The sequence below is a fragment of the Triticum urartu genome, chromosome 7 (assembly GCF_003073215.2).
Source record: "Triticum urartu cultivar G1812 chromosome 7, Tu2.1, whole genome shotgun sequence".
Classification (NCBI taxonomy): domain Eukaryota; kingdom Viridiplantae; phylum Streptophyta; class Magnoliopsida; order Poales; family Poaceae; genus Triticum; species Triticum urartu.
In genome coordinates, this window is record NC_053028.1 from 30,896,201 (window position 1) to 30,965,691 (window position 69,491).

Consider the following 69,491-nt stretch of genomic DNA (forward strand, 5'->3'; position numbering starts at 1 on the left):
AAGGTTGCCGGCAGTGCCTGCAGGAAAGTCCACTGGAATGCCGCAAATCGTTCCAGGATTGCACGTCCAGATGCGAACAGCCAGACCAGTATTGCCATAGCAACTGCCACATCAACAACAAATCCGAATGTGACGTTGGCTGCGACAAGAAAACGACGAATGCGTGTCCCAGTGCCTCAAGGCCCTCTAATCCATGTCTTGTTTGGTTCTGCGGAGCTCAACGCATTTGTTCTCCTGTCATGTCTTGTCATTTCTTTCCTTCCCTCGTGAAGTCATGTATGTGTTGTCATCATGCCTTCTTGCGTTTTTTTTGCGGGGACCTTCCTGTGTGTTTGCTTGATCGTTGTCTTAGTTTGTGTTTCACAATAAACGGACAATACTTGCAGTTACTGTTTGGATCGATTGTGATTGCATACATTGTAGTAGTACCATTTTTTTTAAATCATAGTGTAGACACGCACACGCCCACATACACGTACACACACTCATTCCTATGACAGATGCACGCACACTGTACCTGCGAGCACCTTCGAGAGACTTAGCCGGCGGGTCTTGAAATTGACCAAGTCACCATAGGCATGTCGCTACTCGCTAGCGATAGGAACTTCGCGTTCCACTCAAAAAACAAGCAGCCTTTGTGAGACAGGTTTGATCCCAGATATGCTGCGGGTAGAACATTCGTACTAACCATTCAAGCACAGATTGGTTCTCATGCTAGTACCATATTGAGTATGTCATGAATCATCTAAACAAGCCTAACATTATATTGCCGTGATTGGCATGAGTGGGAAGTTAGTTACTTCGCGTGAGTATTTACAAAAATCCTATATTCACCGACATTTTCATGTGGACTGGTTACTTGACAATCGGGTCGACGCAGCGGAAGCAACTGTAGTCAAAGTAGTGATGTCATCCAAGGTAGTGTGTTTGATCCAAGAACGATGGCGACGGTCGTGCCTGCACGATGGCAAGAACGAGAATGGGGCAGCACAGGGCGATGCTAGCAGCCCTGTGCAACAGAAAGGAAACAGAGGGCGTGGAGATGTGGAGGCAGAGGTGGTGGCCAGACTAGATCTTGTTGTGCCCCTTTTGCCCCTCTTTTATATAGCGCCCCCCCCCCCCCCCCACGCCTTCACAAGGTAGGAGTGGTGTGCTCCCCTTTCCATAAAAGAGAGCGCCCCTCCCCCGAAAGGAAGGGAACCTTTCCCTTCATTTCACACAGGTTTAATTCCTTGTTCCCTTTATTTTCCACCAATATATTTCCTTATTGTATTTATAGCTGAATAAGGAAAGTTTCGTATTGGGTTAAGCGTGCAACCTGATAGGTCCAGTAATCAGTAGGGGAATATAGATAGTCATACCAACTCCGAGACAAATACGAAGGTCCTATCGAACAAATCTTGTACATGTCATATGTGACCCATTTCCCTCACGGTATATGTCGAGCTCAAGGCGAGGTTATCATCCTTGTTGTTGGCCAAAATCACCTTATTAATAGTTATTATGCCGATCGGGCTAATATGACAACTATGCAAGGGTTGCTCTTATAAAGGGTAGGCTTAGTTAACATGTGATTTACAAATCTCTTATCATCAGCAAAACAATTGGGTAGCTACACAAGATTCTACGAAAGGGCCGCTCGCCTCTGTGGCTTTCTAATCTGACCGAGCAACGTGGGAGGAGCACTAGCTCACCAGCGTTCGTCTTGTTCTGCTGATTTTTTTATTTTATTACTTTTATTTATACTTTTGAAATGGTAAAGTATATTACTTAAATTGAAGAAACAATGATCACGCAGTGTAAAAAACTGTCCATGCAACTTTAAAAAATATTGATAGCATATAAAAAAGATGTTTGGAACATTTTAAAAAATGTTCGCACATTTTGAAATATGATCATGATTTTTTTTAAATGTTAGGGTAATTTATAAAAAAATGTTTATTACCATTCAGGGAAAACTTTGAGAGATTAAAAAAAATGTTTAAGCATTTTAAAAATATGTTCTGACTTTTCTAAAAATGTTTATACATTGTAAAAAAATGTTTACATAAATTTTCAAAAGCGTTTGATACCATTCAAAGAATGATCGTGCCATTTAAAGAAAGTTCGCACATTACAAACATATGTTCATCATTTTCTAAGAAACGTTAATACAATGTAAAATAATAATGTACTCTTTTAGAAAAAATGCATAGGTAAAGAAAATGTTCAACATGTGTTTGAAAAAAGTTTAACATGTATTGAAAAGGTTGTTGTATTTGAAAAATGTTAAAATGCATAGAATTTTTTTAATGTGTAGTTGAAAAATGTTTAAAACATATCAAAAATTAAGGTTGTGCAAACTTGTATTTGAAAAACAATACAAAAATGGTTGAACATGTATCAAAAACTATATTTCACATGTATACTAAGCATGTATAACCGATGAAGATATATTTCACGTGTATACTAAAAAAAGAAAAAAAAAAGACATTAAGAACACACAGAAAACAAAAAAAAACAGCATAAAAGGTTATAAAACTGGTCTATATAACCTTCTCAAAACCGTTTTAATCGGCTGGGCACTAATACAAGTGTGCCCCAGTGCCACCAGATGGGAGGCAGCACTAAGTCTCACAATAAGCTAGACATAGCCCCCTCAACGAGGACGTACTCGCCCAACCCACCCCGGTTTGGAGACCGTGCATCCCCTTCCCGGTGCTTGTTGAGGTTTTTTTTTCACATGAAGCATGAACAGACCAAAAACAACAAAGAATATTATGATCTGGGGCACCTAATAATGCGCTAAACCAAATTGAGTCACCCTAGTTATGTTATTCTTTTCTGGAACAAAAATTTTGTCAAATTTGTAAAGTGAAGGTAATTGAGTCTTCCGAGAAGCTAATTTTTTTCCATCACCTACCATCCATCTAGAACAACATTTAACTGCTTTACATATGCACGCCATTGAGCAGACAAACTTCAGATAATACAGGCATTTTTAACGGAGACTTAGGTGATACCCGAGCCGAGACCATCCATCACTTCTCAGCTCAACGCATGAGGGGTATATAACGAAAAATGCATAAAACTATTTACATATGCACGCCGGCCAGGCTTTCTCCCATATACATGCACGTGTTTTTCTAACCAGGCCAACCCCTTTCCATCACTTGTGTAACAGAAATACAAGTCGTATTTTTTTTAGAACGAAGACGCAGGAAGCGTCCGGCTTTAAATTAATAAAGCCCACCGACAGGCAGCATCCAACAAGTTCAACGCAGAACTACAGCAGAAGATAAATGGCCGTAGCCAAAGTACGGTACATGCAACCGGCCTGAGCCTGATAGATAAAGAAGAAACAATAGCACGCAAGCAACCAGTCCAAAATAGCACAGCGAGCAGCATCCTAGTGACGGGCTTCATACTGAATCGTGCGGATCCACTCCATGGCCTCCGTCATCCGATCTGCATCACGCCATCTCCCTAACTGTGTCCATGTCTGAAGAAACAAGTGACATTTGAAGATAATATCAGCAGGATGGTTAGGGAACTTGTGTTCAATAGTCATCTTATTACGAGTGGTCCATAATGCCCAGCACAGCGCCCCTACGCATCTCCACAAAACTCGCCCAAAGCCACCCCTATGAGCGAGAAGGATCTCACGGAGGTCCGAAGCCGTATTAGGATTACAATTCTGCGCAAACGCCTCGTGAACGGCGCTCCAAGCAAATCGGGCTAGGTGGCATTTGAAGAAGATGTGGTTATCATCTTCATGCGCTCGACACAACACACAAGTCCCATCCGAAGGGCCGTGCCTAATAGCGATGTTGTTAGAGGAGGGAAGACGGTCACGGAACAATTGCCAAAGAAAAACTTTTATCTTCAGAGGATAGACGCTTTCCATAGCCCCCTAGCTATGTCTAGAGTCGGTCCCTCGGTCAGCTTGTTGTATAGAGACTGGACTGTGAACTTTCCGGAACTCGACAGGGACCACGAGACCGTGTCGGCCTCAGGGCAGAGAGTCACCCCATCCAAAGCAGTTAGGAGCCCGTCCCAACATGCCCGTTCATGGGTGAGGAGTGGTCTTTTGAAAGAAATGGCAGGAGGATTTGTTCTGAGCGCATCGGCCACAAGAATATCAACGTTAGTGGCTAATTGGTAAATGACAGAATGGCTGCGCCAAAGAGGTTCCGCCCCAAGCCAATGGTCGAGCCAAAACCTCGTGGAGATGCCATTCTTAACGCAAAACTTGGCTCCTAACGTGAAGGCAGGCTTAACAGCCTGGATCCCGTTCCAAAAAGGCGATCCCTTAGCCTTAGAGGTGAGGAAATTCCCATCAGGGAAATATTTAGCGCGTAGGATATCCGCCCAAAGCCCTTGTTCGTTCTGGGAAAGTTTCCAGATCCACTTGACAAGGAGCGCAACATTCATGAGTTTGGAGTTAAGGATCCCTAGGCCACCAAATTTCTTGGGGCGGCAGAGCGCCGCCCACTTGATCAGGTGGTATTTCTTTTTTGTCCCAGTTCCTTCCCAAAAGAACTTAGACCGAGGGGTGTCGAGCTTGGCGTGAACTCCATCGGCCAGCAAGAACATGCCCATAGTAAACATGGGTAAAGAGGACAGACTAGAGTTTGTCAAAATCAGGCTGGCCGCGAAAGATAAAAACCTGCCGCGCCAGGGGCTAACCCGGTTCGCCACCTTGCCGTACAAGGGTTCCCACTCAAGAATCGAGATGTGTTTCTCCGAGATGGGGATACCTAAGTACTTAATTGGGAAGCTCCCTAGCTTGCAGTTAAGCAGGTTGGCTATAAGTTTGGCAAGGGGATAGTCCATCCCAATGGCTATCACCTCACTCTTAAGGAAGTTGATCTTCAGGCCTAAGATGATCTCGAAAGCGAGGAGGATGAGCTTAATCGAGGCTATACTATGGTCATCAGGCTCGAAGAGCAGCAAAGTGTCATCCGCATATTGGAGGTGAGTGATCCCTCCGGGGATGAGGTGAGGCACCACACCACGAATGTGGCCGGCGTTCTTGGCCTTGTTCACCATGGCCGAAAGGGCATCAGCAACAAAGTTAAAGATCAAAGGCAAGGATCTCCCTGTCTGAGACCTCGTTTGTTGCGGAAGAAGTTCCCCACTTCTCCGTTAATCGACACCGCAGTCTGTCCCCCCGAGACAGTTTGCATGATGCGGTGTACAAAACCCGACTCGAATCCCTTCCGAGTCAGAACCTCGCGAATGAACTCCCAGTTCACTCGGTCGTAGGCTTTCTCGAAGTCAAGCTTAAAGAGCACGGCCGGCTGACGCGTGCGTTTAAGCTCGTGAACGATCTCTTGCAATACTACCGGTCCTTCTAGGATGTTACGGCCTTTGAGGAAGCCCGACTGGCTACGATCAATCACACGCTGTGCGACCGGGGCAAGTCTCGTAGTGTAGGCTTTGGAGCAAATTTTGAACGGCACGTTAATAAGGGTAATGGGGCGGTATTGCTTAATAGTGTCGGCCCCTGTAACTTTTGGGATGAGGCTGATAACACCGAAGTTAAGGCGTGAGATGTCTACCGTGCCTAGTGCAAAACCGTTGATAATATCGTAGAAAATGTCCTTGAGTGCCGGCCAAAACCGGCGGAAGAAAGACATCGGCCAACCACCCGGCCCTGGTGCAGTATCAATCTTCATCGAGCCAAGCGCATCGTCGATCTCCCCCGTGGAGAAGGACAAGGCCAGGGCATCATTCTCGTCATACGACACTCGTGACTCTTCCCCCCAAAAGTCAGCACGAAGGCGCAGAGGCTTCTCCTCCGCTGTACCCAACAGGTTAAGGAAGAATTCATAGATATGACCCGAGATTTCGGCTTGACTGACCAGCAGCCCGTGATCAGATTGCAATCTCAAGATCGAGCATTTCCGTTTGCGGTCATTGGCGAAGGCATGAAAATAGCCCGTATTCGCATCACCCTTGGTAATCCACTTGACGCCGCCCCTACGGCGCCAATATTCCTCCTCTTCCCTGAGGATGGCCAGCACTTGATTTCCGAGGGCGTAGCGGTTAGCCCACTCCGCTTCTGAAAAGGTTCTAGAGTCAGCTTGCACATCAAGGGCTTTAATTTCCTCGATAATAGCTTCCCTTGCTCGTTTAGCTTCACTCCCGTGGTTTGCACCCCACCCTCGGAAGAAACCACGCAGGGCCCCGGCCGCCGAAACCCAAGTGTCAATAGGACCCCTGGAACGACCAGCCGCAGCCCTTGCTTGCTCCCAGCGCGCAAGGAGCATGGGGACGAAACCCTCTACCTCGAACCACCCTATTTCGAAGTAGAAACGAGGACTACGTTTGATCCTATCCTCCCCAAAGGCCAAGATCAACGGCACATGGTCAGAACCAATGCGCGTTTCAGCGACCAACGTACACATGGGGAAGATCACTTCCCAGTCTGCCGTAACAAACACTCGGTCAAGAACGCTCTGCACCGGAGTGAGTTGCTTGTTTGTCCACGTATATCTAGCCCCTGTCCTAGCGACTTCCCGCAACGCACAAGCCGCAATGGCATTGTTAAAGAGGGAGACTCTAGGCCAGTCAATGTTGCGGTTATTTTTGTCCGCGCCCAAACGAATAAGGTTAAAATTGCCCCCAAGAACAATGGGGATATTAGCGGCTTGCTTGGCCCCGACCAAGTCTTGGATTTCCCCCAGGAAGTCTGCCGCGCACGAGTGGTCAGCTGGACCGTAAACACACACAATCGCCCAGGAAGCCAGAGAAACCTTATGCTTAATCGTAACAGAAATGAAAAACGAGCCCACGTCCCAGGTTACAACATCACATACATCAGAATTACATCCCAGGAGAAGACTGCCCGAATGTCCACTGGAAGGAACCCAGCCCCACACGAAGCGGTAAAGGGGGTCATAAGCCGCAAGATCACGATAAGAAAAATCAGCTTTGATCGTTTCTTGAAGCGCCACTACGTCAATCCTCTCGTGAGCAATATACTCTTTAAGTTGCGTGCGACGACCCGAGTGCCCGCAACCCCGAATGTTCCAGAAGATGTATCGCATCAAATAATACGGTTGCGTAGGCGAACCCCTTTGGAGGTCATCGGTTTTGCCACACGTTTCTTAGCCTGGGCTCGGCTCGTCGTTGGCGCTGCGTCAACCTCCCTGGTTGCAGCAGCCCCCTCCGACAGGACTAACGAGATGGAATTGGCCACAGCCCCAGAAGAAACAGGGGCCGACAGCGCCGTGGCGGCGGCCTCCCTGGCCTTGGCCGCTGCAGCTGCCTCTGCCAAAGCCGCTTGGGCCTCCTCGCGAGCACGGATAAGGGACACTAGCTCACCACGCTCCGCGCCTAACTCGAAACCGCCGTCGTCTAAGATAGAAACAAGTTGCGGATCTGTAAACGCGTTCAGAATCTTAAAGGAGGGAGGGGGGTTACGTGAAGTCTCAAGATTCTTGTCCGCAAGGCGTAACTGCGCACTCTCCAGGGAAGACAGGTCCCCCAGCGCCGCCTTGGCCCGAGCACTTGGAGCATGCTGAGGGCCCGGGGAGGCCCGAGAAAGCCGCGCCTTGGTCGCCGTGCCCGCAGAACCCAGCGCAGCCTGCAGATCCACACACGCCGGCGCCACAGGCGAAGGGAGCGACAACACTGCTTGATTGGCCGTAGGCTTCCGCCCGGCCGTCTTCTTAGGAGCCCGCCCGGAGCCCCCCGAGCTGCAGCGACTTGACAGCGGGGTGCGAATGAAAGGCTCATTGAGCACCACGCCCATGTTAGAGCCGAGCAGACTGGGGGAGGCTGGGGCGACCGCAGCAACAGTGCGACCAGCAGCAGGCAGCGTCAACGAGCCCACCTGATTGAAAGCCCCCACCAGCGCGCGGGACGGAGGCGGACTGCTCCCAGCCGTGTCCGAGATCGCGCGACCCAGGCTCCGCGCTCTCCTTCCCCGCGTAGAGCGCAAGCTCTTTGATGCCCAGTTGATTCCAAGTCTCCGTGTCGATTGACGTGTCTGGCATGTTGTCCTCAGGTTCGTCCTCACGGCCGGCCATGTCCACATCCATAGAGCGGCCATCGTTGCCATTGTGCTGCCCTCCCTGGGCCCCTGGGTCATTCTGCTGCTACCCAGCTGACCCCTCGGTCCCCGAACCAGGCGGACCAACGTTCTTGTCACCCGGGTGAGAAGGTGTGTTGCCAGGGCCAGGCGCCGCTGGCCCGTCTCCAGGGCGTTTTGGGAGCCGCTCCACCTCAACCCGGATATCGAATCCCTCATGGTTAAACCAGACTTGCACAAAACCGTTCAACTTGTCAGGGGCTTTGCATCCAAACTTCATCCTTACCAGTCCCACCCGGATGAGGGAGAGCTCATCCACCACGATTGGTCTTCCCAGCATCTTGAGCCCCTCCATCAGACGATCGACACGCCGGTGCTTCTTGGGGATGCCATGAAGGCAGAGCCACACCTCCGGCATGGAGAGGGGCACAATCGTCTCATGGATCGAGTCACGAACCAGCACCGTAATGTCATTGATGGAGAGGAAGAGCTTACCACTTGTCTTGGCCATATGCAGCAGATCTGCAGAAGGGAACACCACCGCAAAGTCGTTGTCACCAACCTGCGCAATCTGCCAGTCCCAGTCACCAGCCACCATGTGATTCAGCTCCTGCTTGAGCGTACGCAGCGAGAGCCTCCCTGGCTCCGCTGACAGAATGGCACCATTAGCAACCTTAAGATCGTCACCCTCCGCCACCTCTTCTTCTTCGAACTCCATGCAAAAGAAATCTTCGCCCGGAATAGCACTGCCCATGATCTGGAGGTGCATTGCTTGCCCCGCGAAGGGCAATAAGCCGAGGCGTGGCCCTCCTGCTTGCAGATCACACAGGGGGGGGAAGGTGCACTTGGCCTGGAAATGCCCGGTCCGACCGCACTTGAAGCACTCCCCGCCCTCTTCCTCGACCGGAATGGGCTCGTCCGCCGAGCCCCGCGGCGCATCAAGCAAGACTACCGCTAATGGGACAGCCGATGCCCGTGGCTTTTTGGCCAGCGGATCCCCATGGCCCCTGCCGCAAAGGGGGTGCTCCTGCGGCTTACGCTCCAGCTCGTGCCGCCGCGTCCCATGCTTGCGCTTCTTCTTCTTCTCTTGCTGGCCCCACCAGGGTGGAGGAGGACCCCAATCCCCCTCGCGCCCGTGGAAACCAGATCCAGATCCTTGACCCTGGTAGCCACCGTAGCCACGACCAGAACTGCCGTCTTGTCCATGCTCGAAACCGCCGCCGCCGTCCACACGCCCCGCCGCCTTGGCCCTCTGACCATGCTTCGCCTGCAGGACCATGCTTCGCCTGCTCCTGCAGGGCCTTCTCACGCCGTCGTTCCTCCTCGGAGATCGGAGGCTCCATCGGTCGCTTGTCCGTGCGCCTGTCACCCATGGCCGTAGCCTGAGTTTGGTGGAGACTGAGTTTGGTTGATGATCCTGAACAGCCTGGGAGAGTGAATGCTTCAATGTTCATCACGTGTATGAAGAGTCTGGACTGCTTCATAATCTGTTTTCAACATTAGAGATAAGTACTCCCTGTCCCAAAATATAAGAACGTTTTTAACACTACACTAATGTCAAAAACGTTCTTATATTATGGGACAGAGGGAGTAGTAAGTAATTCTGAACATCTTCATAACTTGCAAAAACCAGTTTGCAAGTAATCCTGAACATCTTTGTAGCTTGCAAGAACCAGACTGTTGCTGAATCTTTATCACTGTAACCCTATGCTCTTACAAAAACAACATTTCAATGAACGAATTCTCCTGATTCTGCTATATCTAAATCTCTACAATATTAGTTCTTTTGTAGAACAACTAGTTCTTTTATTGTACATTGTTTAATTGATTTATGCTGAAATGCTAAATGAGGGTTAGCATGCTATAGCTGCGCCATAGCGTTTCATAGCTTTTGGCCGAGCCGCCGCTAAGAGGCTTAGCGCACTATTTAAAACTTTGGTTGGATCTTTCGTCTTTTTTTTTCTTTTCTTGAACATCATCTTCTGCATCAGGGAGTTCACACAGAGACACCATGTCCGCCCACAGCTCACCGGACAGTGTTCCGCCAGCTTAATGACTTTTACAGGATCTTCGACGAGCATGTGACGTACGCGCTCCTACACGCCACCGTCGGGCTGGTCTACCCAAGGCAAACCGATGTTCTAACCGCTGACCTCGCCGTCATTGAGCAGACAAACTTCAGTCAATACAGTAGGGTGATCTTCCTTGCTGAACATCCTTGTTCCACCTCTCTTTCTTAACAAATAGCATGGTGAATTGCTGATAGATACATCAGTCTGTATGTCAGACGTTTAATTAGATCCTGCAAGATTTATAGAGGATGGAGTCAAAACTGAGTAGTATGAACAACATATTGCCATGTACTCCTGAATTGATTAACCATCATCAGGTAGACGATTAACCTTGACTTTAAATTCAAGGTAGTCAGACCAATCTAATTAATGATACTAAACTGAATGACTGTGGCAATGTACGGGGAGAAGTGGCGACATCAGAGAAAGCTAGCAAGCCACGAGTTCTCAACCAAAGTGCTACATGAGTTCAGCAGTGATGTTTTCAGAATCAATGCTGCAAAACTATCAGAGAAGATCTCATAATTGGCAGCTAACAGAATTACCATAAATATGCAGATACTTCCATGATCATCAGCAATATAAATAGGATAATATTTTAAGTGCTAAGATCATATTTCTAGCTTTAACAGTTCAGTCTGCCTGTCCAATTTAGCACTTCATAACCTACAAAAGAGAGAATCAAATCAAATCCTAGACCTGAATGGCAAAACCAAAATTCAGTGAGCTATTCTTGGGAAATAACTGCAGTAAACATAGTTTCTTCAGAACTTTTGAACTGGGCTATACTCAGATTTCAGAGTGAGCAAAGTAAATATATGAATTAATTGACTTTGAGTTCGAAGCTGAGGTAGCATGCTTGTACCAAAAGCTGAATGATTTGATGCGCATTTGCTGGCTGGCAGTTCTCTTAATTTCTACCATTTCGATGGCAAATCGAGTCTGAATGCACATTTCCTCGGGACCTTTCGATGAGAACAACTATGGATTCCATCTTCGAAGTGGATTCAATTTCGAGCTTAACACGCTATCTGGATGAGATTAATCCAGCATTAAATTCAGCAAGGCCTTTGATGAGGCAAATTCTCTTGTTTACTACCAGTATGTTGATATGTTCTGCAACCTGAAAAGGTATCTTAATATTGGGCCAGAAGCCAAACTGAAAAAGAGCATAACATAATGAATGACTTTGTGATACAGTTGATCCATCAAAAGAAAGAGAAAATGAAGAACAGAAGTGATTATGTAAGGGCTACGATGCTCCATCTATATGATAGTTTTCTTACAGTATGAGTACGTTTTAATACAAAAAGAGAAACTAATGACTGATACTTTTGGAGTAAAATATTTTTAGCATAAAGTTGAACTTAGTATTGGAATAGGATATCTTGGTCTTCAAGCATTTCAAATTTCATATATGTTCAATTCTATCTTTTATGGTGCATACAAAAGCCAGGAAGGACCTACTATCAAGATTCATACTTTAGAGAGAGAAGCATCGTATGTTGTTATGTCTATTTGTACTAGCAAGACTTATTCTTTGTTGACAAATAAAATAGTAACATGAACAGGATTAGAAAGGTAACATGTGACATTTGAGGAGCATAGACATAACAAAAAAGGCAACCACATTGAATAGGGAACGTCATTGATATGGAGAACAAAAAAGCATTCTAATTTCAAATGGACATCTTCACTGATCCGTAACATTACCAACAAGGTACTCCAATCAATAGATGAGTTGTCAAACAAGATTTGGGTTAACCACCCAAATCACACTTTTATCTCAATTTGAATCGCGTTACCCACCCAATTTCCAACAGGAAGTGCCTCCAATTTCCAACAGGAAGTGCCTCGATAGCTGGTTAGTCAATGGTTGGCCAACCATGACTAGCACATATCACCCAATGTTGAAGGTGTTGGCTCAAAGCTCTGGAAGCTTCGGAGATGAAAAAAAAAATGTTTGACCTTTGGTTGAACTCATAAGCATCGGCACACGTGCAATGCTCTCTTCAAGGATTTGCCTAGCAGTAGTACATTTTTATTGGTTATATGTCATAGTGTTTGTGGTAGAATTATGAAGATTCTGCCACAAGTTTTGTAAACTGATTTGTTCGCCGGCAATGCTTAACTTTTAACTCGAAAAGAAAATAGTGAACATGGGTGCACACATACTCAGACTGATTATTTTTTTACTTTTTATTGGAAAGTCAAATATTTCTGAAACTTTTTCTGCAACAAGCATGGTCTAGCATTTTATATTTCTTGTTACCTTTCAGGCAGGCATGAACGGAGACTACGGTGCACTTGATCACCAATGTTCTCAAACATCTCGTTACAGAAGAACACACAGTATGCCCCGTTCGGTGTTTATAGGTTCGACGACGAGCCACTAGACGGCGGCGATGGTGGCAGGATGCCTTCCTTCTTGGCCATCTCGTACAGAGCTATGGCCGAGAGCGCCTTCGCGTCTGACGTTGAGCGCCAAAGCTGGTCGTAGGGGACCACACGCAGCTTGATGAGCTCGCCATGATCTCGCAGGCCCGTTTCCTTCCCTTGGAGAGCACTGATGGTCTCCTCATCCACATGCCCCCTGTAAAGGAACAGGCCAATCTCTTCGTCACAGCCACCCTGGTAAAAAGGGAAGCTAGTTAGTCATTGGTAGTATTGTAAAACATGTGTCAAAATTGTATCGGCATGGATCGGGAGAACTTTTCCATTCCAGGTATATGGTGCCAAAAGAACATCCCGCTTATAGAAGTTTTGCTGAATCACATGCCAACTAGTACATCCCACTTATAGAAGTTTTGCTGAATCACATCCCGCTACACAGTACTCTTTGCTATGTTTCCAAGCAGCATATATAGCAGGATTATTAAGATGTGCAAAGTTATTGCCAACTGAATGCATCCGGCTGTTTTCTGCTTTTTGTGCTGCGTGCGATTCTCAACAAAAACATATGGGTATACTGAAGCAAGGAACCCAAACTACGTATGTCAATGTTATCATCAGGTCGGCCCAGTGCACATAAGCCAATCTGAGTCAAGTTATGTTATTCTTTTCCGAAGCAGAAGTTACGCCTTAACTGTGAACTGAAGGGAATGCAGGCCACTTACCGGTGATGGTAGCATTCTGCACCCAGTAGTAGCAGGGTCCAGCAAAGCAGTAAGATCAACCATGTCCCCTAGATTTAACTTTATACCAGTTTCTTCTTCAACCTGCCAACAATCCAGGTATAATTACCGAACAGTGATGTATACATTAACTGAATACCTAGTACTTCAGAAATTAAGTCGGATTCCTGGCAGTGGCAGCAAGACTGGTATATGCCTTGTGAACCTAATAGAGTTAAAACAGGGCTAGTGTTTCTCACAAGCTGCAATAGCATGCAAACTTCAGTGGATAAACTGTATATTTGGGGAAAGAAGATACTAACCTCTCGGACTGCAGTGCCAACAAAGTCACCGTTTTCATCATCTAGCATTCCAGCTGGTAGTTCCAATATAAATTTTCCAATAGGAACTCTAGCCTGAAAAATTCCAAAAGGGTCAATAAGAAATAGAATGCTTTGGTCTAGGAATATTCAACCATCCGCTGCAAATCACAGTAATATACCTGTTCAGTAAGAACGGCATAAATTTGCCCTTTAGACTCCAAAAGAATCAACACAGCAACAGCAGGCCCTCTTGCGAAGACAATCCCTGGAATCTAAACATATTGTCGATCAATAAGATGAACAAAAATCCACAATAAGTACTTTGGTTATGAAGGAACTGTCTAGAATAGAGATTTCACAAGCATGCAAATTAGCTCTATAGCCATCATGCTCGCAGTGCCACCAAACGGTGCTTCAGCCTATGCATATCGACTTGGCAAACCCTGGTGAAGCACATATGTTGCCCACCTTGGTCCAGCCCGGCTCCTTCCCCTGTTCTTGTATCCTATTTGCACCTACCTTATGATCCCTTCTTGCTCATGTTGCTCCAAACCCTGTTTGTGTCTAGGCAATACTAATAGAGAACAAGCTAGCCATGACAAAATCACATACATTTCAGTTGGAGAAACACCATAAAATTGCATAAATCACAAACTGTTACTAGTGCCAAAAGGTTGGAGTTTCTTAAAGTACCCCCTCCGTCCCATAATGTAAGACGTTTTTTGACACTACAAAAAACGTCTTACATTATGGGACGGAGGGAGTATAATTTTGATAGGTACATCTTGATCACCTTGGATTGGGTCTCCTCGTCGACGATGTCGGCTTTGAACTTGAGGAACCCCACACGCTGCCCGAACATGTCCACCCCCTGCCCACACCGCGCGCCGTGAATTTCAGGTGCGCCGTCGGTCGATTGATTCGGGAACGACATCGTAACAGCTCAAACATTTCGATGTGAGAGTGTGAGAGGGGGAGGAGCAGACCTGGATGAGGATCTGGCGGAGGCTGAGCTTCCCGTGGGCGAGCAGGCCCCTCTCCGCCTGCAGGTTCTCCAGCCACCGCCTGAACAGCGCCGAGTCCAGCGCCTTCCTGAAGTCCACCTCGGGGAGGCCCGCCGCCGCCACGACCCGCACGGGCCCCGCCGCGCCGGGCACCTCCACGGTGGCGCCGAGCTGAGCGTCCGAAGAAGCCATGCGCACAGCCAGCGCGCCGCTCCGGCGGGGAAGGGGGAGGGAAGAGAGGAGAGGCAGCGGCGGCGCGCGGCGACGGACCAATCCGAGCAGACACTGCGCTGCTGCTGCACGTGCCGCCGCCGCCATTTTCTCTCTCTCGGGAAGCTTCGCGTCACGCGAGCCATGTGCCCCTTCACATGGGCCGGGCCGGGCAGAAGAAGCCCATTCACTGTGCCAATTTTGGCCCATCGGCCCGCTTGGCGCCTGTAACCTCGCCTCCTCTGCTCTAGGCCCAGTTCTTTTGGCGATTCTCCCACAATCTTTAGGATCAAACCTTTATCCAACTTCTCCCAGAATCTTGAACACATATTTTTTTGACAATCCTAGCTGTAAACATCCTAAACAAGCTAGGATTGTAAAAAAAAGATTTCAAGATTTTGGGAGAAGTGAGGGGAGGCTCGATTCTCAAGATTCTGGGAAAAGTGCCAAAAGAACTGGACCCTAACCCCGCGTACCAGTGGCGGCGGCGGTGGCGGAAAGAAACCAACCATCGAGCGAGGGAGCCGCGGCGGCGGGGGAGATGACAGGGAAGGGGGCGTGGCGGAGGGAGAAGAACTACCGGGTGTAGCACGGGGGCGACGCGCGGCTGCCCCCAACATTCCCCCAAGACGTCCACAAATTTAAAATCACATCCAATGCTCACACTTTGGATGTTGCCCATTTCCCCAGGGAGTTTACAAAAGCTTCCTCCAACTCCAAGCTCAAATTACCAAACCTAATTTTGAGATTTCTCAATCTTTTCATCTTGTCCAGCTCATTCACAAATCACAAATGCTTAGAGTGTCACCGTTGATGTCAAGCAACACTTCCATGGAGGACATGTTTCCCGATCTATACAACTAGAACTGGATACTAGAGACACTAAATGGATGTGGTGGCTCCAGAATCGCTTTCTCGCAGGGAGTCAAGGAAGGATCTTTGGGCGAGGCTAATATATAGTTATTACTATATGTTATGTTATTCTACTCACTTCTGTTGCTGCAAGAAGGTAAAAAAAGTTTGACATGTAGGAGTATATAAAGTGTTCTATCACTATGTCATTCAGTTCTCTATATGATATATAATTGGACCCTCCTCCTTTTTCCTGGTTTGGGACCGGCTATGAATAATATTGAGTCTAAGCTTCACATTAATGGCATAGGCGGAGTTCCCCACTTCCCGAACTCCTAAAAAATCTACCCATCGACCAAACCCAAATACAGAAAACCTAGCACATAATTAAGTACAAGACTAGTACATGTCATAGAACCTAAAACCTATCTTTTAATGAGTTTTTAGGCAACATACCACTAGGAGATCCAAAGCAAACAATTATTTTACTTCATTTTTTTGTCGAAACTAGTAAGATGCCAGTACTATGCTACGGAACCAAGTGAAATGATGTGGAATAGTAATGTATGGAGCCAAATATATATAGTACTTTCTCCGATCCATAATAATTGACACTGCTTTAATATGGATCTGAGGGAGTACGGAAAATATTTTTGTGAGAGAAGGTTGGGCTTTAATCAGATCAGGCAAGAGTATTTGTTGTATAATGACGTCCACCCCCCCCCTCCCCCAAATCATAGTTATATGGAGGCACACCTGCTGCATTACCCTACATCAAACCTTAGCTAACACGCATGAACAACTATTTGGAGCTCACCCAGACAACGCGGCAAGCTGCAAAACTATTGCATTTCTCCTTGACCTCCAGTGTTAATGATGCACACATTGATATAGCAAAATTATTAGTAATGCTACACTTACGGAATATTACAGGCGTTTTACGGAGCAGTTTGGAATTGAGATGTTGTGATTGGTTTAGTGAGGAGGAAAGGGCCCCACCCACTTGAAAATCAGGGGGTGGAGAGGATTAAGGGAAGGCTCCATAATCACCCCGTAAAAGGCCCGTGGATGTAGGATTATTGCAAAATTATATTATAAAAAAAATGGTCGTTATTATCTCATAATCGATGGAGTGCATCTCCAACAGCAAACGTAGTACTCCTCGTTCATGTCCTATCGCTGACTTCCTGGGGAGGGTATCTGTTGAAATATTAGGGTGGGCCTAAGGCCCATCTAACAATTTTTGAAAATCTCTAAGGGACCATGTGGGTTTAATTGGCATTAGGTGTAGTGGGAAGTTTAGTCCCACCCGGAAGTTGAAGAGGAGTTGGACCTTCTTATAAGGGTTTCTCTTCCACATGCTATTGAAGTTTGAGAAGAGAAGAGGCCCTCGCGCATTCCTCCTCCGCCCCTCTTTCACATGGTATTGCTGCGGCTTCAGCCTGGCCTACTGGAGGGTATAACTCGTTTATCCCGCTCCTAGTGTTTTTCTGTTATAACCATGCTAGCATTATGCGTAGATGTGTCTGCCATTAGCGTAGTATATGTGCTTGTGTGATCCAGTATCAGCATTTTGTTAGTTCTGCCAATGTCATGCTAGTCTTTCATTCATGGGTTAAATTAATCGAAAAAATGCCTACTTATTCAACAATATCTTGATCCTCTAAATTTCAGTTTTGCAAGTAATAATATAACACATCATTAGACTGAGAAAACAGACCAGTGAATATTATACCACCAATTTCAATGGTGGATGCCGGCAATGGCATGCTTGATGATGGATTGGACACTAAAGAAGCACTTAGCTCAGGTATGGATTTTAGTAGAGTCGGTACTTACAAGCATGGGAAAATATTGTACAGTAGTAAGATATAGCAGCATGATAAAAAGTGCTTGAAGCGCACACACGCCTGCAAGGAATACGCCCTCCACGCGGTTTGGTGACGGCGACCGAGCGTGGCGACGGGTGGTGCAGCCTCCACGCGGTCTAGGCGAGCAATCGAGCAGAGCACACAGACACAGGTAGGGCCGTAGGGGTCGCAGCTTCCACGCTTGAGCTATGGTGATCCGTGAGCGAGCAGTGCCGACATCGACTGACCCTCAGCAGTGCGCTGGCTGCACGCTCGAGGCCCGAGGGACGACCGCTCAAGGCGCGGCATGAAGCCCGACCTCGGCGCTCGGCCTCTGCTGCTCGGTCTGTGGCCATCAACTCTGGCGAGGAGCAGAGGGGCAGCCAGGGACACCTTGAGGCGCGGCAGCTCACCTAGGAGGAATCCCGAGACGTCCTGCTCGGCCGCCGGCCCTTGCTGTTGTCCGCTGCCGCCGCAACTTGCTGCTGGCTTCCTGCTGCTGCACGTTGCTGCCGAGCACCCACAGACCACACACACGCACATCAAGCATGCACAGCACACATGAGCACATCAAGCACGCTGCTCCAGTTGGCGTTGATGGCCGCGGAGCTCATCCGTTTCCCTGCTGCCGGAGAAGTAGTCGACGGTGGTGAGCTGTCCAACCATGGCAGCCTAACGTGCGAAAGATGAGAGCTTCCTGCCCGGCTCCACCTGGGCGCCGTCGGGTTCAGCCTTGCCGTGGACTTGGCGCCGCCACCGCTGCACGTTGCTCTGCTACCCATCGGCTAGCTGGCGCCATGCCTCGCCGGAGCTGATGGCACAGAACCGAGCAGCAGAGGCCGAGCACTCGTGACAAGCGTAGGAATCGGCAAAGATCGGAGGCACGGTAGAAGTGAGAACTGAGCCAGTTGACAAGGCGTGGGAGTTTGCAGCCAGCTCACCAGAGTTTGAGTCTCGACTCAAGCGCTTGGTGCTCATGAAATTTTCTTCTATAAAAAAATGTCAACGGGCTAGTCTAGCCTGGGTTGGTCTTGTTTTTTTTTTACTTTAGAAGTAGGAAAAATTAGCATATGTTATTTTAAGAACTATTCAGTACTGAATAATTAATCTACATAAAAGTGCATAGTAATATGTATCACTAGTTTTCAAGTAAGTTGACCTACTAATGATCACAAACAGAACTATAAAAATACATTATTTTTCGTAAATTTCCTTTTTCTTTCTTTGTTGTTTAAGCCAGCAAATAAGCTCAATGATGAAGGAGTGTTGAAGTGTTGATCGGTGTTGCAGTCCGCAAATGTGCATGTTTTACATACAAGAGTCTCGAACACGCCGGCCAACCTACAAAATAATGTGTTACAAAATATAAGCATGGCTTCAAAATGGTTTTATTAATGGATTACTCTCTTCGTTCCATAATTCTTGCCGTGAACCATGACAAGAATCATGAAACGGAGGGACTAGAAAAGCAGTTTCAAATCGTTAACTGGTTTTCTTAACAGAAATATTAATATAACCTGCAGATTCTTCACTCCTCCTCAATGTGGACGTCACCGTCAGGAGCGTCTTCGGAAGAAGGAAAGATTAAGTGTCAATCAATAAGTATATAAAGACACGGATTCATAAAAGCGGTAGGAAAGAAAATTGGTATCATGGTTTCAAAATACGCACCTTCTGGTATGCTCGGCCTGATGGAAATTTCAAAGGTGGGACGGTTAGGATGGGTGCGGAGTGTGTTCCCTAGAGCAACCTCCGCTTGCTTGGCCTCACCGACCGTCACTCCGGAACGGTCAAATCTGACAGTGACGTCCCGAAGGGATGGCAAGTTCCCCATGCTCAGATCAAAACAATATCCAACACTGCCAACTACTTCCTCTCTTGTGACCCGCAGGCCGATATCGATGACAATTACTTCAATCTTCAGCAAAGCTCCTGGCTGGAACACGACTTGGCCTGGTGAACCAGAAAAGGACGTGAATGATGTCAGACAATGGAACTCATCGGCACCGATGACTAGCAGCTTGCTTCGGCGGAGGCTCCACAAGGCGAGATTACAAAGAGCCGGTAACTTTCCAAGGGATCTCAGATCAGCCTGTTGCACTTCCTCGACGAAGATGCTTAAGTTAGAGAGTTGTGGAAGATGCAAGGGATTATTTCTTATCCATGCAGGCAGTATGGAGAACTTGACATCTCTGAATGTGGTAAATTCCCGGAGACTTCGAGGGGGCACCCAATGTTCCCCCAAGATGTCCACAAATTTAAAATCACATCCAATGCTTACACTTTGGATGTTGGCCATTTCCCCCAGGGACTTCACAAAAGCTTCCTCCAACTCCAAGCTCAAATTACCAAACCTAATTGCGAGCTTTCTCAATCTTTTCATCTTGCCCAGCTCTTTCACAATGCTTAGAGTGTCACCATTGATGTCACGCAGCACTTCCATTGAGGACATGTTTCCCAATCCATCTGGAAATCTCTTGCAGTAATGGCTAATAAGCAGGCACATCAATCTTCCCAACTTACTAATAGTAGATGGCAGTTCTTGTATATCATAATTATTACTCAAATCCAGCACCTGCAGAAATTGCAACTTTCCAACTTCTTCTGGGAGCTTAGAAATACCTGTACTGGCTAGACCTAGGTACCTTAGGTGGAATAAACTCCCCAATTCCCGAAGGTTAAGATGACAACTAGGGCCAAGATGGCATTTAGTCATATCCAATACACGTAAAACATCAAAGCTCGAGAAAGATGGCATTACACGAATAGCAGGTTCAAATGTAGCAATGGACCTCACTTGTAATATACGCCCAGATTCCAGAGGTGTGGCTTCATGTTCTTCTTTGCTAACATTTTGGAGGGAAAGCCTGTGGACGTTGCTCTGAGAAGACATAGCACCAACACCATTCACTATAGTAACGAAGTTCTCTTCCCTTGATAACAAACAAATGAGATCAAGCACCATATCATGTACACGACAAGCACATATTGTGCCTATGACGCTTTCTTTATCATATACCGGCTGGATCATGCTTTTGTTCACAAGCTCATTGAAGTATGTTTCTCCAATCTCAAAGAGACTAATTCTTCCATTTCCAGACTCGACAAAGCTTTCTGCAATCCACATCCATATTAACCCATCCTTTTTAATTTCTTGATCTTCCGGGAACATGCTTAAATATAATAAACATGTCTTCAGATGAGAAGGAAGATCATAATAGCTAAATGATATTATCCTCATCATCTCCTCTACACTGGGGTTCTCTGTAAGTCCATGACCAATAGACTTAAGCAAAACATGCCATTCATCCTCTGGTTTTATGCATTGATCACTAGCCAAAAGACTAGCTATAGTAATGATGGCTAGTGGCACTCCACCACATTTCTTCAATATATTTGTGGACACTTCATCAAATTCAGGAGGACATCCACTCTCGCCAGAAAATATCCTTTTATAGAAGAGCCTTTTGGAATCATCATCACTAAGAGGTTCCATTTGATAAACTGAATCAGTACTAGAGGAGCAACACAATTTAGATACACTCACTATACGAGTTGTTGTGATCAACCGACTGCCAAACGTGTTACTCTTAGAGAATGCCAAGTTAATAGTGGCCCATAGTTTTTCATCCCATATATCATCAATTACAATGAGGTACCTATATCAGTTATGAAATCATTAGTGGAATGCATGTACCTATGGTAGGCCCAAGGGGGGAGAGTTTTAATATAGCATGATGAAATGGAGATATGGGTAGTTAATATGCAAGGGATAAGAAACAAGGACGGACCAATTCCTAGATGACTGATTGTGTTTTTTTGTGTGTGCATATAAGTACTCATGTATGCATCTATCTACATGAATTGACAGAGCACATGTATTTCATGAGAAAGAAAGTACATGTTTTCTAATATTACAACAGTGATAAGATCGATCTTCGTGATCAAGAGTTAAAACATGAAGCCCCTAGTAGGACAGTACAACATCCGTTTGTAAATAAGTGACGCTGTTTTAGTTCAGATTTGAACTGAAACAACATCACTTTTTTCGGAAGGGAGGGAATACGTACTATATTATAGTGATAGGTTGAATATACGTACAGCATAATATTTGCTCTTGGCATGCTTAAATTTATATATCTCTGTCCTATTGGATTCTCATTTTCTCATAGATTGGAAATATTTTTCAAGATAATATACAATATTAATATTAAATTTAAGTTATAAGAACTATATACACTCATTTTGTAAATACATGACATTTTATACATTGGCACATTCTCCAATATGAATCCTGAACATAAAAGTTTATATTATGCAAATAGTTTTCATTAGAAATCCAATGGTCTTTATATATTGTTTGTGCATCTGGGTTTGGAACCTATTCAAATATGAAGCCAAGCTCATTGAGTGCATGTGAGCTAAAAATTCGTTCTTATGCAATACTAAACTGATATTTAGAATAAAGTATGGATCGGAAAATGGCTAACATTGTACATGCTATTGTATCTATATACCGAATTAATCAAATTCTTTACAGATACAATTATAGAAATGAGTGAACAAACATACTAAACATGTCTATATACATCCGATTGACACAAAAATTGGAACATCTTATATTTATGAACCAAGGGAGTATTAGACAAGTCCATGAAACTAAATTTTAGTACTCCCTCAGTAAATTAATACAATACTTTTTAGATCACTAATTTAATGGTGTAAAAAGTCTTATACTTTGTAGTTTACAGAGGGAGTAGTTGTTGAAGTCCAAATCACCGTCTAGGTGGTTGTTGGCATTGAGATTGGGGCTAAACTAAATTAAAACCATAAGTATGTGTAGATCAGTAAGCATAACTGAAGTTTGCATCACCGAGTAGGCCATTGAGCACATGTGAAAGCGTTTATGGTATCGTGATATTATATTGGCGTAGAAAGTTAAAGTTGCATCGTGAATGACCATTCTCTCCTACTGAAACCTCATTGAAATATTGCAAAATATTCTCGTTACAACATGCGGGGGGCATATCTATCTAGTTTATCAAATGAGGCAGTACAATCTATTGGATTCTTTCCGATATTTGGCCCAAAAATTTATACTAGTTCTCAATTGTGCATACTACTACTTGTTAAAATTATTTTTATCATGAAAGGAATAGACATATTTCCCATGGACAATGTTTGAAACAACAACAGGTAATTAAGATATTTCGCACGCAATTACGAAGGCTAGTCTGCTAGTTGGGTAACAGGTGATATGTACGTACCTCTTGTTCTGTAGACTTTCCCTGAGTTTGTTGATAAGCTGTCTTTCATTCCACAGGGTGAGATTGCTTCCGCACATGCCAAGATCAACAAGGATGTCCATGAGAACTTTCTTCCCATCAGCATTTCTACCCACTGGAACAAAAGCCCGGCAATCAAAATCTTCTTTGATATTATCATAAACTGTTTTGACAAGAGTAGTCTTGCCCAATCCTCCAAATCCTACAACGGAGACAATTTTTAACTTCTCCTTGGACAGGATGTCTCCCTCTGAGAGCAACTTCATTAGTTCTTGATCCCTTTTTCCAACAATGCCAACCAGCTCTGTCACTTCAGTGTACAGAACCCGAAGGCGAGGATCGACGGGTGTCACTGTTGTAGGCCCGCAAACAATATTGTCGACGGCGTTTCTTCCACGCCTGTTAGCAACCTCCTGGACTTGCTTATTGATGTTCTTGATCGCAGTGGCGATCTCACGGCGAGCCTTCCCCTTGGTGAACAACCTGACCATATTCTTGATGAGCCGTGCGAGCTTATTTGAGTTGGCTGCAAGCTCAGAGCCATCATGGACACGCACCAGGAACTTGTCGACGACATCCTCCATGTCAAAGGATAGCTCTCTCACCTCCCCTGCCCAGAGCTTGACCTGTATGTCGAGCTGGTCTCGCGGCACGTCACGCACCTTGCATAGGGCAGCCTGCATGCTCTTCATCTCCTTCTCGAGAGAGTCGACTTTTTTCTTGATGCTCGTCTGCAGCATGTACTCCTCCTTGAGGAGCTCGGCCAACTTGGGGAGCAGGGAGCCCATGGCGCCCGTTGCCAGATCCATGGCTATCGCTTCTTGATTGCCTTGGTTGCTTTGTTATTTGGATGACAAACGCACAATGGTTCACTGTACTTTGAATGGCGCTGCAGGGCTGCTCTTTATAGAATCCGGGCATCCGTCCGGGGCGGGCAAGTTCACGCCATCATGTAGATATTTCTCTTGAGTGCTTATGTGCATCTCAAAGTCGTCGGCCAGGGCGGGGGGTAACGTGTGCATCCCTAATATTCTGCTGTGTATATAATCGCACAGAGCAGAGCTGGCCTAGCTGACGTGCACTATAAATTTGTAATCACATAGTAGGTAGTAGACAGAGCTGGCTTAACGTGCGCGCGGATGGCTCTTGTGCCATTTTTTGCAATCAATAGGAGATTGCGATCTTTGTTAGGTCCAAAGCCTTTATAATAGCAGTTTTGCTAAGTCTTAGTCGACTGAGACTTTGTTATGTCTCAGTCGATACTATATTCCTTTTGATTTTGCATATGGACTTCATACGGATGTATATAGACAGATTTTAGAGTACTCGTTTTGCTGCGTATGCAGTCCGTAGTTGAATCTCGAAAAACACTTATATTTAGGAATGGAGGAAGTATAAATCTTGTTTTTCCAACAAGCCAAAATATACTATCAGTGTATGCCTATATTTTTACTGATGTCATTTGAGAGTAAACCCCATATGCATTTTCCAGCGATGTTAAAGGTCTATCGACATTCTTTGTTTACAAGGTTTATTTACGAAGATATTTGCCTAAGACGGGAGCAGGATCAGCGGAAATTTAAATGGTCAGATCGAGGCACCAAGCCAACTCCCTCAGCAGTAGTACCTCTCTTACCATCTACCGGTAAAAACGACGCCATAGTTGAACCTCCTTCCATCCTCATAAGCTGGACAACGTTTCTATGATTTCAGCCCGCCTGCTGAGATTTTCTTCCTTTTTAATTTTGTTCTGGAATTCAAAGTCCCGTCCCAAATAGGAGCAAAACAGCTTCCTTTCCTCTCGGACCGCAGTGCCAACAAAGTCACCGTTTTCATCATCTAGCACTCCAGCTGGTAGCTCCAATATAAATCTTCCAATAGGAACTCTAGCCTAAAATTTCTGGAAGGGTCAACAATCAATAGAATTTGTGTTCACCGAATATGCAACCTTTCGCTGCAAATCACAGTAATATACTCCCTCCGTTCTAAATTACTCGTCGTGGTTTTACTTCAAATTTGAGCTAAAACCACGATGAGTAATTTGAAACGGAGGGAGTACTATATACCTATTCAGTATGAACGCCATTTTTTTTGAGAAACTTATGAACGTCATATGTTTGCCCTTTGGACTCCAAAAGAATCAACACAGCGACAGCAGGCCCTCTTGCAAAGACAATCCCTGGAATCTAAACATATTGTAGATCAATAAGATGAACGAAAATCCACAATATGTACTTCAGAAGATAAGACGGAGTACCGATGATTATTTAGGAACTGTCGAGAATAAAGATTTCGCGACTGGTGTTGCTCCAAATCCTGTTTGTGTCTAAGCAATCTTAATAATATAGAGAAGAAACAAAACATGGCAATTAACTCTAGATCCATCATGCTAACACTGACGATTATTTAGCAACGGTCCAGAACAGAGAATTCATGAGCATGTGAATTAGCTCTAAATCCATCATGCTAACACCAACGATTTGGCAAACCCTGGCGAAGCACGTATATTGCGCGCCTTGGTCTATCGCAGCTCCTCACCATGTTCTATCCAATTTGCAGCTACCTTATAATCTCTACTTACTCATGTTGCTCCAAACCCCTGTTTGTGCCTAAGCAGTCTTAACATAGAGAACAAACTGGCTAGACATGACAGTCACATCTATTCCAATTGGAGAAACACCTTAAGGGCATGTTTGGGACTGTTCCACTTCATCAAAATCAGTTTCACTCCACTAAATTCACTTTGGAGCAGTTTCATATACAAGTTGTAGCACTATCAAAGAGAATGTTTAGTTTTCATCTAGCTTCAGCTTCAAGAATGATTTTTTGGTAGAAATGATCCATTTGATTGGATGAGAGGGAAGAAACGAAGAGGTATCCACTTGCAGGTAGTGGTGGATAATTTCCACCAACTGTGGCCCTTTTCTGCAATTACGGGTAGAAGAGGTATCCAATTGCACGAATCATGAAGGAGAGAGGAGCAGTTTGGAAGCTTCGCGTCACATGGGCCGCACCAAAGAAGCCCATGCTCCTACAGTGGCAATTTAGGCCCTAACGGCCTACTTGGGCGGCTGTAACCTCGCCTCCTCCTCTGCTCTAACCCGGAGAGAGCGGCGGCGGAAAACAAACCCAGCATCGACCGGCGGCGGCGGAGGAGGAGGAGATGACGGGGAAGGGGGTGCGGCGGAGGGAGAAGAACTACCGGGCGGCGCACGGGGGCGATGCGCGGCTGCCCCCGCCGCCCAAGCAGCGGGAGCTCGAGGCGCTCCCGTCCAAGCTCCGCCGCCTCATCGCCATCCAGAAGAAGCAGGCCGACGCTTCCTCAGGTGAGCTTCCCTTATCCCTTTATCCGCCCCTCCTACGGCGGCGGCAGCGCTGGGCTGCTAATAGTCTTGCTTTTTGCCCAGCAGCAGGAGGGGCTCCCGGGAAGCATGGCGCTGATGCGACGGGGAAGGGCAAGGCGGGGAAGGATAAGGTAATGCGCCCTGTCTAGAGACAGGATGTAACTTGCGAAATTGTGCTTAACACAATTCGTCTTGCAAAATTAGCTTCTGTGGTCTGTGCCATTGTAATTTAGTAGCTGGTGTTGATTGTGCAGAAAACCAAGAAGCAGGCACTGGAGGCTGCCGCGGATGCCAAGGCAGCGGAGGCTGGACCGGCGGCTGAGGAGAACGCGAACGCCGACGGTGGAAAGAAGAAGAGGAAGCGGGGGAAGGTCGAGGATCTCCGTTTCAAGGAGCTCGAGGCGAATGTCTCTGTTTCAAAGAAGCAGAAAAGAAAGAAGTGAGTTGTCTAACCATTTGATCTGTCCTGGTTTGCTTTGCTCGGATTGTGTAGCTTTTGCATCAATCTATTTTGTTTCTATGTTGCCTGGTGCAAATAAAATGCCATCTACATAGTATCTTGCTTCAAGTGATGCTAAGTTAATTGCATACATTTTTTAACTAGGACATGTACTCTAGTGTAGTTGACACCTGCTTAAGAAAACCTCCATATTCAGTCATAGCAACGTATAATAAATGGACAATAACATATCTTGTATCATTGGTTTCAGACATCTGGATGAGAAGAAAAAGAAGCGCAAGGCTGGTAAGGCCGAGACTCATCTGGAATTCCCTGGACGTGAGAAGGTCAAATTTGGTGATATTGTTGAGGCTCCACCAAAGCTATCATTCCCAAAGGTACCTTCTCTTCTCATGTCCTTCTATGTGAACTCATTTACTTTGTTATTTCGTGGGTTAAGTGTGCTGTTCTTGTGTTTGTAGCGGAAGAGTCATTTGGATGTTTCTGCTGAGAGGCTAAGGAAAGAGGTGGTTGAGAATTACAGAAACATCAAAGGCTGGGCATCAAGGCCTGGTCTCCAGCTTCCCACTCTAGCTGAATAAACATCTGTGTAACCATTTATCTTGTACCTTCTTATGTTAGATCAGAGTTGCTTATATATTACAAGTTGTGCACTCTCGTGTAAGCAATTTTGAAACAGTATATTGTTGTTTGAGTCCAGTTTGCTTGTTCTGTTTTGCTTCCCGAAAGCAATTATTACTTCATTCTGGGTAATTGGGAATTCTGGGGATAAGAAAATTTATTGTTTGCTTTTGGATCAGCAATAGGACCATTAATCCATGCTACTTTGTTGTTCTTAAGCGAGAACTGGACATCATTATTACAACTTGTCAAAAGAGAAGCTGTTGGGGATTTACATATATGACAGTGCGATCAGAAAAGATCTACTAGTAGCTTGTTCAGGTGTTCAAGCTGAAATATTACGGGGGTACACAAATAGATGAAGGCCTTGATCCATATGCAGGGTAAACATTGTTTTGTATACTCGACTCTTGGATTCATCTTCCAGTTTGAACCTGAAGAAATGTATCAAGGTAGCAGCCATGATTTTCATCTGCCTGTATGCAAATTCTTTCCCCAAGCAGATACGTGGGCCTGCCTGATCATGGGAAGAAGACTTATTAATAAATAGTGAAAATTGCAATCTGGACTCTAAAGGAAAAATAAAATTATCTTTGCTTGTGTTTCTGACTTGAGAACTGATGATGTTAATACAGGCAGACTTTTTTATTAGTTTGTGTGCAAGTGCTTGATGTCAGCTGCGGTACTATTCTGAAAGTATATCTATTAGCAGATGTTTCCGAATTCCGACTTCATTTGTAATGTAATGCTTGATTTTCTGTTTTATGAACAGAAGGTTATATTTAAATACCAGCAATCTGACTTTTTACTATGTTTTTCACCAAATACTAACTCATAGTGATGTTCTCGCATGTGCCTAACATGACCCAATTTGTCAGAGTGGGTTATGCTGACTTAATAAAATTATAGGCCCTCTGAACATGTGCAGAGATTGTTTCTCCAGTAGTACTTACATTGAAAGATATAAACTTGTAAGGGCTTTCTTGCTGAAAGATTCCATCCACTAGCCATCGTTCAGGCCTGAATTCTTCGGCGTCCTCACCCCAAAGGTATTTCATTCTTCCCATGGCATAGATCATGTAGTTCATTCCATCCCCTTTAATCACTCTGTAGCCATTGGGTAGCAAATCATCTTCATCTGCCATCTTGCCATCCTGTAAAATTGCAAAAGATCTTCTTAACCATTGCAATGCCATTCTGGAGATAATATATTTCTGTGCAGAAGTGTAGAATTTTCGAATTAATTATTTCTCTTAATCGTTTTGACAACAGTTTAAGATTATATCGAGCAATTTATTTCTGCCCATTTTTCCAGGGGCTGCTATTCTAGTATTATCCTGACATTATTTTTTTTGGCAACTACAGTCCTCCCTTATTGATTTTTGTCTTTTTTATACAAAAGATGGGAAAGTGCATACATTACGTAACTATACATGCTCAGATTTGTCAAGATTATTATACATCATCTGAATGTTTACTCATTTTAGTTGTATTCTACTCTCTACAAGGAATAGCTACTGAAGTTTGGAGTTATTCATACCACTGGAACAGCAGGATACAGTCGGAGCGTCTCAGTTAATGTAGCATGAAGGTACTGCAACTTGTCAATGGCACCTTGTTTTAACCTTGCAGTGAAAGTTTCCATGTTATCTTCTTGCGCCAATTCAACAGATTCCTTGATTTCATAGGCAATCTTATCCTGCACTATGGGGTTCTTGCAGAGCATGTAGACGAACCATGATAGGGTATTTGCCGTGGTATCTTTCCCAGCAATCAGGAAGCTGAGGACTATGTCACGTAGGTAACGGTCGTTCATCGTCACTGGGTCCTCCTCACTTGCCAGTATGAATCTTGATAGTATGTCTTCTCTAGCTTTCTGCATGCATCATAAAAGAGAACACATAGTTAATACATCATGGTACATGTAGCTTTGCCTACAGCTTTATTTATTTGAAGAATGTTTCTTGAATTTTGAGCAGACCATATTCTGAACTTCCTCCAGAAATTGATGCCATGTGATATATATTATATACTTCAACTAATCCTGCCAAGCCTATTACATGATGTGTATTTGAAATAATCTCCATATTCTAATCTGTTAGAAATTGATGCCATGTGATATATATTATATACTTCAACTAATCTTGCCAAGCCTATTACAGGATGTGTATTTGAAATAATTTGGATACCAATATCTATTGCAACGCCAAGTTAAATATTATTCCTCAAGTTATCTGTGTACTTGACACTCGGACATTATTACACAGATTGTAACAAATTATAGCGAGATAGAGTTTCGTAGCCCTTACTTGATCCTGCCTATTCTTCATTTGCTCTCTCTTTTGGTGGATCAACTGCATCACAAAATCATCGATTATCTGAATGTTCTTTTTGAGTTTGGCTTCTGATCCGATATTAAGCTGGCGCTTTACTTGCCAGAACATATCAACATATCGGTAGTAAACAAGAGAGCTTGCTTCATCGAACGCCTTGCTGAATCGAATGCTAGATTCATCTGATCCGGATAGTGTGTTAAGCTCAAAACCAAGCCCCACTTTGAACATGGAATCCATTGTTGTTCTCATCAAAAGGTCCTGATAAAATTTGCAATCAAAAGGTAGAAAAAGGTAGAACAAAACAACCAGGTTGGTCTCTGAACTTTGCAGGTTGTTCTCATTTGGGTTTGGTTGGGTGTATGATTAAATATCTTTACTCTTTCATATGTTAATAAAGTGCTAAAATAAAATGGAGAAGAGATAAGGTGCAAATATGATCCTAGCAATTAATAATATTGTCTTTCTTTATTGATCATAGTCATGGAAGTACCTGCATGTTTATGGTAATTCTGTTAGCTGCTGCATATGAGATCTTCTCTGCCAGTTTTGCAGCATTAATTCTGAAAACTTCACTGCTGAAGTCACGCAGCACTTTGGTTGAGAACTCGTGACTTGCTAGCTTCCTCTGGTGTCGCCAGTTCTCCCCGTCAGTTGCGAAAATTCCATTACCAAAGAGGTCCCTCATGACTCGTGTGTTGAAATCCCCCTGTGAAATAGGCTCCGACGTTATCGAAAAATTGTGCTCACGGGCTCAGTTTTTTTTTTTTTTTACGTTTACATACATTTGCAGTAACTATTCAACTTGATCTATTTCTTGTAAGATTAAAACATGAGCAACCCGACTAGCCAGTATGTAGTTTTAAGGTTAATATCTGCGTCTTTGTGATTATTAGATCTATTTTGGTTTACATGGCATTATGCTGTTAGTCATCCTATTCTGAATGAGGATTGCTCTGTGTGTTGCACTATGAGTTGTTGGACCTCTAGATGATTGTGTGTGTGTGTGTGAACTTAATAATATCATAGCAAATTATAGCATTTATTGACAACTAAAGAAACTACTCAAAGTTTGACTTGATCATCCATTATTTAAATCTTCAGGATTTCAACATCGAAATTCAGAATTAATTATCTGTCTATTAGCTTATTATAATCCTTAAGAAAGGCAGAGAAGGAACAGGGCCAATCAGCATGGAGAATTACCTTACTGTATTTACTGAAGTTGGTTTTGAGAAAGTACTCGATGACAGCGGGGTCAGAGGTGAAGATCTCACTGTGCCCGGGATAGACCAGCCTGCTGGTGGGATGCAGAAGCGCATATGACACTTGTTCATCAAAGAGCTTGTCAAAGTTCTTGAGTTGACGAAGCACAGTCCCGATGAGCGGTGGCCGGTCTTGGGCTCTCTGGGCGAACTCTCTGGTGCAGAAGACTGCGAAGGACACGACAACGCCAAGGATGTAGAGGGTGATTACCAGGAAGGCCATGGCTAAAACTGAAACTAAGCAGATCCCCATGGACGCAGCAACGGAGGAGAGCTGGGAAGCCATTAGAGGTGCCTGCTGCTGCTTGCTGAATGTATGTTTACCATATGCATCTTATATATGTAATCTACTCGGCCAGCCATCCACTTTATCTCTTTGGGTTTAGTTAATGTTAATGTCACTGTCTTCTAGACTAGAACACTGACATGCATGTTTCTATATTCTTGGCGTTTTGGACTGTCCTGTATGATAGTAAGTGGGCAGTCACGTGGTCAAACTATTCAAATGGCTAAAAAAATCGCTTATGCTTTGATTAGATTTCAAGTTCAAATTTGTATCTGCAAATTATGTGTTTGGTAAGACTTTGTGTGGATAATTTAGGCTTGGAACTTTTTCATAGTAATGAAGTTCTCCATATGCATATTTCACTTACCATTATATATTCTGCTACTTCAGGATGAAGAATCTAATCGGGAAGACCAATATAGTGGAGAAGAATCAAGTCCACCCTTGAGTATGAATAATAATTGGCAACTGTGTTGAAGATTCAGCTTTTGGTTCAACAAAATTAAGCATCCAAAATAGTGATATGTGTCACTTAGGACTTAAACTCGCGTATAATAGCATTCTTTATGTACATCCTTGCTATGTTTCTACAGGGCAGCCTGGTGCACTTAGCTCCTACATTTCTGCAAGAGTCTACAGGGCAGCCTTGCTACTTTACCGCTGTGCCAAGGCTCCCTTTCACATCCTTGCTATGTTTTTGAGGGGGAAAATGCACAGCATTGTTGTGTTGTGTCTTTGGAATGTACTTACTTGGATGCTAAGTACCAGCAAGCTGAAGAAGTCAGAAGGAGCAGTGACATAGCTGATTCCGTTAGCATGAGTTCAGCAAACTGGATGATGGCGAAACTAAATTATATCTCAATTGGATTGGCAGTCAAGGACTTGCAACCTTGACAGCAACATCTACACTATGACATAGCAGTTAGATCTATCTATTTGTACTTTTATATATGGCATTGGTATGGGGAACAGTCCAGGTTTATTACTTCTGATACGATCACTTACACATACATTATGATGCATTGAGAACTAAATACTATGAATGAAGACCCCATTGGAGAGCCATCGTGCCTCTTTAGTTTAAGCTAATCGAGCAACAGAACATGGATTCTTTTGTCCTCAATGGGTCATGGTAGGCGAACGAAATACTTTTTAGGTTCCTTCTGCCTGATTGTGCCTTCATAGTTCTTGAGCTGATTGCTGGTGTACGTTTGTGATTATGCTGCATATAAATTTTATTAACTATGCAACTTCAGGTCAAGTCAAAGATTTTTTTTCTTTGTTTCTGTAAAGTGCATATATTTTAGTAAACCCATTGTTGCTGGTATGTGTGAACTTGTTGCTGCTGCAAATCGTTCCAGTAAATTAATACTGACACTTATTACCACCTATGTTATGTACCATGTTGTAGGTCACACCTGGTGCTCAAGTTGGTTGATTGTCTCTTATCTTACACAGATTTTCATTTATCCGACCAATGTACACGCCTGTCATGAGGTACCTATGATATACATTTCTCAGTGTAAAGCCGTATTTATGCCTTGTATTTGCATTGCTTACCATTGTACATTTGTTATGACACAATTTAGATGCATATTCACAGTCTATTATAGATTTTCTTTTTCATATCTGTCATTTTTTCACCTTTCAGTAACTCAGGACCTGTTAGGATAATCCTAGGATAACACTACACTCCATGGGAAATCTATACAATGAAAAAAGTAGCGTGCTATAGCATTCTGAGCAATGTCTTGTTAAAATAAATCAGTGTACAATCGTTCTCTATAGCATGATATAGCTTTGCCATAGTGCGATATAGGTTCGCTATAGCGGATTCTAAGTGTTGTGCTATTTTATTATAGCACTCTATTTTTTTTTCATGTGTCTGTATCCAAAATATTTGTGTCACAAACTTAGCAGTTGAAATAGTGTAACTGTTACATGGAACTCTTCACTAGCTAAACATCCTAGCATAGTGAAGTGTACAATTTATATCAAACCCACTGCCTTAACAGTGCAGCAGAGCGTGATAAACAAAAGGTCACTGGAACAACTCGGATCTCACTTGCACGGCTAAGCGTGCTTAATCCCTTCTAGTTTCTTGCTTTAGCATGGGAGCTTGAAGCCCATGTACTGCCCGCTAGTGTACTGCGCCCAGACATGGACCCCGCCGGAGCAAGCTATGACGACGGCGCTGAGCGCCAAGATGGCAGCAACCATGAGGACGATGAGTGAAACCCTGCCTGACCTCCTGATGGCCCCTTCTATCACGACCAGCCCAACGATGGAAGCCACAAAGCAGGTGAGGGCGTAGACCAATGCGCCCACGATCCCGTCAACTCCCAGGATTATGAACTGGACCATCGACATGGAGGCGCAGAAGAGGACCATGAACATTGTCGTCGCTGACGCAGTCTGAGACATAGAATCAGAATCACAACCACGAACTCATCAACCACGGAGCCTGCCATTAGTTGTTAATTTGGACCAGACATTAACACCCAAAAAAGAAAGAGTTACTTTTGGAGGCACTCCAATGTGGAGTAAGACAGGATTGAGAAGCAGTCCTCCTCCAATGCCGAAGAGTCCGCCCATCACACCGGTCAGCAGAGCAGCCACCGGGAAGGCGTACACTGGTAAAGCGTCCAGCCTGCTCTTCACGGAAGTTGCCTTCGTGTGTCGTCAAACAAACAGAAAAGGAAATTTTGTTATCGCAAATCAAGTGAAAAAAGGAGGTGTTTTTGGAGACTGGCTAGTATGATCTGTCGCAGCGTACCAGCTCAACCACTTGGCTTTTCCGAGTCTGCGATTTTCCTTTTTGGTGCGCGATACATGCTGTGAAAGCCACGGCGACAGGGATTTGAGCGACTGTGATGAGCCAGTATGCAACGCCACACGGCTTTATGTCAAAAGCCCCCTGATGGAAGTATCCAGTCCTCACAAATTTTAGTTCAGAACATACTACTAATTTGGAGCATTGAAGACATGACGATGGAAAAAGTTAATTGCATGATAAAGAACAGTCAGGATTCTGTAGTCGAGAGATTATCATACCTTGGCACCCTCACCTCCTATGAACAGATGAATGACGAAGAAGCAAAGCCAGACGGATAAAAGCACCGCTAAGTCCACCCAGTGATACCCATGGCCGGCCCCTTCTTTCTGGCCAATAAGCAGCGCTTCCTCGGCGCCCTCCCTGGTGCTCGCTCCCTCAAGCACCCCCCTTTCCGTTGCTGCCGACTCCGCTCGCCACCGCTTCAACCCGGTGCCGTATGTCTTGAACGTTGCCAAGGAGAGGAACCCGGTGAAGAGCACGGTGATGAGCCACTCGGGGAACATGACGTTGCACACCACACCGACGCTCACCCCGAGAAGCAGGCACGGCTGCGAGACCACGGCGACGTCGTAGTCGATCAGCCCGGGGCCACGGGCCAGCAGGGTGTAGAGCACGTTGGACAGCGTGCCACCGGTCACCATGAACGTCGAGAACGCCACGGAGGTCTTGAGGCTCAGCCCGGCCACGATGTTGAGGATCGGGACGTACAGCGAGCCACCGCCGACGCCCGCAGCGCTGGACATGGTCGCGGCCAAGAAGGAGAGGATGCATGCGAGGACCGTGCGGAGGAGGCTGCTCTGCTGTGCAAGCAATGAGGACTCCACTCCCATCATCATCTGTGATCTCCACTGGGTCAGGTAGAAGGATGAGTTGGCCGCTGTTGCAGCTGTGAGGAGTTGTGAGGACGATGAATCCATGGTTCTGGTCAATGCCTTTGGAGACGAGCTGCAGATCAGGAGGTGTTGCCTTCTTTGCAGTGCACGCCAACAAATAACAAATTGGAAGCCAACGTAGGGTGATGTGCTAGCACAATTTCCCGGGCATTAATCTGTCTCTTCTCCTATATATATCTTAATAAAGATCGGGTACTGGCCCTTCTGACCGTGCATTTGTCTCGGCAAAGATGCGAATGGGCATACTCTGTCTATCTCTAATAACGTCCACTTGCTCCGTATGGTGTGCAGCGTTCTACTCTTTGTCTCTAGTTTAGACTTTAGAGGCACCGACTACACTTTGTCTACTTATATTCTGTCAATTAACTAACTAAAAAAAAATTAGTTTTCGTCAATTATATGTATTTAGACTCTTTGCAGGTGTTTCATGTATCACAAACTGAAATGAAATAGGAGTGTTGGAATTGATCTCTAGGCTAACCTCCTGACAACCCGGGAGAAAAAAGGGGTGTGGGCTACTTAGTCCCAGTTTCTGTAACCTGGGGACATCTGGCCCTGATAGGTGTCCACAAGTGACTGGTCCAGCCTATCGATCATTGTACGAAGGGAGGCCAATGTATTTGTTGCCGGTATTATGTAGTATTGAGGGTGTTGGCGTCTTTGCTGGTATATGCACAAATATATAACAAAAATGGCAATGTCTTTGCATAGACCCCAATGAGCAACAGGAAAGGAATAAAAGAGTTGGGTTGACTCTGTCTAGAATAATTAATATCCACTTTCTCTGGTTATTTGTAGTTTAGAGGCACCAAAGACACTTATAGATGGATATATGATGTTACTTAATTAGCTAATAATTCAGTCTTGTCAACTATGTATCTAGACGCTTTGCAGGTGTTTGATGTATCACAAACTGAAATGAGACAAGAGTGTTGGAATTGATGGAGACACAATACCACTTTACTGGATAGTGGTGAGACCAAAACTAATTCTCGAGTGGATTGGCAGTCAAGGACTCGCAACTTGACAGTGACATCTATATGACGACACAGCAGTTAGACATAGATCCATCTGTTTGTACTTCTATGCATGACATTTATCTGGGGGACAATCCAGGTTAATACTCCTGGTATGCTCACTGAACACCTACAGTTTGATGCATTCTGAACTAAATATGGAGGAAAATTACCTAGCTAGGATCAGCACAAATTTCATGTAAATGGAAATTTGGGGTTGACATCACACCAGTCTGGATATCTCTCTGTTTTCTGACAGTTCAATATACTCTGTTTCGTGCAAAGTTATAGTATAAAGTATGAATTGACTAACCTGAATGCAACATCGGTTGGTGACATTTATTTTTACAACTTGAAAAAGTAGATGTTGATAACGTACATAGTTCAGTGCAACAACAGAGTATCTAGTAGCCTGTTCTGATGTTCAAGCTTAAATTTCACGGGGGTACACAAATAGATGAAGGCTTTTATCCATGTGGAGGGTAAACATTGTTTTGTATATTGGACCCTTGGATTCATCTTCCAGTCTGAACCTGAAGAATTGTATCAGGGTAGCAGCCACAATTTTCATCTGTCTATATGCAAATTCTTTCCCCAAGCAGATACGAGGTCCCGCCTGATCATTGGAAGAAGATTCGTCAAATGAAAAGGGTTACTTATACTCTAAAGGAAAATGAATTTATAACTTGAGAACTGATATTAAACCCATGCAACTTTTTGTATTAGGGTGCATGTGACCGCTTGCTGTTAGTTGCCGTCATCTTCTGAAAGTACAAGTGATTAGTAGTTAAGTAGCATGGTGGACCCTACTTGTTGGAATGCAATATTATATGCTTGATTTTCTGCTTTAGCAATAGAAGGCCAGACTTAAATACCACTAATGTTACTGTTTTTTAGGTTCTTTGCCAACTCTTGGTGATGATCTAGGTTGTGACCAACACAAATCTAATCTGTTAATTAGACCTGTTCACTTAGTAAAATTATTATAGGCTCTCTAATCATGTCTTCTCTGTAGAACTTACATTGAAAGCTATAAACTTGTAAGGGCTCTCTTGCTGGAAGACTCCATTCACAAGCCATCTTTCAGGCCTGAATTCTTCGGCATCCTCACCCCAAAGGTATTTCATCCTCCCCATGGCATAAATCATGTAGTTCATTCCATCTCCTTTTATCACTCGTTGGCCGTTTGGTAGTACATCATCTTCATCTGCCATCTTACCATCCTGAAAATGTACCACAAAATATGTTACTGTGTATGCCAGATCCAAATTAAATTCTGTCGAAGCTATCTGGACTTGTTAGTTTTAGACTCTACTCTTAAAATGAATAGCAAGAGGAATCATTTGTACCACCGGAACACCAGGATACAGCCGGAGGGTCTCGGTAATCGCAGCATGGAGGTAGTGCATTTTGTCAATAGCACCTTGTTTCAATCTTGCGGTGAACATTTCCATGCTGGCATCTTCTTGCGCCCACTCGACATATTCTCTGATTTCAAAGGCAACCTTATCCTGCACTACCGGGTTCTTACAGAGCATGTAGAAGAACCATGTAAGGGTATTTCCTGTGGTATCTTTACCAGCAATCAGGAAACTGAGGACTATGTCACGAAGGTAACGATCGTTCATTGTCTCAGGATCCTTCTCACTTTCCTGTATGAATCTTGACAGTATGTCATCTCTGGGTTTCTGCATTTATCATAAAAGATAGAATTGAACATATGTAAAATTTTGAAATAGCTGTAACAAACTACCGTACAGTTTTGCTTACATGGCCACTTATGTTTTTCATGTTCTCCCTCTTTTGATGGATCAACTGGAACACAAAGTGGTCAATTATCTTTATGCTCTTTTTCAGTTTAGCTTCTGACCCGATATTAAGATACCTTTTCAGCTTCCAGAACATATCAACATACCGATAGTAAACAAGAGAATTTGCCTCATCGAAGGCCTTGCTGAATTCGATGCTGGATTCATCTGATCCAGATAGCGTGTTAAGCTCAAAACCGAATCCCACTTCGAATATTGAATCCATAGTTGTTCTCATCAGAAGATCCTGAGGAAATGGTGGAAATTAAGAGAACTGCCAGCAAATGCGCATTAAGTCACTCCAAGTGTGTACCTAAAACTTCAAACTCGGAGTCAATTCATTCTTTGCTCACTCAGAAATCTGAGTAATGGATAACCCAATTCAGAAGTTCTGAAGAAACTAGGTTTACCCCAGTTATTTGCCATGAATGGTTAACTGAATTTTTGTTTGGCAGTTTAGGTCTAGCTAGGATTTGATTTGCTTCTCTCTTTTGTAGTTTAAAGTTCTAAATTTCATAGGCGTTGACTGAACTATTAAAGCTAGATATATGATCTTAGCAGTTACAATACTATCCTTTTATATTGATGGTAGATAATCATGGAAGTACCTGCATGTTTATGGTAATTCTGTTAGCTGCTGCAGATGAGGTCTTCTCTGCCAGTTTTATAGCATTCATTCTGAAAACGTCACTGCTGTAGTCACGTAGCACTTTGGTTGAGAACTCGTGGCTTGCTAGCTTCCTCTGGTGCCGCCACTTGTCCCCGTCTGTCACAAAAATCCCATTTCCAAAGAGATCCTTCACGATTTCTGTGTTGAAGGCCCCCTGTGAAATAGGATCCATCATTGTCAAATTGTAGTCAGACTAAGTATTGTCTTCTACTTTTTGTAAATTGCCACAGGCATTCAGTTTACTCTCTAAATAGCACGTATATGATTGGTCTCAAGTTTTGGCTGTCGACCATCCTCTGTTTAAATTTTGCAGGATCCAGTTTAACATCTGACATGCAGACTCCATCTACCATCATATTACTGGTTAACAGGAAAGGGAGGAGGAACAAAAATGATGAGCAAAGGAGAACTACCCTGCTGTATTTACTGAAGTTTGTCTTGAGGACATGCTCGATGACGGCAGGGTCGGCGGTTAAGATCTCACTGTGCCCTGGATAGACAAGCCTGATGGTGGGGTGCAGGAGCGCATACTTCACATGCTCATCGAAGATCTTGTCAAAGTTGTTGAGCTGCCGGAACACGGTACCGATAAGCGGTGGCCGGTCATGGGCTCTCTGGGTGAACTCTCTGATGCAGAAAACGGCAAAGGATCCGGCTGTGCCTAGGATGTAGAGGGTGATCACCAGAAGGGCTATGGCGAGAGCTGAGACTACGCAAATGCCCAAGGATGCAGCGAGAGAGGAGAGCTGGGGAGACATGATCAGAACTTGCTGCTGCTGCTGAGAGTAAGTTTACCATGTCTAGCATCTTATATATGTGATCTGTGCTGCCACAGTATTTGTTTCGATTTGGTTGATGTCACTGTCTTCTAGGATAGGACAGTGACATGAATGTTTCTATACTCTCAGGTTTTCGACAGTGTCGTGGAAAATGACAACCTGTGTTCAAACTATCTCCATGGTATGGGAGAACATTGCCTATGCGCTGATTGGTCGTTGAATCTGAATTTGTATCATCAAATTTTGAGTTTGGTAAGACTTTATGCATATCATTTTGACTACAAGCAGGCTTTCCTAGCAACCAAGATCTCCATATGCATATACCATGTCACACTGCTGTTTCAGGACAACCAAGATTCAACTTCTGATTCACCAAAATTTTGGTACCCGGGTATATGTCGCCGACATGTGGGCGCAGACCCGCAGCTGTGCTGGCCAGTACAGTGCAATCTAATGTGCATTGTATTTGTGGAGTTTCTGGCTAATTCTCTGATTCTAATGCAGGGCATTATTGTAACTTATGAACCAATTTGCATTGTTGTATCAGCAAACAGAGGAGAGGACGTCAGGGGAGGCAGTGACATAGCTGATTCCGTGGGCATGAGTTCAGCAAAACTGGATATTAGTTTCGCTCTTATTAACTGGAACGGCAACTTGCATTGACAGCAACACCTACACGGCATACATAGCAGCTGGATTTATCTGCTTGTATTCATGTGCTAGGCCAGCCTTTTATGTGAGAGGAAGAGCTCACGTCATTGGAGGATGGGAGTTGACAGGGCTGCATAAGAATGTTGTGTGGTGCACCAGATTACGATGCTAGAAGATGCGCTGGGCCAGGTGAAAATAACATTCTCTCTCCGTTTTCCGCCGTTTGAACCCTATTTCGTTTCCCCGCCTCCACCTTCCAGTGGAATTAACCGTGCTTGCTAATGTCCTGATGTCTCCAATTCCCGTATTATGTCCATACATATCTCTCCGGTTTTTAGAGAGACCTTTTTTGTGGTTGACACCAATCTTATGGACTTACATATACGCCCAGTAAGAGAGTCACTAGTTAGAACTCTGGGTATAGGATTTTGTGAAGATGGAGTGGTATATATAAAGGGTGAGATACATGGAGAACATTACTCACACAAGTGTGAGAGTTTGGTGGAGTCTTCATTCCTTCTCCACGATGAATGCTCACGGCCTGCTCTAGCCTAAACGTGTGGTCCTTTATTTGCTGGTAACTTGGTAGGCACCCCTATCTTCGGAGGGATATTTCAAACCTAATTATTAGTACAGAAAATGGTTTCACTATTGTGTTGACTCTCTTGACCTTGTTTACCTCCATATATATATGGTCACCTTTGTACATCGGCTTTAACCTTCTATGTCTTTGATGTGCTTTGTCCCTCTTGTACAATGTTTTGTTGGGGTTCATAAAAGGAGGATGTGCTCCGACAATAAGACAATTAGCTTGTTTGCCACACTGTTATTTATAGGTTGGCATGGAGTTATCCTCAAAATGATCTATATGCTACATGTTTTTTACTTTGGGGATGGTGACAGCCAGTTGTTACTGCTTTTATTGTAAGATGCTGATGGGTCCCAAATCAACCAGGCAGCCTAATAGTCCTACTTTTTTTAATTATTCCTCCTTGTGCCTAAGCATCATAATAATGCTAAAGTTTACTTTGTTCAAATTGGTCAGAATGAGTCTGACCATATTTTTTCCCAATCCCACGACACATAAGAAAGTAATTTGTGGGCATCACACCGGATAATTTCCTTAACTATGTGGTCTTAGAAGTTTTATTACAGATCTTAGAGACACTTTACATTAGGCTTATTGATTGATAGTATTTCCCTTTGATTAAGTTTTGTTTGTACTTCACAACTGCTTCCTAATGAAAGCGTCGAGTTTATTCTAATAAAATTGTTAAATCCAAGATGCGAGTCCATTTGAGCCAACCATCTCTGTTGAAATTGATGAGTGACACAAGGCTCAGACATGCCTCATGGAAAGAATATGAAGAGTTCATATCTCTGGACGACGGGAGTTAATAGGCCAGAATCTCTGAAGGATGAGAGTTGATAAGCATCTCTCTCATACCATGTCACACTGCTGTTTCAGGAAAACCAAGATCCAACTTCCAATTCATCAACATTTTGGTACCCGGTATGTCGCCGACATGTGGGCGCAGACGCGCAGTGCTGGCTAGCAATGCCCGTATAATTTGCGTTGTTTCGGGCTAATTGTCTGATTCTAATGCAGATCCTTGTTTTATGTTAGGAACTAATTTACATTGTTGTATCAGAAAACAAAACAGAGGGTGTCAGGCGAGGCAATGACATAGCTGGTTCCATGGGCATGAGCTCAGCAAAACTGGATACTGCGTCCTAATTAACTGGAATGGCAACATGACAGCAACACCTACACGACGTAGCAGCTGGATTTATCTGCTTGTATACATGTGTTAGGATAGGACAACCATTTATGTGACAGGAGGAAGAGTTCACATCTTTGGAGGATGAGAGTTGATAGGCCTCATAAGAATGTTGTATGGTATGTACTCCATCCCTTCGTTCCAGAATAGAAGTTTTAGGTTTGTCACGAGTCAAACTTTTTAAGTTTGACCAAATTTATGTAAAAGTATGTCAAAATATAGAATCTCAAATTTGCTTGATCAGATTCATTGTGAAATGTATTTACATATATTACAAAATTGGAAGGAAGAAAAATTCTTTTGGAACAGAGCGAGTTCATGAGATTATGATTCCAGAAGGTGTGCTGGGCGACTATAGCATTCTCTCTTTCCTTTTTCTTTTTGAACTATAATTCGTTTCGCCGCCTTCACCTTCTGGTCTTGTGAAACAACTGGTACTGGCATACTAGTGACTTGATTCAGCTTGAGGTCCCTGTGGAGCTTAGCAGTCATGCCTCCTCTGCTTTGTCTCGGAGGCAGATACCACCCAACCTGTTGATAGAAGCCCTGAAGTTATTTTATCATAGTATACTCTCTATTTTTGTTGTTGACACTATATCATGGGCTTACATATATGCCCAGTAAAAGAGTCGCCAGTTAGAACCGTGGATGGTGGAACAATATAGTTTGGTGAGTATGGGAATGGTATATGGAGAACATTACTCACACAAGTCTAAGAGTTTTTTGGAGTCTTCGTTCCTGCTTCACGGGATGAATGCTCACGGCTTGCTGTAGCCTATAGGTGTCGTCCTTTATATGTTGGTAACTTGGTAGGCGCCCAATCTTTGGAGAGATAGTTCAGATCTAATTATCAGTAAAGAAAATGGCTTCCATGTTGTGTTGACTCTTGCCCTTTTTTTTACCTCCATGTATGGGAACTTTTGTACATTACCTCCCCCGTTCTCTCTCTTCAACTTGCTTTCTCCCTCTTGTACAATGCTGGTTTTTTTTTTGGGTTCATATAATAGGAGGATGTGCACCGACAACAAGGCATTTATCTTGTTTGCCACACTGTAATTTATAGTTGGGCATGGAGTTATTCACAAACTTATTTATATGCTATTTGTTTTTACTTTGGGGATGGTGACAAGTAAGATGCTAGTAAGACGTTGATGGGTCCCAAACACTAGGCAGCATAATATCGAAAAAAATTATCTTATGCCTCATTGTGCCTAAGCGTCATAATGATGCGAAAGTTTCCTTGTTCAAATTGGTCATGCTTTTTTTCATTTCCCTTTGGCATATACAAAAGTAATTTCTGGGTGTCACACATGATGATTTTGATGACTCTGTAGTATTAATAGATCTTATAGACATTCTAAATTGCGCTTACAATTGATAGTCTTTCCCTTTGATTAAGTTATGTTTGTACTTGACAAATACCTTCTAACGAAAGCGTTGAGTATATTATAATAAAATTGTTAAAACAATGATGTGAGTCCATTCAAGGCAGCCATCTCTATGGGAAATGATGAGTAACACAAGGCTCAACACATGCATCATAGAAAGAAGGGACAATTCCATTTCTCCCCCTAACTTGAGCCCACACCTGGCATTTGCCCCTAAATTTTAAGTATGCTCAAAATACCCGTCTTCCGTCAAGTGTCTTTATAGAAATGCCCCTCCGAACAATTTCCGTCTGGTCAAAGGCCTTTGACCATCTCTGAGACATTTTTCAGACATTTTTGCCCCTTCTGACAGGTGGGACCACATGACAGAAGGGGGGCCCACTGGTCAGCGTCTAAAATTCTAACTACTCTATATTGGTTAAGAACTAGTAATTGTGTTTAGCCCTAATTTAAACTCACACGGGCACATCTGGCGAGTGTGCAGCATGCCGGCGACGCACCAGATGGCACGGGAACACGCAAGGAGGGGGAGGGGGTTCAAGGAGCGCTTGAGCTACATGGGGCTGCGGCGGACTAGTCAAGCACGATAGTAGGATGCGAGACCTTCACAGACCACGACAACTGCGATCTCCGTCGGCGGCGAGTGGTGGCGCTAGGTGGGGTGGCGCTATGTTGCTCGGGCAGGCTCTGGAAAGAGGGCAAAATGTCCAAGGGATCACCAGGAACTCGAGGACATGCTCAGACGAGGAAGGGCGAGCATAGCCGAGGAGATCAGGGCGCGGCGGAGCACCGCCGGTGGTGGAGAAGACGAACACCATGGCGACGATTTGTGGCACCTCCGTTCAATTTATTCAGAGGTAACACTCTATAGGTAGAGGCGAACTTAACAGGTGTGTTTTCTGAGCTTCGAGTTGACTCTGGCCGCGAACTACGCTGGCGATGGCACGTACGGACGGACAAGGGAGGACTGAGCCTAGGTGGTTGCGTGGACTTTCGGCACACAACAGGCGCGCACGAGCAGGAGACGATGTGGTGAAGGTTGCTGCAGCGCCCTTCTGCTGCCCGCTGCTACTGCTCGCCGGCGGCGAGCTACTGCGGTTGCGTCCAGAGACAGAGAGAGGGGAGGAGGGAGAGAGGGAGAGTTTTTTTTTCTCTTTTTGGGTCCCACATGTAAGTTGCAGAGAGAGTTTTTGTTTTTATTTTTTTGGGTTGGGCACTATATGTAAATGACAAATGGAGGTAGGGCAAGAACGTCCAAGGAATTTTTCAGAGACGGTCAAAGGCCCTTGACCAGACGGAAACGGCATGGAAGGGCATTTCTATAAGGACACTTGATGGATGAGGGGTATTTTTGAGCATACTCGAAATTTAGGGGCAAATGCCAGGTGTGGGCTCAATTTAGGGGGAGAAATGGAATTGTCCCTAGAAAGGGGAAAGAATATGAAGAGTTCACATCTTTCGAGGGGAGTTAATAGGCCACAATATTTGGAGGATGAGAGTTGATAGTCCACATTAGAATGTTGAGGTCCTTTTTGGAGCTTTGCTTGTTTCATGAAAAAGAAAAATGATAGACAAGACTAAGATTCCAAAATATGCACTAGACGACGGAAAAATTCTTTCCTCGCTATTCGCTGCCAGCTCTTCATTTGAACCCTAATTTCACTCCTCGCCTCGCACACAACCATTGCCATGCATCAGTGAATCAATTTAGGTTGAACAACCTTGTCTGAAACTTACTAGTTTCGCATGGCTTAGTTATTAGTCAGAAATCCCATGATTAACCGTCATCACGTTATCAATCCTAGAGACCAAATGAGCTTCCATCATCTAATAACTAAGATTAGTGATGTTACTAATCAGACAAGAGAAACCAATTAAAAGAATCATAAAATCTTGGAGCTCGAACATTGAGTTCTACACTTTGATTTTGTTTTGTACCTTCGTAACAGAAGTAAGAACAAGGCATCTCGTGTTAAAAAATGAACAAGTCATATGACCCTCTAAAACCTTTTTAAGGGAAACTTTGTGTGCCTAGCAAAGAACTAGTGGCCCATTGGAAAAGCACGGACAAGCTGGGCTAGGCTGGGTTGGGTTGGGCCTAGCACTAGCAAGAAGGCTGTTTCCTCAACCGTATACTTAGTTACTCACTCATCGATAAGCACTATCAAGAATGGCACACCATGTTCATCGTGGTGCAGTGCCAGTGGAGGCTGAGCTCTCGCCACCGGCACCCTCCATCGTCAACACTAGGTCCGTGTGCCCGGCTTCTTTGCCGGTACATTTGACAAAGAAAATGTTGCGATAATGCATGTGTGTACATAGACTAGCGTGTCAGATTTATTATCGGATGGGTTGAGCCGTCGGAGAACGAGCTCTTGCCATCACCATCTCCCCTAGGTCTGCATGCTCTGTTGATTCCTTCTTACTCGTAGGTATGCATGCTTAACTCTAACATTGCTTGTATATTTTTCTCTTCGTCCCCTGTTCTAAAGGGCTTGTGTGACATTGTGCTATTGTTGTGTCACATTGTGTTAAAGTCCGAAAAATGATCTATGATATAGGAGAAGGGGAAAACCGAATGTGCATTGCTATAGAGTAGTTATGTGTATGGGTCAGGTGGTACACTAGACCCAGTAGCCGACCCATGCATCCATGTGGAGGAAGAGTGAGAGATTAGAGATATAAAATAGCAAGACCATGGATAGTGCAAACCCATGTGTAAGGTTAGTAGGGAGCTAGCCTGGCTCATCACGTTGGTGTGAAGGTGGCCCCGGCCTGCAGTAGTGACTTAATTCAGCTTGAGTGCCCTATGGAGCTTAGCAGTCCCGCCTGCCTTGCCCTGTCTAAGAGACATTGCCCACAAAAGCGTGTTCCCTATTGTCTTGATGTCTCCGGTTACCCCATTATTTCACACATATGTTCCCAGTTCTTATTTCATGGTCTAATCTGTATTTGCAGCTGCGACTTACCTCATGTGTGCTAACATGTAGGCCCAATAACAGGATCACTAGTTGGAAGTACAGATGGAGGAGAAATATAGTTTGGTGAAGATGGAGTGATATATGTAAAGGGCGAGATGCACCGAGAACATTACTGATTACTCATAAAAATTTGGAGTCTTTAATCCTTCTCCACAAGATGATTGCTCACAGCATGTTGGGAGTGGTCCTTTATATGTTGCGACTTGGTAATCACTTAGACTTTGGAGAGGGACTATTCAAATATAATTATAATTAAGTAAAGAAAATTGCTTCACTATTTGGTTGACTCTCTTGACCCTGTTGTATTCCTCCTCCTGTACAGTGCCTCCCCTCTTTTGTGTCGCCCCATGCTTTATCCCTCTTGTGTAATGTTGTTTTATATATTGGTTCGATAAAACAAGGTTTAATAAGTTGTAGTTAGGCCTCTTATCGAGAAACATATTTATTTGTTACTTATTTCACTATGGAGAAGGTGGCAACATGTTATTGTTTTCTGAAGAGGCCGGTAGGTTGTTGATGGGTACCAATTGCACTAGGTAGTCTAATATCGTATCCTTTAATTTTATGTCTGCTTGTGCCTAAGCATTAAAATAATGATATCATATGGTTTCTTTTGTGCAATTCCCTAGACATATAAGAAAGATTTGTGTGTGTCACTAACAATTTCTTTGCCATCGCGCCCATTAGAAGCTTTACTGAAGTTTGTGTTGAGTACATGCTCCTCGACGGTGTGATCACCGTTCTAGATCTCGTTGCCCCCGGGATTGACCGGACTGGTAGTGGGGTGCAGGAGTCTTGTACTTCACTTGCTCGTTCAAGGTCATGTCGAAACTGGACAAATCATGTATTCGAACGGTGTCTAATGCTCGAAAGAATATTGCCAATGCGCTCATCGGGCATAAGCAGCAAATTTCATACATGCTGGGATGACCTAGGCATATGATTGAGAAGAATCACGCCACTCTTATTCCATACTTACTAGACAAGGAAGTTCAGGATTCACTTTTGTTTGAGGGAGTTCCAGAAATTTTCACTAAATGAAATTGAGCACCCAAAATTACGGTATGTATGTGTGCCACTGACTTGTGGACTTGTGGCCCAAGTGCTCCATGCTTAGGCTCCTGTAGAATAGTTCCTTTTCTTTAATGTGCATATCTATGATATTTCTAGGCTAATTTTGTTATGGAAATGGACAACATTGTTGTATCTTTTGAACTAGCTTCCTTAGCTTCAAGGTACCAGCAAACAGAAGAGAAGACGTCACACGAGGCAGTGACCGGACCTATAGTAGTGCGTGCCAGTTCAAATCATGATCTTCACCAACCTGGATTTGGTTCTCTTTCAAAAATGACTTGATGCAGAGATGAGAACATGTAGTCCTGAAAATACCGCAACTAAATACGGAAAGAATGTCACGTCTTCTATTTCTTTGTTGCGCGTATTCTCTGACCATATTTATTGCATTTCCATGGGGATTAACACATACGTATCCATACACATGAGTAAAACACTCGTCTTCTAATCAACCCATCAGGGCATCAATCATTTCTTCACGTAATCATCATATAGAGAACCATGGGGAATTTCTTTGCTAAAGAACCTTGCCACCACCCTCTCTTCCAACACCATCATCGCTTCTTTTGACCGAATAGCCGTTGGAGTCTTGTACTGGCCCGCCGATGCGCCTCTAGACACGAAGAAGTCCATCAGAGCGTCGAACGCGCCCTGCTCAAGCACCCTTATCTCAAGCGCGGTGATGTTCGCGCGCTGCCTGATTTTGCAGTACATTTGGTCGAAGCATTCTTCAATTGTCGAGCAACAATTCTCCATGACAGTTTGATTGGGGATGTCGCCAACCATGTGGTTACTCCTTGCGTTGGTTAGCTCCCAGAACAGGACGTAGTGGCCTGGCAACTTGGATATGTCTGCAATGGCGGTGCTTCCACTGAGCATATACCCAAGAGGGCCAAGATGGAGCTCAATAGCCTTTGAAATTGCCCTGAGTAATTCCTCCTCGCTTATCTTCTCATGGTCTATGCTTAAGATGACATCATGCCGTCCCGAGAAGAGGAACAACGGCGTTGCGTTGTAGAAGCCAGTCACGGTGAGAAGGTCACCAACTCGGTACCTGTAAAGACCTGGTATGGTTTGCACATGATATATATGAAATCAAATCATAGCTACTGAACTAATAAATAATTCTTACACAAGTTGGCTAAACACAATAATTCCTATTACTTTTCATCAATTATTATTACTATTATTGGAATCCTTTATCTATATAGTCAGACAATGACCGGTTGCAAGCTCGGGATTACAGGGCAAGAACATTTGACTTAAAGTTTCATATTTTCTTTATTTCTTGGAACTAGAAACTTATGTAAAGTCTGCTTTTACAAACACAATGCCCGGCAAAAAAGACTATTCTAAAAATAAAACACCGAATGAAGTAGGGCAATATACAAAAATCAAGATACTTCAAGACTTATATAAGGAGGGGGCAAAGTGTATATGAGGAGGTCTTAACTAGCTAACCTGCAAAGGTGGTGACAACCAGCTCATAGGACCGACCAATTTCGACATCCACAAGATCCACAAGCTTCATCTCACCCGGATCGCCATCGTCATCAACAGTAGGAGTTTCTTCATCATGAGGCTGGATCTCAGCAAATTCGAAGTAGGCGATGTTGGGAAGCAATGCATACGACGCACGGCCGGGTGGGTCGAGAGGCCTTAGATTGACTCCGGCGGCGCACTCAGTAGACGCATAACAGGGTGAGACGATCGGCAACCGGCCACCGCAGTAGCTCCGGAGAATCGGAATGTACTGCGCCATCGAGCCGGTGACAATGGTGAGGGCACACCGTGCCCGCGGCCATAGTCTGGCGACAATCCCGTCCCAGGGCTTGGCGGCACACTCCGACGCGACCTCGTCCGCCAGTGCTGGATCGGGCCCTCGTAGGTATCGCTGGATGACGGCGTCGCGCAAGGGCGCGTGCGTTATCCGGCCACTGAGGCTGCCGGTGCGGATGTCGGAGCACATCTCTTCCCAGTTGTGCTCCAGGAACTTGATGGCTCGCACGAGGCTGTTGGCGAAGGAGGTGCCGACGTGGTCCACGGAGTCGCGGTGGACCAGGCCGCAGAGCAGCTGGCAGTACATGCTCTGCTCGGCGTCCGGGCAAAGGATGGCCTCCATGGGGCTGGTGCACCGGTCAAACCCGCCCACCTCCTGGTCCCGGAACTGGCTGCTGCAGTAGTAGGCGGTGGTGGCCGCCTGGACGTGAAGGCCGGACGGCGTGTGTTCGACGGGGAAGGTGAGGGTGAGGCGCATCCCCATGCCGCGCTTGCTCTCCTGGTCAGCATGCAGATGCCTAGATCGAACAACGCCTCATTGATTAGTATCTTGTTGAGATCACCAAACTTACTGGACCAAGCGAGCAATGCAATATGTAATACTACGTGTTTACACGTACATGTTCCTCACGAGTGCCTGGACGCCATAGAAGAAGAGCTTCCGGTCGAGCTCCTCCGCGGTGGACGGGAAGATCTTCTGCTTCCCACCAGACGTGCCCGAGCTGCACACCATGACACGGAAGGAAGGGACATAAATGGGAGCGATAATTTTAATTTGGGTCAGTCGATCATTCTCTGCCCTTGATTTCTGATCTAGCGGCCAGAGTGTGTCTTCTTCCTCCGACCTGTTCTTCCTCAAAAACAGATCACAACCGCCTCCATCTTCTTCCTCCCGCCGCCTGTTGCTACCGGCGTGCTACAGCCGCCCGCGGCCGGTGACACTCTCGCGCCAGCATCGCCGCCCCACCCTCCCACCAACCGCCGCCTACCCTCGTGTTGCCGCCGCCTCCGGCCATCCCTCTAACCCCGGGAATGAGCAGATTTTTTTTCCGGCGAACTTGCACCCCCCTCCACCCCCACCCCTAAAATAGATTGCCGGTGAGCCTGCCACCCTACCACTCTAAGATAGAACGTCGACGGCTGCTCCTTCCTTCCTTCCTTCCCTCCGGCGAGCATTCTTCTTCCAAAAATCGACTAACCCAAACTGTAAATTCCTTACATATACTAGCTATTATGGACATATAAACATGTCGAGACTTGAGATAGCTGCACCGCACGGGCACAGCTTAATTTACCTTCTAAGGAGGTGGGTGATGGGCTCGGAGCAGAGGAGGTTGGTGGACGGCGGGCCTGAGGCGATTCGATGCACATATGGCTTGATGTCGTCGTAGCAGGAGACAGGCACGAGCTTCTTGAAGGCCTCCCGGAGGTCGCCGTCCGGTGGCAAGCCGCCATCCGGGCGGAGGAGGAAGGGGCGGAGGTACTCGGTGTGGGCGTTCCTCTTGAGGATCTCTGTGAGGAGCTCTCGCTGGAGCACGGCGGCGTCGGTGGTGAGGCGATCGACAAAGCCATGGCCGGCGACCGTGTCTGTCGGGTCGAATTCCGGCAGCCACGGCGGCGGCGCCATTGCTTGCATACAGGAGCTCGATCAGCTGGCTGGTTCAACGTTCCACGGAGGGGTGGATGGTGCGAATTGGATAAGCAGCTAGCTGGCTGGCCTGGGCCTCATACATATTATATGCATAGATAATCGTTTGGATAAGCAGCTAGCTATCGCAGACTGGATCTTGTTTTCTTTTCGAATTTTTTAAGCTAGATAACTGTTCACGGGTTGCATCAGATCGGATCGCTTGGAATCAAATCAAGCGCCAATCTTCCGCACACATTTGAGTTGACTTTATTTGGAGATAGTATTATGTAGGAGTTGTTATTAAGTTTTTTTGGGGAGTGCCGTTGGTCTAGCTGTATTGATTTTCAAGAAAAGATACTTAGATACATGGCATCGTCCTAGGCAAACGAAGCTACGAGGATCAGTTTGGTAACTACGGTTGGGTGTAACTGCATAGAGATGAACTCCAACATCATCGAGGTGATAAAGAAAATGAAGAATGGAGGTCGATCTTTCAGTCTATCCACGGCAGTCTTTTGTGATACATATACATATACATACATACATACATACATATATATATATATCAGAGTCTAATTATGCTGCCCATGATTTAGCCAAACTAGCTAGAAGTAAGGTGTGTGTGTGTGGTGGATGGAAGATCCACCTATCACCTATAGAGATTGTTGATACTTTTGTAAAAGATAATATAGTGATCACCTTGCAATAAAGAGTAATTTGATGTAAAAAAAGCTAGGAGGGTCATTGCCACTTACCAAAAGTTTCCAAAATTTGGAATTTTTAAAAATTTGGAACTTTTCCATTTTTTTGCTTTGAGGTCGATTGAGCTTAGCAAGTTTTGATGAGCAATTTTTCATTTTTTTGGAATTATTCAGAACACTAATCTGTCATTTAGGTAATATTTATAAAACAAAAATTAAGCTCACAACATACTTGAGACCTTTCGATAAATATTTTGGGATGAAAAATATTTCCATAAACTCATAGGATTTATTTGAAACCCTAAAGTCAATTTGGAATTAGACTGAACACAAAAGTATTCAGGGAATAAAATGATACCCTAAAATAGTGCGACAATTAAAATTTTAACTTGTGCCGCGAAGTGTTTTTCACAAGTCCCAAATAATGTTTTCCGCCTCTGTTATTTTTTTCAAAAAATGTTTAAGTTAATTTTTTATTTTTAATCAATTCAAAATTCAAAGGGACTTATTTCAAAAAGGCCTACATTTTAATTTTTTAGGAAATTAAATTCCATAATTCCTAAATATCGACCTTGATCCCTATGTTAAATTTCGAAGATGCATTTTAAAAAAGTTTATTTTTCTAACCAATTTGAAATTCAAAAAGGAAATAGAGAAACAGAAAATAAAAATAAAAATAAAATCTAGCTGAACAGCATCCAAACACATACAAATTTGGGGTTGACATCACACCAGTCTGGATCTCTCTGGTTTCTGACAGTTTACTTTAGTCTCTTTCTCCAAAGTTAAACTAATATAAATAATCTGACTAACCTGATGAAAACTCAATGGTGACACTTATTTTTAGAACTTCTTGAAATTTAGATATGGGTAAGGTACATAGTTCAGTGCAACAACAGAGGATCTAGCAGCTTGCTCTGATGTTGAAGCAGACATGTTACGGGGGTACACAAATAGATGAAGGCCATTATCCATGTGATGGGTAAACATTGTTTTGTATGTTGGACCCTTGGATTCGTCTTCCTGTCCGAACCTGGAAAATTGTATCAGGGTAGCAGCAACGATTTCCTCTGTCTGCATGCAAATTCTTTCCCAAAGCAGATATGTGGTCCTGCCTGATCATTAGAGAAGACTTGTTAAATGAAAATTTCAATTTAAATTCTACAGGAAAATGAAACCATCCTCCCCATTGTCCCTCCAAAGAAATTTCATCCTCCCAAAAGGCATTTCATCCGGCCCTAAATTCTTCAGCGGGCAGTTTTAACATGGTCCCTCCAAAGGTACTTCATCCTCCCCATGGCATAGATCATATAGTTCATTCCAGCTCCATTTATCACTTGATGGTCGTTTGGTAGTACACCATCCTGAAAGTGTACCACAAAGTAAGTTACTGTGTATGCCATGTCCTAATTAAATTATGTCGACACATATCCGGAGTTGTTATTGTTGAACTCTACACTTAAAAGTTAATAGCAAGAGGAATCATTTAAACTACTGGAATACCAGGCTGCACCCGGGAGAGGCTCGGTAATCCCAGCATGGAGGTAGTGCATTTTGTCAATAGCACCTTTCTTTCAATCTTGCGGTGAACATTTCCATGCTGGTATATTCTTGCGCTCACTCGATAGATTCTATGATTTCAACGGCAACCTTATCCTCACCCGCCCAAAAAAAGGCAACCTTATCCTGCACTACTGGGTTCTTGCAGAACATGTAGAAGAACCATGTAAGGGTATTTCCTTTGGTGTCTTTACAAGCAATCAGGAAACTGAGGACTATGCCACGAAGGTAACGATCGTTCATCGTCTCAGGATCCTTCTATGTCTTTCTGCATTTATAATAAGAGATAGACTTGAACATATGTAAAATTTTGAAATAGTTGTTACAAACTACCGTATAGTTTTGCTTACATGGCCAGTCATGTTTTTCATGTTCTCTCTCTTTTGATGTATTAACTGTAACACAAAGTGGTCGGTTATCTTTATGCTCTTTTTCAGTTTGGCTTCTGACCCAATATTAAGATACCTTTTCAGCTTACAGAACATATCAACTTATCGATAGTAAACAAGAGAATTTGCCTCATTGAAGGCCTTGCTGAATTCAATGCTGGATTCATCTGATCCAGATAGCGTGTTAAGCTCAAAACCGAATCCCACTTCGAATATTGAATCCATAGTTGTTCTCATCAGAAGGTCCTGAGGAAATGGTAGAAATTAAGAGAACTGCCAGCAAATACACATCAAGTCAGCCAGCTTTTCGTACAAGTGTGCTACCTCAGATTTAACTCGGAGTCAATTAATACTTATCTTTACTTTGCTCACTTAGAAATCAGATTAATGCATAACCCAATTCAGAAGTTCTGAAGAAACTATGTTTATCCCAGTTATTTGCGAAGAATAGCTAACTCAATTTTTGTTTAGCCGTTGAGGTCTAGGATTTGATTTGCTTCTCTCTTTTGTAGCTTATTAAAGTAAATTTGTCAGGTGTAGACTGAACTATTAAAGATATAAATACGATATTGGCACTTAAAATAGTATCCTATTTATATTGATGATAACAATGGAAGTACCTGCATGTTTATGGTAATTCTGTTAGCTGCTGCTGCAGACGATTTCTGTGTTGAAGACCCCTATGAAATAGGATCTGTCATTGTCAAATTGTAGTCAGACTCAGTATTGTCTTCTAGTTTTTGCAAATTGGCACATGCATTCAGCTTATGTCTAAATAGCACGTATATGATTAGTCTGACTAGCATGAATCTGAATTCAAAGGTTGATAGCACATGACAATATGTTATACAGACTACTCAAGTTTGTCTTGAGGACAGGCTCAATGACGGCATGGTCGGCGGTTATTGGTTAGTAAGAAAGAGAGGAGGAACAAATATGATAAGCAAGGAGAACAACCCTGCTGTATTTACTGAAGTTTGTCTTGAGGACAGGCTCGATGACGGCATGGTCGGCGGTTAAGATCTCACTGTGCCCTGGATAGACGAGCCTGATGTTGGAATTTTTTTTGGTCTACCCCCTAATTCCTCTGCGCTTATCCGTGGTGCCGCTCACAATTCGCATATCTGAGGCTAGGGCGTAGGGGCCTTCTTATATTGTCTTTCCAAAGAGTCCGCCTCTTATACAGATATAAGATTCCTAGTCTTTTCCACTAGTTTCCGGGATAGAGTCCAGATCAAATTACCAACCACGATCATATTTGTCTGTTTAACGGATTCTACCCGTTTTGTTCCCGGAGCACGCGCTTGTGAGCAATGCGCCATAATAGAGTGTAAATTCCTCTAATTATGTAGATCAACATTAGGGCTGTAATCTAACTATACGATCTAACTCCTTCCAATCATCAGTGTACCCGGGTAGTCTTTTCAATATAAATAGTATATTGTATTCCACTGATAATTGACCAGCTTCCTTAAGCATACAACTTAAGTATGTTCCAACAAATGATAATTCCATGCTAAACATGTAAAGCAATTCCATGTACAAATACATGTATAATTCCATAATGAGGTATTCTGAATATTTAACAATTCCAGGTAATTTGAATATAGTTGCAGGACACATAATTCCAACATCTCCCACTTGTCCAAAACGATCATTCAAATATTCGTAAACCCATAGCCTTAACATGCTTGCCAAATACCTCCTGACTAAGAGGCTTAGTCAAGGGATCAACAATCATATTAACACTATGTTGAAAACCCACAAATATATATACGGTGATACTTCCCTTCAATATGTTTCCTTGCTGTGACACTTAAGATCACTAGAGACCTTTAGTTTCCGCCTAATTATTCCAGCATAGCTGTCCTTGGCACGTCGAGTATTATTTCCTCGAGTGTAATTCCACCTTTATAGGCACCTTGAGTATTTTGTTTCCTCAAGTGAAATTCTGCATCAATTATTTTCCATCACATATATAATAATATGATTAATTCCGCATCGAGTCAAGTATAAGATAACATGTTGAATAAAATTTGAAAACCACATAAATATCAAATCCAATAAGGAAATGAAGTTCCATGATTAACCATGTGTTGATAGAAATTCTTGACTTCGATTAGTGAACCTGCACCATATTAGTACTACAAAAAAATATGAATATGCGTACCTTGACTTATTTCTCATCTTGTAGACCTCCTCAATGTGTTTACCTTTAATATAAATTTAAGAACAAGTGACAGGTTGTGATGCACTTTCCACAATCTTATATGATGTGTGAGATTCCCTTAGCTGCTCATCTTTCCTTCCACTGCTTGAATGCAACATAAATTCCGATAGCTAAGGTATGATAATATAATGAAGATACATACGAACTCCAGTACCATTTATTATTCCATTTTTCCTCAGTAGTTCAAATATAATTCCTGACCGAGTATGATTCCCTTTATCAAAGGTATTTTAACACATTTGCAATTTTCCATAGAGAAACATTTCAAAGTATTTTCTATGTATTTCCACTCATAAAATTAAATAGGATTTTCAAATGTTCCTTTCATATGAAAGTTGAAACATGACCAAGTTTTGTAGATGACCGCCTTGATTCCTTTAGAAAACCATATGACCTGCTATTCCATTGATGTGAAGGTTCTTATATGACCATACATTAATACACTCAATTAGCAAACCATGTCTTTAGTTCCTCTTTCCCAAAATTCCAGGGGAGAGAGTTTCCACAAAGTATATTTCCCTTTATGTGAAGAATTGAATAACAAGAGTGACATTATAATATTCCAGCGAGCCAAATTTCCTTACAAAATATAAAAACACTTCCAGACAATAGGCTTGCGATTATTTGGTATGATATTAAGTTCCCAAACTATGCTCTTCCTCATTTGAGTTTATTCCTTCCCGCAATTCTTCCACCCATAGTTGACATTGATGAAAAAAAACTTTCTTAAGAGAATTTAGTGATTCCTCTAAAATTTAGAGTGACATCCCCCAATAACACATAATAATTATCCAGACGTCCAAGCTAATTCCTCCCACTTATCCTAAGCATGTTAATATTGGGAGTTTCACTACTTGTAGTTTCCTTTGGGGTCAAGATTATTCCAGTATGATTGTTAATATTTCCACCCTTGATCATAAAAATAATTGTTTTCCTACTTTCCACCAGTTTTACTTTTTCAAATGAAAAATAAAAACAAACCTTTGATCCACTAGAATAACCATGAAAAAAATTCCTGGTGTGCACTTTGTATTAACTGAGAATTTCCTGTCAAGATAGAAGATTTCCTTCTAGTCTACAAGACATATAGTGACTGTGCTAGATGAATAATGATATCAACAAACGACAGTGTCCAATACATCTTTAAAAATACAAGGGAGTATAAAAGACATTCAATAATTCCATGATATTTACATGTTCAATTGATATATTACTGAAGTGTACTTCCCCCACCAATTGGTTGTTAAAACGTTGGTAATCTTTAATCAACCGATTTTCCACTTCAGTACAACATGTGACAAGCACAATAAAACATTCCGACTTGTATTTTGAAATAGTATAAACATAACCATATCATGTGCAATCATCAATGATAAGATAAAAATAAATAACATGACCTCTAGTGGGAGTGTCCAAAAAATAATACCATAAGTACCACAAGAAAAAAGTGTGAAACCTTTTTATTTCCTTCCACCTTAAAAAAAGAAGGTGTGCAAGTAAAAATACTCATTATATATGCTTCCCAAGTACCACAATCCTCCCACTAAAGTTTAGAATTCCAGAATCAGTAAGCCACTCAGTTCTTACTCAATTATGTTCCGTGATATCTGACCAAGTCGTCCATGACAAAATAATAAATTCCAAGCTTGTGTTCTCATTATCAACATTCCTCTCCGTGAGTTATCTTCCCCAAATGACAATTTGGGTTGCTAACTTTCAATGGACCATCAAGAAAGAATAAACCATTGTGTGAAATTCCGTAATGCACTAATTTTATCATTGAGCAATATTTCCACTCTTCCCTTTCCAAATAGTATTTCATAAACAATGGGTTTCAAGATAGAACCATAAATCAAATCCCTTCTTACTAAAGTTGCACAGAATGTCCTATGACAAAAATACTTTTCCTCCACAAGGGAGTTTCATGGCAAATTTTCCAATTCCAAATTGTATAAGATTTAGCAGCAATGAGGAAACACATAAATATGGATAATTTCCTTTGGCACTATCAGCATGTCAATAAAATTGCTATTGTATTCCAGCAATAAGACATAGCCTAAATCCATTTATACTTGAAAAAATAGCACCAAATAAATAAATATAGTGCAAATATTATCATTAGGCATATCAGCAAATGAAGAGCAAATTTCCTTGTCCTCGGAGTAACTCACATCTTCCTCCATAAACAAGTGATGCAATAATAATATGTACTTCTCTGAAATCCCTTTCCAGGTTATGCGTAACTTTCCGCAGAATAATTCAACCATTTGCTGATCAACTTCTTCCAAGGAGTAGACATATTTTCCTTGTTATGACATACATGCAGTTGATTAGCAAACCATTAATGAGTGATGTAATAAAATATAATAATCAACATATAGGATTCGTAATTTGCTTCTTTTTCCTCGTAGCACCCGTGCACAAGTGCATGCGCGGCTCTTCCGGCCGGCCTCTCGACCGTGTAGTTGGCTACATGTTAGACACAATAAATAATAATAGAAATTCCCTCTCTTTCCTTCAAATAATGGCTTGAAATTCCAGTAATTTTCAAATGAAAAATTGCTGTTCTTGATGATATAGATAGTAGCGGCAGCAAGCGTTGGCATGACCTGCAGTTTCCGAGCAGTTGCTCGTTCAACTTGGAAAGTCCTTGAGTGGAGATTTCCTGTTCCTTGGTCAGCAAGCTGCCAAGTTCAGGTCAATTAGAGATGAGTTTGATCCTGTATAGCTGTCGACGCATCCGTGCCTATGCGTGCAGCAAGTAGGAGAGGCCGCAAACTTCTGAACGTCCCGACGGAGCGATGCGAGGACCATGTGAGTCGCGACTCATGTGGCTTCACGAAATATCAACACCAGTAGTACTCCTTGATCTCCATGCAGCAAGTTTAACCTTCCATGCCCCACGTGATGTCACGATTAGCTTCCTAGATTTCTGTCATGGCTGTGCTTCCGGTTGATCAACGCGCAAAACTTCCAGCAACCTGCAGTGCGGCGCGCTTGCCGCTTGATTTCTCGGTCCACATAAATTATTCAGCAGAACGATCCAGCAATTTGTACTAGTCTGACTCGATCCATGTGCCCCTTTTGCTTGGACATATAAAAAGTACTGTACGTACCAAGAGGTACACGTAGCTGTAGAAAAATTGCTGAATCAAAGAGCAGATCTGAAACCAGGCAGACTGCACGCGTGGGATGCGATTGTATAAGAGAACCGATCGACATACGAAGGAGAGTACACAGCGGAATCAGATGCGACCGGCGGCAATCACGACGACCGCGGATAGTTTGCACGGGACTAGGGTTAGAGCAATCGAACCTTGCGCTGATGCCAATGTTGGATTTTTTTGGTCTACCCCCTAATTCCTCTGCGCTTATCTGTGGTGCCGCTCATAATTCGCATATATGAGGCTAGGGGGTAGGGACCTTCTTATATCGTCTTTCCAAAGAGTCCGCCTCTTATACAGATATAAGATTCCTAGTTTTTTCCACTAGTTTCCGGGATAGAGTCCAAATCAAATTACCAACCACGATCATATTTGTCTGTTTAACGGATTCTACCCGTTTTGTCCCCGGAGCACGCGCTTGTGAGCAACGCGCCATAATAGAGTGTAAATTCCTCTAATTATGTAGATCAACATTAGGGCTGTAATCTAACTATACGATCTAACTCCTTCCAATCATCAGTTTACCCGGTTAGTCTTTCCAATATAAATAGTATATTGTATTCCACTGATAATTGACCAGCTTCCTTAAGCATACAACTTAAGTATGTTCCAACAAGTGATAATTCCATGCTAAACATGTAAAGCAATTCCATGTACAAATACATGTATAATTCCATAATAAGGTATTCTGAATATTTAACAATTCCAGGTAATTTGAATATAGTTGCAGGACACATAATTTCAACACCTCATGGTAGGGTGCAGGAGCGCATACTTGACACGCTCATCGAAGATCTTGTCAAAGTTGTTGAGCTGCCGGAACACGGTCCCGATGAGCGGCGGCCGGTCATGGGCTCTCAGGGTGAACTCTCTGATGCAGAAGACAGCAAAGGATCCGGCGACGCCAAGGATGTAGAGGGTGATCACCAGAAGCACTATGGCGAGTGGTGAGACTATGCATATGCCCGCGGATGCAGCGAGGGAGGAGAGCAGGGGAACCTGATCAGAGCTAGTTGCTGCTTGCTCAGTGTAAGTTTACCATGTTCAACATTTTATATATGTGATCTGCACTGCCACTGTATTTGTTTCGATTTGGTCGATGTCACTGTCTTCTAGGCTAGGACAGTGAGATGAATGTTTCTATACTCTCAGGTTTTTGACAGTCTTGTGTCGTAGAAAATGGATAACCTGTGTTCAAACTATCTTGATGGCTCGGGACACCATCGCCTACGCACTGATTGGTCGTCCAATACAAATTTGTATCTGCAAAATTTGAGTTTGGTAACATTTTTTTTTTCGCGAATACGCAAAAGTGCGTATCATTTCATTGATAGGAAGGGGGGTACAGGAGAGCCTTTTTGAGGGTGGGATGCTCAGCCCACAATATTACATACATACACGCCTATGCCAGCAAAAGGTTGAATCCGCGAGCACCAGCTCGAGCCCAGGTCCGGGCCTCGTCTTGAATAGACGCCAACAGCGTCGAGATGGAGGGGGTATCGCCGTCGAACACGCAGCGGTTGCGGTGCTTCCATATGTTGTGCAGATCATTTTGACTTAAAGGCTTCCCTAGCAACCAAGATCCCCATAAGCATATCTCTTACCCTTACCATGTCACACTGCTGTTTTAGGACAATCAAGATTCATCAAAAAAAAAAAAAAACTGGCACCCGGCATGTTGGGGCAGACCTGCAGTTGTGGTTGGTTAGTACAGTGCCTCATCTAATTTGTGTTGTATTTGTGGAGTTTCCGGCTAATTATCTGATTCTAAAGCAGATTTGCATTGTTGTATGAACAAACAGAGAAGAGGACGTCGGGCGAGATTCTAATGTGACATACCTGCTTCCGTGGGCATGAGTTCAGCAAAACTAGATTCTGTGTCCTAATTAACTGGAACGGCAAGTTGACAGCAACACCTGCGTGACGTAGCAACTGGATTTATCTGCTGGTATACATGTGCTAGGCCAACCTTTAATTGTACAGGAGGAAGTCTCGAAGAGTTCACGCCTTTGGTGGATGAGAGTTGCAGCCCACATAAGAATGTTCTATGGTCCACCAGATTATGGTTTATGATTCCAGAAGATGCGCTCGGTGACCATAGCATTCTCTGCCCGCTTTCAGCATTTTGAACTCCATTTTGTTTCGCTGCCTGCACCTTGCGATCTTGTTAGACAACTGGTTTTGGCGACCTAGTGACTTGATTCGGCTTGAGTTCCCTGTGGAGCTTAGCAGTCTCACATTCTCTTCATATTCTTGGAGGCACTTATCACTCAGCCTGTGGATATAACACCTACGAAGGAGCTTGCTAATTTCCTAATGTCTCCAATTCCCACGTTATGTCCATACATATCTTATTGGTTCCTATCATAGTATAATCTCTAATCTCTGTTTTCGTTGTTGACACCTATATTATGGGCTTAAATATATGCCCAGTAAAAGAATCATCAGTTAGGACTGTGGATCGAGGAACAATATAGTTTGGTGAGCATTGGAGTGGTATATATAAACGGTGAGATGCACGTAGAAGATTACTCGCACAAGTGTGAGAGTTTGTTAGAGCCTTCAGTCCTTCTCCACGAGATGAATGCTCACGGTCTGCTAAAGCCTATAGGTGTCGTCCTTAATAAGCTGGTACTTGGTAGGCGTACAACCTTCGGAGGGATGTTTCATATTTATAGTTATGAATAAATAAAATGGCTTCATTGTTGTGTTGACTCTCTTAACCTTTTTTATCTCCATGTATGGGCACTTTTGTACATTGCCTCTCCCTCTTGTACAGTGCTTTTTTCGAGTTCATATAAAAGTAGGATGTGCCCCGACAAGAAGAGGCTTAGCTTGTTTGCAGCGTGTAATTTATAGTTTGGCATGGAGTTATTCACAAACCGACTTGCATGCTACTCCCTCCGTTCCATAATTAGCTTGCAAAAAAGTCTAACATTATTGAACGGAGCAGTACTTGTTTTTACTTTGGGGATGATGACAAGTAAAGATGCTAGTTAGACGGGGTTATAAAAAAACATGCTAGTAAGACGTTGATGGGTCCCATATGCACTAGGCAGCCTAATATCCTAACCTTTTATTTTATGACTCCTTGTGCATAAGCATAGTAATGATTCTAAATTTTCCTTGTTCAAATTGACCACCATGATGCGTATGACATACGTCACTATAGCTCCTCCCCACATTTAGAATTTTTCCATGGACGTAGCCGATGGTTTCGTTCTTCGTTGCTCCCCTATCAAGTGCAAAGGGAAGGAAGAGAGGATATGTATTACTCTCACATCTTTACCTCTACATGCCTATCTTTACAATGACAGTAATACGCTTCATGGCCATTCAACATTCATAGTAATGGAGTGGTATATATAAAGTCAGGGACAGACATAGAACATTATTCACACAACCGCAAGAGTTGGTGGAGTGCTGGAGTATTCATTCTGTCTCAGCGAGTTGAAGGGACATGTGGGCTGTTGTAACATATAGATGTGGTCTTTTATGTTGATCAACGTTTATTCTCCGAAGGGACACCTTAAAATCTGCATTATCAATGGATAAGATGTAAACACATCCTACTAGGATCCCATAAATGTAGGTTACTCATTGTGAGTTGGATAATATCTACAAAAACACAACATCGCTTTTCGCCATTATGCTGTGGAATTTGGGTATCAACGCACCCCATGTGACCTTATGTTGGATCGGCGTGTTAAGTTATTTACCATCGTATGAAAAAACGATAAAGGGGCAAGTGCTGAGAATGGTGATTTCTGAGGAGAATACTAAGCTGCCGAAGGCCCGTTAAGAAAAAATACACTATGTTGCCAAAAATATATATTTGTTGACATTATACATATATTCTACAGTATCTGACCAAAACAGAGCAAACTGATAGGGAGCTTTGACAGACTGGGCTTGTAGATCTGCTCATCTCTTCGGGGATGCACTCAAGAGTGCTCACATTGAAGCGTCCACATTTGTTCACAAGCTTAGGGAGATGCTGGTTGTATGATATGAACTAATTTGCATTTTCGTATCAGCAAACAGAGGAGAGGACGTCAGGGGAGGCAGTGACATAGCTAATTCCGTGGGCACGAGTTCATCAAAACTGGATAAGTAGCAGCGTGACAGCAACACCTACACGGCCTAATTAGACAGCAACACCTAAACGGCATAAGTAGCAGCTGGATTTATGTGCTTGTATACATCTGCCAGGGCAACCTTTTTGTGACAGGAGGAAGAGCTCACGTCTTTGGAGGATGAGAATTGACAGGCCACATAAGAATGCTGCATGGTACTCCGAGATTATGATTCTTGAAGATGCTCTCCGATCTCTTGACATAACTCCTAAAAAAGTGCTCAGTCCAGGAGCCAAAGCAAGTGAAAACGTGTTTGCTAATGTTCTGCAGATGTGGTCCTTTATATGCTGGTAACTTGGTAGGTGGCCAATCTTTGTAGGGAGATTTCAAATCTAATTATTAGTACAGAAAAAATGGCTTCACTACTGTGTTGACACTCTTGACCTTGTTTACCTCCATATATGGCCACTTTTTACACCAGCTTCAACCTTGTATCTCTTCGACGTGTTTTCTCCCTCTTGTACAATTATTATTTTTTTGTTGATGGAAGGTGGATGTGGTCTGACAACAAGACGTTTAGCTTGTTTGTCATTATAGGTTCGCATGGAGTTATCCACAAACCGATTACATGCGACTTGTCTTTACCATGGTTTTCACTTTCAGTGAGATTTCGATGAAAGTCACTGAATTTCATTAATTTCAGCAGACACTGAAATATTATTTCGGCCAAAATATTTCGGCAATTTCAGTAGTACACAGAAATTCAAATAACTTTCAAAAAAATGTAAAAAAAATCTGAATTGAATTCAAGTGAATATTTCGGCCTTTTGACCGAAATGAAAACTAAAATTGCTGAATTTCTGTGATTTCGGTTGGTGCTAAAATTCTTCTGAAACTGAAATTGAAAACCATGGTCTTCACTTTGGGGATGGTGACAGTCTGTTGTTGCTTCTTTACTGCAAAATGTTGACGGGTCCCAAATCCACTAGGAAGCCTATCCCATTTTTTTCCATCCTTGTGCCTAAGCATCATAATAATGTTTGAGTTTCCTTTGTTCAAATTGGTCACCATGAGTAGGATCATTTTTTCCCAATCCCATGAATTAAGAAAGTAATTTATGGGCATCACACCAGATAATTTTCATAACTATATGGTATTAGAAGTTTTATTACAGATCTTAGAGACTCCCTATAACAAGCTTATCGATTGATAGTCATTTCCCTTCGATTAATTTCTTTTTGTACATGATAACTACTGTACTTGAAAGCGTCGAGTTTATTCTAATAAAAAATTAAACAATGATTTGAGTCCATTTGAGCCAACCATCTCTACTCAAATTGATGATTGACACAAGGCTCAAACATGCATCGTGGGAAGAATATGAAGAGTTCACATCTCTATAGGATGGGAGTTAATAGGCCACAACCTTTGGAGGATGAGCGTTGATAAGCATATTCTTTTCAACATAGTCGACGGGAGGCTGACATGATAGAATGATGGCACGCAATCTTGCATGACATGCTTTTTGATTCGAACAATACAGTAGTATGGGAGGGTAATCCCCCGTCTTTTATCTAGCAGGATCTAATAAACGGTGTAACTCTTTTGAAGTTTAAATAAAGTGCGCCGTATGGCACTCCTCTAAAAAAAGAACCAGGTTGTAGCGGCGGTGTTTGCAGAAGGGGAGCACACTGGTTGACCAGCAGAGGTGCTTTGCCTGCGTTCTGCAGTACCGGAGGAGGAACTCCAGGCTCCAACCCTGCCCACTCGCCGTCGGAACAGACTTGGCCGGGTAGATGGTGGTTGCCAGGCTTCTGATCTAATTATTTCCATGGCTTGGTGCGTCCCTATCTGGTTGCTAGCCGGTGATTCCGGTCTTCCGATCTGGTTCGTCTCCATGGCTTGGAATACGATCAAGACAAGCATGCGGGGCTGGTGCATGGATGCTTATGCACACAGACGGCCGTTTGAGGTGCACGTGCGTGCAGATGACGGCCACTGACTAGTTGCAGCCCATGGTCCTGGCTACTTGCCTCGCTGATTGCGGTCGCCATTGAAAGATCTTTGTGTGAGTTTCATCTCTGCAGATCAGGTGGTTGACTTCGGTGGCGAGATGCAAACTATGGATGGAGTCTTGATGCAGAGGGATGGTTGTGCAGCGATGATAGCTGCTGGGATTGTGAAAAAGTGGTGGCGACAACACCTGAATGACTTCGATGGTGGTGTTACTTGAGCACCCGGTCTCGAGCTCCGGGGTGAAAGCCTAGGTCTGACCCAATTTTGGTATACCTAGCAATGGCGATGTTTTACATCGTTACCTTGTTGAAGGCATTGTTCGGAATGCTCGGACTGATTCTTCAGGGTGAAAGCCTAGATTCTAGCTTTGGGTGGCTGGATCCGGTGACGGTGACATTTGAGTGTCGCTCCCTTCCTGAAGGCGTTGCTGTTGAAGAATCTCTTTGTCCGCGTGGTGTCATGAGATGGTCGGTGCAGATATGGTCATTGTTATAGTTTGTTGATCGTTGATCTGATCGCTTTGGGGATTTTTTAATTTTTTTTCTCGCCTACGTATAGCTTTGGTCTTATAAGACTTAGCTATTTACGGGCGTGTTTTTGTGTGCGTGCGTTGGTGTTGGCTGTATGCATCCTAGCAATGCAAAGGCCGAGTGTGTGCTCATTGTGTTTGTATCCTCTTGATGCTCCATTTTGAGTTAATAAAGTCCACCCTTTATCGAAAAAAGATGATTCGGTGCTTCACGATGTCTTGATCCTTCCCAAAAATCGTCGACCTGCTAACAGCTTTCACATCCAGTCATGGCATCAAATTTTTCCAGAATTCCCGCCAACGATTTCTGATGCTCCTCTCCATTCGATCCAACACAAAAACAATTTGAGCAGAAGACTTGCCTGGCTTAGAAGGTGTCGTTGCACCTATTGCAGTGGAATTTTACGAGTCCAATCTCGAGGATTTGAGCGCGAGCGAGGCAATCTAAGGCTCTGATTACCAATTTCTCATGGCTTGGATAATAGATTCATAAATCATCAAGTTACATCAGGGATCTGAGGTGGGGAACAGAGTACATATGTACAGGCGAGGATGAACATAGAATTTGGAAGATGTTCAAAGAAACAGGGAGACAGAGCTGAGAGACCAATTCACAGCTTACCTCCACGCACACGGGATCTGCCGCTACTTATACCAAGTGCCTACCATCACTTACTGGCGGTTCCAGGAACCCACCAACCCAGCTCATGGAGCCAACTACTTGCTGCTTACTCTGAATCTTTGCCTGACAGAGGAGTTGGTTTTGCTCCATCGCCTGGTTCGTTTGGGCCGGCAACTCGATGCCCACCTTCATAGGTGAAGGCGTGACACTGCAGGGATATATCACTGAACCTGTCGAGAGCCTAAAATTTTGAAAAACCAAGTAATAGACTGCCACGGTTTGCTAATATCTCGATGTCTCCAATTCCGACATGTCCATACATCTCCCTGGTTCCTATATATATATTATGGTCTCTCTCTATGTGGCTGCCACTTATCTTATGTGCTAATGTATATGCCGTCAATAAAAGAATCACTAGTTAGAAGTGTGGATGGATGAGCAATATAGCTTGGTGAAGATGGAGTGGTGTATTTAAAGGGAGAGATGGACGGAGAACATTACTCACAGAAGTGTAGGAGTTGGTGGAGTATTCATCACTTTAGCAATGAGGATAATGCACATTCAAGTCAAAGGATAGAAATAAGGAGAATTTACAGGAAATGAGCATTCAAGTCAATCATCTATTCGAACAAGCCGCTACCTCAGGTGTGGACTCGGTCACAGTCAAATTAGTACTTTCATTTACTTTTCCTAGTCAGAAATGTGAGTTACGCATATCAGAATGTGAACCTATTAATGAAATTATGTTTGCTCCAGTCTTTGCCCACAATAGCTAAGTCAATTTGGGTTTATCAGTTTAGGTGTATGACTAGATTTGCTTCTCTCTTTTTTTGGTTAAAGTGTGAACCTGGTAAAGCTAAAAATATGATCTTAGCACTTACGGTACTGTCATCTTTTTTGACCATAATCATGGAAGTACTAGTACCTGCATGTTTATGGTAGTTGTGCTAATAGCTGCAGATGAGATCTTATACGGCAGTTTTGCAGCATTCATTCTGAAAGCATCACTACTGAAATCGTCTAGCACATTGTCGTCACTTCTCCCCGTCTGTTGCCGTGGCTTCCTAGCTTCCTCCGATGTCATCACTTCTCCTCGTCTGTTGTGAAAATCGCATTCCCAAAAAGTTCCTTCACGATTTGCGTGTTGACTTAACGATATGTGAAATATGCCCCAACATTTCTCAAATTGTAGTCATAGTCAGTTTTACTCTCTTTTTAGCAAAATTAAATAACATATGATTGGTCCGACTAGCTGGAATATATAGAACGTCAGGGTTAACGAGGTTGCGGTGCTTCAATATGCTGACGATACTATTATCTGTTTGGATCACGATGTTGATAGAGCAGTTAACCTGAAGTTGCTGCTATACATATTTGAGCTGATGTCTTGGCTTAAAGTTAATTACCAAAAAAGCGAGATTTTCACTGTAGGTTGTGATGAGAGCATTGTGAAACACTATGCAGATTTGTTTAAATGTGATGTGGGTAGCTTTCCTATTAAATATCTTGGCATGCCTGTCAGCTATACTACTCTCAGAGATTAAGACTGGGAATTTATAGTGGCTAAGTATCTCAAAAGATTTGAGGCGTGGATTGGTAATGCCGCGTCCACTGGGGGAAGGCTTACCATGCTGGATTCGGTTGTTACCCAAATATCTCTATATCATATGTTTGTGGCTTATGAGTAAAACTTTCATTGAAAAGCTTGACAAGCATAGAAGAATTTTTTTTTGGCAAGGATGCAACAAGAAAAGGAGATATCATTTGCTCAAATGGAGCAGGATATGTAGATCAAGAGATAAGGATGGTTTTGGAGTTAAAAAAGTGATTATGATTCTTGAAGATGCTCTCCGATCTCTTGACAGAACTCCTAAAAAAGTGCTCGGTTCAGGAGCCAACGCAAGTGAAAAAGTGTTTGCTAATGTTCTGATGCCTCCGGTTCCCGCATTATGTCCATACATATCTCTCCCGTTCGTTTACCATGGTATACTCTCTGTTTTTGTGGTTGGCACCTACCTTATGAATCGCTAGTTAGAATTGTGGGTGGAGGAACAATTACATTAATTGTGAAAATGGAGCGGTATATATGAAAGGCGAGATGCACAGAGAATATTACTCCCACAAGTGCAGGAGTTTGGTGGAGTCTTCATTCCTTCTCCACGAGATGAATGCTCATGGCCTGCAGATGTGGTCCTTTATATGCTGGTAACTTGGTAGGCGCCCAATCTTTGTAGGGAGATTTTGAATCTACTCCCTCCGTCCGGAAATACTTGTCATAGAAATGGATGTATCTAGACGCATTTTAGTTCTAGATACATCCAGTTTTATTCATTTTTGCTACAAGTAATTCAGGACGGAGGGAGTAATTATTAGTACAGAAAAAAATGACTTCACTATTGCGTTGACACTCTTGACCATGTTTACCTACATATATGGCCACTTTTTGCACCTTATTCAACGTGTTTTACCTACATGTCTATCTCTTCGACGTGTTTTATTCCTCTTGTACAATTTTTTTTGGTTCATGGAAGGTGGATGTGCTCCAACAACAAGACGTTTACCTTGTTTGTCGTTATAGGTTCGCATGGAGTTATCCACAAACCGATTACATGCTACTTGTCTTTACTTTGGGGATGGTGACAGTCTGTTGTTGCTTTTTTACTGCAAAATGTTGAGGGGACCCAAATCCACTAGGTAGCCTATCCCATTTTCCATCCCATCCTTGTGCCTAAGCATCATAATAATGCTTAAGTTTCCTTTGTTCAAATTGGTCACCATGAGTATTCAATTTTTCCCAATCCCATGGCGTAAGAAAGTAATTTATGGGCATCACACCAGATAATTTTCATAACTATGTGGTAGTATTAGAAGTTTTATTACAGATCTTAGAGACTCCCTATAATAGGCTTATCGATTGATAGTCATTTCCCTTTGATTAATTTCTTTTTGTACTTGATAACTACTGTACTTTCTATTGAAAGCATCGAGTTTATTCTAATATAATTGTTAAAACAACGATTTGAGTCCATTTGAGCCAACCATGTCTATTGAAATTGATGACTCACACAAGGCTGAAACATGCATGGTGGGAAGAATATGAAGAGTTCACATCTCTATAGGATGGGAGTTAATAGGCCACAATCTTTGGAGGATGAGCGTCGATAAGCATATTCTTTTCAACATAGTCCACGGGAGGCCGACATGATAGAATGATGGCACGCAATCTTGCATGACATTCTTCGGCTGCAATTTTCCAACTAGTTCATTCTTCGGCTGCAATTTTCGCTCCGAAGAGGCGCCGGCAGGCAGGGTAGCGGCCCGGTCAGACTTGCGGTGCCACTCAGGGTCACAACGATGGTTATGGATGCGCAACTTGCATGACGGCCGGCGGCGGATGCCGGGGCTGAATGCTTCGGTTGGTTGCGGGGCGGCTGCACGATGTCGGCTTCGACTGTGCCATCTGCTCGGCTTAGTTCCCCGTGAGGGAGCACAACAACGTGGATGTGGTGGTGCTGACGAGGACAAGCAAGACAATGCTGGTGGTGGTGGAGCCCAGCTTGAGCGCCGAGTTCGTCATGGTGGGTTGCAGCACCGTGTACGGCGCGCTGGTGGATTTGCTCCCAGAGGTGTTCGTCAGCATGTCGGTGAAGCTGCGGGCTGTGGTTGGGGACATGTGCACCACTATGAAGTGGTGCGACCGGGAGAGCAGCCTGCACATGGCGCCGTGGAGGAAGCGCAGGTACATGGAGGCCGAGAGGCTCGACACGCCAAACCGTCTCCTGCTGACTGCCGGCGCGCTCTCCGGTGTTTTTTCCCGTCAATCTCGTCGTGGCAAATGCGTACATGGAGAGCCGGATCCGGGCGGACACGAAGAGAGCAC

General features: G+C 43.6%; 7 protein-coding genes across 13 annotated transcripts; 1 reads left to right on the forward strand and 6 right to left on the reverse strand.

The window, feature by feature from the left end:
- Positions 1-9,636: 9,636 nt before the first annotated feature.
- LOC125520974 (nudix hydrolase 14, chloroplastic) lies at positions 9,637-14,878 on the reverse strand. 6 transcript variants are annotated; one of them, XR_007288932.1, is made up of 9 exons: positions 14,515-14,878; positions 14,322-14,399; positions 13,708-13,800; positions 13,529-13,621; positions 13,209-13,310; positions 12,365-12,723; positions 10,958-11,215; positions 10,638-10,758; positions 9,637-10,322 (listed from the first exon to the last, which is right to left on the reverse strand). XR_007288932.1 is itself a non-coding variant. In XM_048686015.1 (6 exons), exons 1-6 carry the CDS (start codon positions 14,848-14,850, stop codon positions 12,463-12,465), a joined length of 963 nt encoding a protein of 320 aa, XP_048541972.1. In that variant the 5' UTR covers positions 14,851-14,877; the 3' UTR covers positions 12,268-12,462. The 6 variants fall into 6 exon arrangements, 1 of the variants encoding a protein (XP_048541972.1); XR_007288934.1 differs by having other exon boundaries at positions 10,958-11,251; XR_007288935.1 differs by lacking the exon at positions 10,638-10,758.
- Positions 14,879-17,301: 2,423 nt separating this feature from the next.
- On the reverse strand, positions 17,302-23,639 carry LOC125525413 (disease resistance protein RGA5-like). The gene is made up of 4 exons (XM_048690416.1): positions 22,712-23,639; positions 19,116-21,103; positions 18,962-19,010; positions 17,302-18,785 (listed from the first exon to the last, which is right to left on the reverse strand). Exons 1-3 carry the CDS (start codon positions 23,536-23,538, stop codon positions 18,973-18,975), a joined length of 2,853 nt encoding a protein of 950 aa, XP_048546373.1. The 5' UTR covers positions 23,539-23,639; the 3' UTR covers positions 17,302-18,785; positions 18,962-18,972.
- A 2,149-nt stretch (positions 23,640-25,788) lies between these two features.
- On the forward strand, positions 25,789-27,232 carry LOC125520806. Of its 2 annotated transcripts, none has more exons than XM_048685831.1 (5): positions 25,789-26,055; positions 26,137-26,204; positions 26,328-26,512; positions 26,784-26,910; positions 26,995-27,232. In XM_048685831.1, exons 1-5 carry the CDS (start codon positions 25,893-25,895, stop codon positions 27,112-27,114), a joined length of 663 nt encoding a protein of 220 aa, XP_048541788.1. In that variant the 5' UTR covers positions 25,789-25,892; the 3' UTR covers positions 27,115-27,232. The 2 variants fall into 2 exon arrangements, with proteins under 2 accessions (XP_048541788.1, XP_048541789.1); XM_048685832.1 differs by having other exon boundaries at positions 25,790-26,055; positions 26,140-26,204.
- A 106-nt stretch (positions 27,233-27,338) lies between these two features.
- LOC125520803 (cytochrome P450 704C1-like) lies at positions 27,339-31,065 on the reverse strand. The gene is made up of 6 exons (XM_048685828.1): positions 30,694-31,065; positions 29,981-30,196; positions 29,464-29,748; positions 28,695-29,030; positions 28,108-28,308; positions 27,339-27,671 (listed from the first exon to the last, which is right to left on the reverse strand). Exons 1-6 carry the CDS (start codon positions 31,036-31,038, stop codon positions 27,480-27,482), a joined length of 1,575 nt encoding a protein of 524 aa, XP_048541785.1. The 5' UTR covers positions 31,039-31,065; the 3' UTR covers positions 27,339-27,479.
- Positions 31,066-32,926: 1,861 nt separating this feature from the next.
- Positions 32,927-34,804, reverse strand: LOC125520805 (sulfite exporter TauE/SafE family protein 2-like). The gene is made up of 4 exons (XM_048685830.1): positions 34,093-34,804; positions 33,815-33,955; positions 33,559-33,708; positions 32,927-33,453 (listed from the first exon to the last, which is right to left on the reverse strand). Exons 1-4 carry the CDS (start codon positions 34,789-34,791, stop codon positions 33,145-33,147), a joined length of 1,299 nt encoding a protein of 432 aa, XP_048541787.1. The 5' UTR covers positions 34,792-34,804; the 3' UTR covers positions 32,927-33,144.
- A 1,402-nt stretch (positions 34,805-36,206) lies between these two features.
- On the reverse strand, positions 36,207-39,019 carry LOC125520804 (cytochrome P450 704C1-like). The gene is made up of 6 exons (XM_048685829.1): positions 38,675-39,019; positions 38,200-38,415; positions 37,554-37,838; positions 37,133-37,471; positions 36,806-37,006; positions 36,207-36,399 (listed from the first exon to the last, which is right to left on the reverse strand). The coding sequence occupies exons 1-6, from the start codon at positions 39,017-39,019 to the stop codon at positions 36,214-36,216; spliced, it is 1,572 nt and encodes a 523-aa protein (XP_048541786.1). The 3' UTR covers positions 36,207-36,213.
- An 8,221-nt stretch (positions 39,020-47,240) lies between these two features.
- Positions 47,241-50,421, reverse strand: LOC125518005 (probable indole-3-acetic acid-amido synthetase GH3.7). The gene is made up of 4 exons (XM_048682967.1): positions 49,990-50,421; positions 49,315-49,416; positions 48,377-49,212; positions 47,241-47,979 (listed from the first exon to the last, which is right to left on the reverse strand). Exons 1-4 carry the CDS (start codon positions 50,328-50,330, stop codon positions 47,384-47,386), a joined length of 1,875 nt encoding a protein of 624 aa, XP_048538924.1. The 5' UTR covers positions 50,331-50,421; the 3' UTR covers positions 47,241-47,383.
- Between the last annotated feature and the right edge of the window lie 19,070 nt (positions 50,422-69,491).

Bases quoted from the DNA above. Each gene is read 5' to 3' on its own strand.
- LOC125520974 (XM_048686015.1), bottom strand. From the start codon at position 14,850: ATGGCGGCGGCGGCACGTGCAGCAGCAGCGCAGTGTCTGCTCGGATTG. The intron at 13,801-14,321 runs GTGATCAAGATG...CAATATGTTTAG, and splicing joins ACGAGGAGACCCAATCCAAG to ATTCCAGGGATTGTCTTCGC. The intron at 13,622-13,707 runs GTATATTACTGT...GGAATTTTTCAG, and splicing joins ATGCCGTTCTTACTGAACAG to GCTAGAGTTCCTATTGGAAA.
- LOC125525413 (XM_048690416.1), bottom strand. From the start codon at position 23,538: ATGGATCTGGCAACGGGCGCCATGGGCTCCCTGCTCCCCAAGTTGGCC. The intron at 21,104-22,711 runs GTACGTACATAT...TAACTGATATAG, and splicing joins GAAAGTCTACAGAACAAGAG to GTACCTCATTGTAATTGATG. The intron at 19,011-19,115 runs GTGCGTATTTTG...CTTCTTCCGAAG, and splicing joins CAGGCCGAGCATACCAGAAG to ACGCTCCTGACGGTGACGTC.
- LOC125520806 (XM_048685831.1), top strand. From the start codon at position 25,893: ATGACGGGGAAGGGGGTGCGGCGGAGGGAGAAGAACTACCGGGCGGCG. The intron at 26,205-26,327 runs GTAATGCGCCCT...TTGATTGTGCAG, and splicing joins GCAAGGCGGGGAAGGATAAG to AAAACCAAGAAGCAGGCACT. The intron at 26,513-26,783 runs GTGAGTTGTCTA...CATTGGTTTCAG, and splicing joins AAGAAGCAGAAAAGAAAGAA to ACATCTGGATGAGAAGAAAA.
- LOC125520803 (XM_048685828.1), bottom strand. From the start codon at position 31,038: ATGGCTTCCCAGCTCTCCTCCGTTGCTGCGTCCATGGGGATCTGCTTA. The intron at 29,749-29,980 runs GTACTTCCATGA...AAATTTTATCAG, and splicing joins GAATTACCATAAACATGCAG to GACCTTTTGATGAGAACAAC. The intron at 29,031-29,463 runs GTAAGGGCTACG...TGATGCATGCAG, and splicing joins TGAAGAATAGGCAGGATCAA to AAAGCTAGAGAAGACATACT.
- LOC125520805 (XM_048685830.1), bottom strand. From the start codon at position 34,791: ATGGATTCATCGTCCTCACAACTCCTCACAGCTGCAACAGCGGCCAAC. The intron at 33,956-34,092 runs GTATGATAATCT...TACTTCCATCAG, and splicing joins TAGGAGGTGAGGGTGCCAAG to GGGGCTTTTGACATAAAGCC. The intron at 33,709-33,814 runs GTACGCTGCGAC...CGACACACGAAG, and splicing joins AAAGCCAAGTGGTTGAGCTG to GCAACTTCCGTGAAGAGCAG.
- LOC125520804 (XM_048685829.1), bottom strand. From the start codon at position 39,019: ATGTCTCCCCAGCTCTCCTCTCTCGCTGCATCCTTGGGCATTTGCGTA. The intron at 37,839-38,199 runs GTACTTCCATGA...CCATTTCCTCAG, and splicing joins GAATTACCATAAACATGCAG to GATCTTCTGATGAGAACAAC. The intron at 37,472-37,553 runs GTAAGCAAAACT...TGATAAATGCAG, and splicing joins TGAAAAACATAAGTGGCCAT to AAACCCAGAGATGACATACT.
- LOC125518005 (XM_048682967.1), bottom strand. From the start codon at position 50,330: ATGCAAGCAATGGCGCCGCCGCCGTGGCTGCCGGAATTCGACCCGACA. The intron at 49,417-49,989 runs GTAAATTAAGCT...CATGGTGTGCAG, and splicing joins ATCACCCACCTCCTTAGAAG to CTCGGGCACGTCTGGTGGGA. The intron at 49,213-49,314 runs GTACGTGTAAAC...TGTTCGATCTAG, and splicing joins CAGGCACTCGTGAGGAACAT to GCATCTGCATGCTGACCAGG.